Source organism: Tachyglossus aculeatus, chromosome 19, assembly GCF_015852505.1.
Source record: "Tachyglossus aculeatus isolate mTacAcu1 chromosome 19, mTacAcu1.pri, whole genome shotgun sequence".
Taxonomy (NCBI): domain Eukaryota; kingdom Metazoa; phylum Chordata; class Mammalia; order Monotremata; family Tachyglossidae; genus Tachyglossus; species Tachyglossus aculeatus.
In genome coordinates this window covers 33,259,925-33,332,013 of record NC_052084.1, presented here as the reverse complement: position 1 = coordinate 33,332,013, position 72,089 = coordinate 33,259,925, and the positions used below count along the sequence as shown (strand labels likewise).

Below are 72,089 nucleotides of genomic sequence, written 5' to 3'. Positions count from 1 at the left end.
TGCCCAGCGCTGTTTAGGAGAAATAATGATGATGAAGGTGGTATTTGCTAAGCGCTCACGCGCCTAGAACAGTGCTTTGCAAAATAGTAAGCGCTTAATAAGTGCTACCGTTATTATTATTATGTGCATTGTAATCATCATCATCATCATAATGATGATGATGATGGTATTGGTTAGGCGCCTGCTAGGTGCCCAGCACTGTTTAGGAGAAATAATGCTGATGGTGGTATTTGCTAAGTGCTCACGCGCTTAGAACAGTGCTTTGCAAAATAGTAAGCGCTGAATAAGTGCTACCATTATTATTATTATTATTATGTGCAAAGTAATCATCATCATCCTAATGATGATGATGATGGTATTGGTGAGGCGCCTACTAGGTGCCCAGCGCTGTTTAGGAGAAATAAGAACGATGAGGGTGGTATTTGGTAAGCTATTACGTGCTTAGAACAGTGCTTTGCAGAATAGTAAGCGCTTACTAAGTGCTGCCGTTATTATTATTATGTGCAAAGTATTTATCATCATCATAATGATGACGATGGTGTTGGTTAGGCGCCTACTAGGTTCCCAGCGCTGCTTAGGAGAAATAATGATGAGGGTGGTATTTGTTAAGCGCTTACACGCTTAGAACAGTGCTTTGCGAAATAGTAAGCGCTTAATAAACACTCTCATTATTACTATTATTATGTGCAAAGCAATGTTTAGGAGAAATAATAATAATGATGGTGATGGTATTGGTTAAGCACTTACTATGTGCAAAGCACTGTTTAGGAGAAATAATAATAGTGATGATGGTATTGGATAGGCGCCTACTATGTGCCCAGCGCTGTTTAGGAGAAATAAGAATGATGAGGGTGGTGTTTGCTAAGCTATTACACGCTTAGAACAGTGCTTTGCAAAATAGTAAGGGCTTAATAAATGCTCTCATTATTATTATTATTATTATGTGCAATGCAGTGTTTAGGTACTGGTTAGGTGCCTACTATGTGCCCAGTGCTGTTTAGGAGAAATGATGAGGGTGGTATTTGCTAAGCGCTTACGCGCTTAGAACAGTGCTTTGCAAAATAGCGCTTAATAAATGCTGTCATCATTATTATTATTATGTGTAATGCAATGTTTAGGTACTGGTTAGGTGCCTACTATGTGCCCAGCATTGTTTAGGAGAAATAATAATGATGATGGTGGTATTTGCTAAGTGCTAACGCGCTTAGAACAGTGCTTTGCAAAGTAGTAAGCGCTTAATAAATGCTCTCATTATTATTATTATTATTATTATTATTATTATTATTATTATCATTCTGTGCAAAGCAATGTTTAGGTACTGGTTAAGCGCCTACTATGAGCCCAGCACTGTTTAGAAGAAATAATGATGATGAGGGTGGTATTTGCCAAGCACTGTGCTTAGAACAGTGCTTTGCAAAATAGTAAGCGCTTAATAAATGCTCTCATTATTATTATTATTATTATTATTATTATTATTATTATTATTATGTGCAAAGCAATGTTTAGGTACTGGTTAGGTGCCTACTATGTGCCCAGCGTGGTTTAGGAGAAATAATAATGATGATGGTGGTATTTGCTAAGTGCTTATGCGCTTAGAACAGTGCTTTGCAAAATAGTAAGCGCTTAATAAATGTTATCATTATTATTATTATTATTATTATTATTATTATTATTATGTGCAAAGCAATCTTTTAGGAGAAATAATAATGATGATGGTATTCAGTGCTTAAGTGCTTAGAACAGTGCTTTGCACCATAGTAAGTGCTTAATAAGTGCTATCATTATTATTATTATGTGCTAAGCGCTGTTTAGGAGAAATAATAATAATGATGATGGTGATGGTATTTGTCAAGCCCTTACTATGTGCAAAGTACTGTTTAGGAGAAATAATAATAATGATGATGATGATGGTGGTATTTGTTAAGCGCTTACTATGTGCTGAGCACTGTTGTTTAGAAGTAATAATAATGACGGTATTTGTTAAGTGCTTACTATGTGCAAAGCGCTGTTTAGGAGAAATAATAATAATAATGATGATGACGATGGTGGTATTTGTTAAACCCTTACTATGTGCAAAGTTCTGTTTAGGAGAAATAATAATAATAATGATGATGGTATTTGTTAAGCACTTACTATGTGCAAAGCGCTGTTTAGGAGAAATAATAATATTAATAATGATGATGGTATTTGTTAAACGCTTACTATGTGCCGAGCACGGTTGTTTAGGAGAAATAATAATTATGACGGTATTTGTTAAGTGCTTACTATGTGCAAAGCGCTCTTTAGGAGAAATAATAATAATGATGATGATGATGATGGTGGTATTTGTTCAGCGCTTACTATGTGCTGAGCACTGTTGTTTAGGAGAAATAATAATAATGATGGTATTTGTTAAGTGCTTACTATGTGCAAAGCGCTGTTTAGGAGAAATAATAATGATGATGATGATGATGATGGTATTTGTTAAGCCCTTACTATGTGCAAAGTACTGTGTTGGAGAAATAATAATAATGATGGTATTTGTTAAGCGCTGACCATGTGCAAAGCGCTGTTTAGGAGAAATAATGATAATAATGATGATGATGGTGGTATTTGTTAAGCGCTCACTATGTGCTGAGCACTGTTGTTTAGGAGAAATAATAATAATGACGGTATTTGTTAAGTGCTTACTATGTGCAAAGCGCTGTTTAGGAGAAATAATAATGATGATGATGGTGGTGGTATTTGTTAAGCCCTTACTATGTGCAAAGTACTGTGTTGGAGAAATAATAATAATAATGATGATATTTGTTAAGTGCTTACTATGTGCAAAGCGCTGTTTAGGAGAAATAATGATAATAATGATGATGATGGTGGTATTTGTTAAGTGCTTACTATGTGCCGAGCACTGTTGTTTAGGAGAAATAATAATAATGACGGTATTTGTTAAGCGCTTACTATGTGCAAAGCGCTGTTTAGGAGAAATAATAATGATGATGGTGTCTGTTAAGCACCTACTATGTGCCAAGCACTGTTCTGATGGCGAGGTTAGGGGGATCCCCGCATACTGAGAGCTCACCTCCTCCAGGAGGCCTTCCCTGACTGATCCCCCTTTTTTCCTCTTCTCCTCCTCCTCCTCTCCTCTCCATCACCCCCACAGCACTTGGATATATTTATACATATTTAATACCCTATTTTATTTGTCCATATATACTCTATTTTATTAATGATGGGCATATAGCTATAATTCCGTTTATTCCGACGGTTTTGACACCTGCCTACATGTTTTGTTTTTGTTGTCTGTCTCCCCCGTCTAGACTATGAGCCCGTTGTTGGGTAGGGACCGTCTCTAGATGTTGCCAACTTGGACTTCCCAAGCGCTTAGTCCAGTGTTCTGCACACAGTAAGCGCTCAATAAATACAATTGAATGAATGAATTCCCCGTCCCCCCGACAATCCGGGGGCGTCTAGTCCAGCGGGGAAGGTCTGAAATGGGTCGGGGGTGTTGGGCAGGGGGAAGGGGGTTATTGTTCAGGGCGGCTGTCAGGTGTCCAGGGCCTGTAGAGGCAGGACCACCCCCCTCCCCAGGGCAACCCCCACCAACACCTTATAATAATCATCCTTATAATCAGACTATCTGTTAAGCGCCCACTATGTGCTAAGCACCGTTCTAAGTGCTCACTATATTCCAGGCACTGTTCTAAGCGCTCACTATGTGCCAAGCACCGTTCTAAGCGCTCACTATGTGCCAAGCACCGTTCTAAGCGCTGGGGGGTAGATCCAAGGGAATCAGGCTGTCCCATGTGGGGCTCCTCCGTCCTCATCCCCATTTTCCAGAGGAGGGAACTGAGGCCCGGAGAAGGGAAATAGCTTGCCCAAGGTCACCCAGCAGATGACTGTGAGCCCACTGTTGGGTAGGGACTGTCTCTAGATGTTGCCAATTTGTACTTCCCAAGCGCTTAGCACAGTGCTCTGCACATAGTAAGCGCTCAATAAATACGATTGATGATGATGATGATGATTATGAGTGGCAGAGGCGGGATTAGAACCCGCGTCCTCCCGAGCCCTGGCCCCTAATAAATACTAATTATAATAGTAATGATGGTGGTATTTGTTAAGCGCTTGCTCTGTGCCCGGCACTGTACTAAGCGCTGGGGTGGATCCAAGCCAATGGGGTTGGATGCAGCCCCTGTCGCAGTCTCCATCCCCTTTTCCAGAGGAGGGAACTGAGGCACAGAGGAGGAAAGGGACTTGCCCAAAGTCACCCAGCAGACAGGTGATGGAGTGGGGATTCGAACCCATGACCCAAACCGCGCTCATCCCTCCCTGCGCCTCGGCCTGGCCCAGGAGCTTTGCGGTCCCAGGCTGGGGTTGGCGGGGGGGGGTCGCAGGTTTGGGGTCTGGTCCCGTCTCCTGACTCGTGACCCAAGGCCAGCGCCCTCCAGGTCGTGGGTCGTGGTCAGGGTTAGGGTCATGGGTTCGAATCCCGCCTCTGCCACTGGTCCACGGTGCAGCCTTGGGCAAGTCCCTTGGAGAAGCAGCGTGGCTTAGTAGAAAGAGCCCGGGCTTGGGAGTCAGAGGATGTGGCTTCTAATCCCAGCTCACCCATTTGTCTGCTGGGTGACCTTGGGCAATTCCCTGTACTTCTCTGGGCCTCAGTGACCTCATCTGTCAAATGGGGATGAAGACTGTGAGCCCCACGTGGGACAACCTGATTGTATCTACCCCAGCGCTTAGAATAGTTTTTGGCGCATCACAAATCATCAACTTGTGAAATATACGTATATTTCACAAATTGATGAATACAAATACCGTCATTATCATGTATATATGTATATATATTTCGCAAGTTGATGATTTGTTAAGTGCTTAAAACACATATATTTATATTTACTTCTCTGGGCTTCAGTGACCCCATTTGGAAAATGGGGATTGAGACCGTGAGCCCCAAGTGGGACAGGGACTGTGTCCAACCCGATTTGTTTGGATCCACCCCAGTGCTTAGGACAGTGCCTGGCACACAATAAGTGCTTAACAAATACCACAATTATTGTTTTATTATTACAATGCTTGGCACATAGTGAGTGTTTAAACAGTACAGTGCCTGGCACATAGTAAGCGCTTAACAAATGCCATAATAATTATGGCCATAATAATAATTATTATTACCGCAATTATCCAAAAGTCACCCAGCTCGGGTCCATCCCCTCTTCCCCCGACGAGTGTCCAGCTGAAAAGGGACGATCGTTCTCGATATATAGCTCCCCCACCCCCAAAGTAAAATAAAAATAAAATAAAACCCTCCTGCCCCCTTTTATGCGCCTCGGGAACTCTGGAGACCGAGTCGCGTAAAGAGATGATTGTGTTCTTGCCTATTTGGAGCAAAATACGAGCTATTAACCCTGATTGTCTCCGGCTCAAAAGGAGCACATAAGGAAGGTTTGGGGTGCCCTAAAAGAAGTCCAGGGTGGCCTCTCTCCTCCCTCCCTCCCCTCTCCTTCTGTGAAAGAGGCTTTTTTGGTAGTACGAGGGCCTTCTCTCTTACAGCACGACCGGAGATCATTCGAACCCCTTGGCTGCTTTCCAGGAGGGATATAACGGGAATCCCCAATAGCATCTTGCTAAGAATTCCTCTGTAGGGACCGCTTCCACCCCATCAGACTTAAAGTGTGTCAGCATTTTCCTTCCAAATCCTGTTTTTACAAGTTGATGATTCCGCCGTAAAACTTTCTGAAACGCATTGGCGCTTGGAGCTAAATCCTTGCCTAAAATGAAAAAGAAAGAGGATCGCCTGCTTTGATTTTTGTGCGTGTGTTTCTAAAATGTGTCTAAACGAGGCCACGAAGCCATAACGTGAAGCGTTACGGGTGCTGGGGGGAAAAGCGGTTAAATGATTGAAATGGAGGATTAAAAATTAGCCACTGTATCTGGGCAGCTAGGATTTTCAACCTGAAGGGTTTTTTTTAAGAAGGGTTTTGAAGCTTGTGGGTTTAAAGACAAGTTATGTTCCCAGATCTTTATGCGTCCTTCTGAAATTTTGCACCATCTTGCCCTTCAGGGGGATTGTAAGGCCATTTATCGGATGTACCGCCAGCTTTTACCCTTTTTTATGCCTGCCTGAACTTTGGTCTGGTCCAAACGTCATACGTTCAGAAAGCGCAATAGTAATTGTTGGGTTCAAGTGCCCACTATGTGCCAAACGCTGTGTTAAATGTTGGGTAGAGACAGAATAATCAGATTGGACCCAATCTGTCCCACATGGGGCTCAAAATCGGAGGAAGGGGTGGGGGGAGAATGGGTATTTAATCTTCATTTTGTAAGTGAGGAAACAGAGGCCCAGAGACATAGAGAAGCAGCGTGGCTCACTGGAAAGAACACAGGCTTGGGAGCCAGAGGTCATGGGTTCTAATCCCGGTTCCACCACTTGTCAGCTGTGTGGTTTTGGGCAAGTCACTTCACTTCTCTGGGCCTCAGTTACCTCATCTGTAAAATGGGGATTAAGACTGTGAGCCCCACTTGGGACAACCTGATTACCTTGCATCCACCCCAGCGCTCAGAACAGCGCTTGGCACGTAGTAAGCGCCTAAAAAATGCCATCATTATTATTAAGTGATTTGCCCAAAGCCACGTAGCAGGGAAGTGGTGGATTGGGGATTTGAACGCAGGTCCCTTCTCTCCCAACTCCTGGCCTCTTTGTGCTGTGGCGGGAACCTTGGTTTGCCACAAAGTACAAAACAGAGGAGACGGAGAATGGGTAATTGGCACCCAAAGGTCTCTGTCAAGCAATCAGTGGTATTTATTGAACGCTTACTGTGTGCAGAACCCTGTCCTAAACCCTTTGAAGTGTACAAGTACAGTTCTCTTTAGACTTATCTCCTTGTGGGCAGGGAATGTGTCCACTACTAAACCTCTCCAAACTCAAATACCAGTGATAACAATCAACCAATCATTCATATTTATTGCATGCTTACTACGTGCAGAGTGATAAGCGCTTCGGAGAGTACTATACTACACAATTAGCCTACATGTTTCCTTCCCATAATGAGCTGACCGTGCAATCAAGCTGGTAGTCAGGATCTCTGTGCTTTACGAGTTTACCGTCTAGGGGTGGAGGCAGACATTAAAATAAATTCCAGGTAGGGGAAATGGGAGGTGGATAGTACCACCATTTAAGCGCCTAACAAATACCATCATTATTACAAATAATAATGATGATGGTATTTGTTAAGTGCTTACTATGTGCAAAGCACTGTTCTAAAAGCGCTGGGGGCATACAAGGTGATCAGGTTGTCCCACATGGGGCTCACAGTCTTAATCCCCATTTTACAGATGAGGGAACTGAAGCACAGAGAAGTTAAGTGACTTGCCCAAAGTCACCCAGCTGAAAATGGGCGGAGCCAGGATTTGAACCCATGACCTCTGACTCCAAAGCCCGGGCTCTTTCCACTGAGCCACGCTGCTTCTCTGATGCCATTCAAATGCTGTGGGGCTACGGGTGGGGTGAGCGTCAAGTGATTAAGGGGCTCGGATCCAAGCGCATAGTACAGTGCTCTGCACACAGTAAGCGCTCAATAAATACGATTGAATGAATGAAAGGAGAATGGGGAGACGAGAGATTAAGTCTTGGAAGGCCTCTTGGAGGAGATGTGATTTTTAGGAGGTGCGGAGAACCGTGGTCTGATGGAATTCTGTTGCGTTTTACTTTCCCAAGGGCTTAGAACAGTGCTGTGCCCATAGTAAGCGCTCAATACATACCACTGATTGATTGATGGATTGATATGAAGGGGCAGGAGGTTCCAAGCCAGAGGGAGGATGTGAGCGAGTGTCTTAGAGAGACCTAGAGATGCGAGCAGTGGGGAGTGTCTCAGAGAGAGCCATTTATTCTGTCTGTTGACTGTCTCCCATCCCCTCCACGGCCTAGGTAGCAAGTTCTCTTTCCTCCTGGGACGGCCATTTGGGAGGCTTAATGCTACGCAAACCGCTTTGAAATCTCTAGACGGAAAGCCTCCGCCGCGGCAGCGTATTGCTGTTCATTCCGATTTGGATGTTCGCGATGGACACCGCCGGGCTGCGGCGGGAACGTGTACTTGGAATACCGGCTGGAAAGATAGGATTGTAAAGACTGCCTAAAAGTGGATTCAAGTCCAGGCCATCCGGCCTTCAATCCCTTTACTGATCAAAGAGCGTTGGGTAGGACCATACCCAGCCCCGAGTTGTCGTTGTGGTGCTCACAGCCCTGGCTCTCCCTACACTGAGGGAATTATTCATTAGTGCTGTGAGCGGTCATTAACACTGATGAAACTCCCGCAACACCCGAAAAGGAGTGTTAAACCAATCTGTCATTGTTGGGGGTTGCCTTAATTTGACTTGGATTAGCTCCAACCTGTTTTCCTTAGGCTGGGCCCAGCCTTAAATGGATCTGGTTGTTTCTAGGAGTTATTTCCTAGAAGTGTGTTATTTCACTCACTTTGGCTCGGAAGAGGAAAATGCCTAGAGGCTATATGTAAACTTCTCAAGGTCACATGTCTTCTCTACGGACCCCCACCAAGCCCTTAGAGGACAGAAGGCAAATTATAAATATTTTTATGTCCGTCCGTCCCCGTCCCCCCCGCCTCCCGCTTAGTGGGAAAACTCTTTGGAGAGGGAGCCAGTGTGTAGGACAGTGCACTATTCTAAGTGAGCACACAATTATTACCATTTCTATTTAGTAAATACTGTAGCTCAATCAATCCATAGTATATTTTATTACTAATATATTATTGAGAAGCAGCGTGGCTCAGTGGAAAGAGCATGGCTTTGGAGTCAGAGGTTCAAATCTCAGCTTTGCCAGTTGTCAGCTGTGTGACTTGGGCAAGTCACTTCTCTGTGCCTCAGTTACCTCATCTGTAAAATGGGGATTCATTCATTCATTCAATCGTATTTATTGAGCACTTACTGTGTGCAGAGCACTGTACTAAGCGCTTGGGAAGTACAAGTTGGCAACATATAGAGGCGGTCCCTACCCAACAGTGGGCTCACAGTCTAGAAGACTGTGAGCCCCACATGGGACAACCCGATCACCTTGTAATCTCCCCAGCGCTTAGAACAGTGCTTTACACATAGTAAGCGCTTAATAAATGCCATTATTATTATGTTATTATTATTAATAATAATGGTATTTGTTAAGCACCGGACACCGTTACTGTACTGAGCGCTGGGTGGATACAAGCAAATTGGGTTGGACACAGTCCCTGTCCCACCATAGCGCTCACAGTCTTAATCCCCATTTTACAGATGAGGTAACTAAGGCCCAGAGAAGTGAAGTGACTTGCCCGAGGCCACACAGCAGACAAGTGGCAGAGCCAGGATTAGAACCCATGACCTTCGGACTCCCAGGCCTGTGCTCTAGCCACTCCGCCATTGCAGAGCACTGAACTACGCACTTGGGAGCGTATAACAGAAGAACAAGTCAGGATCCCTTTCCCCAAGGAGTTTACAGTCTAGCTGGGGAGGCAGACTTAAATAATTGAACAAATTGGAGAAAGAAATACCCCAATAATAGGCATGTAAAATAATCCATACCAAAGTGCAATCAGAGTGGTGAGTGCAAAAATGCTGAGGTAACAATCTAGGGAGGAGGTGATCTGCGAAAAAGAAGTGTAATGATGAGAGCTCTTTTCCACTCCAAAACAAAACTTGAAAGACTGGGAGGGTAACGTGAAAAATTAAACTCATAAATAAAACGTACCCCCACTTTAATCCATGAAAAAATGTTTTCCGCTGGTGTCTATGTTGATAGCCAGAGATCCAGAAGCTGGGCAGATAGATCTGGAAGGAGCTACGGTGAGAATGGATTATTTAAGGATGCCAGAAAAATCGGGTTAGAGTCGGAGGGATTCTTCCCTAAGCATTTCTCCCATTTGTTCCTTCCCACTCTGACCATTTTCAACTTAAGTTCCCAGGTTGGAGCTAATGGTCTGCTTGTTTTCCTTGGTCTTTTCCTCTTCCGCCCTCTCCTGCCTTTAAAACTAGAAAGGAGTGCAGAGTCTTCCCTAGAAACCCCTGGAGCGTGCGTGAAAGGAAACTGTGTATTCTGGGAAACCGGGGAACTGCTCATTAGCCATGTTTCGTTATGATGGAGAAAAACAGGAATACTTTTAACTCCTTTGGAGCTGGAGCAATGGGTCGGCAAGAGCTGTGTTGTACCTTGGAAAGGACCAAGTTAGGGCTTTGGGTCCGCCCAGAGAGAACCTGACACCAAGGAGGAAAAAAGCTCAAGGGTCTTGACGTCTTTTCAAAATGGAGCCTACGTCACCCAACTCACGAGTCTGTAAATCCGGGGTGGGCAGGAATTGTCTCTCTTTATTGCTGAATTGTACTTTCCAAGTGCTTAGTACAGTGCTCTGCGCATAGTAAGCGCTCAATAAATGCTATTGAATTAATGAGCCTGGTCATTGCAAGGAAGTTGAGGAGAAGGTTCAGGTGTTCAAAAGCCCCAAGGGCCAGATCGGGCTCAAGATGACAGTTTTGTCTCGAAGATTGGGCTCGAGGAAGCAAGGCTTGAATGCCTGCTGTGGGATTGCTCCCATGAGTATTTGGAGGTTGAGACACTCAGAGACTGATCGATCAATCATTGGTATTCACTGAGCTCTTACTATGTGCAGAGCACTTGGAAGAATGTACAACAGAATTAGCAGACACGTTCTTTGCCTCTGGTGAGGTAAGTTGTTACATTGTACTCTCCCAAGCTCTAAGTACGGTGCTCTGCCAACAGTAAGCGCTCAGTAAATGCATTTGAACGAATGAGGGGGTGAGCTTATTGAGTGCTTTTAAAGCCAACGGTAAGATATTTCTGTCTGATGTGGTGGTGGATGGGCAGCCGTCTGAGAGATCAGGACGCTCTCTGGTCATCAGCCAGGAGTGACGAAGTCTGAGGACCTGAAGCAGGTTTGGACACAGATAGAGAACTACTGGATCTGAAAATGTTGATTTTTTTCCCCCCTTTGCCCAGTTCAGTTGCCATTCACCTTGGTTGAGCCTCGTGCTCACCCTGTATAGATTTGACATTTACTTTGGGAAGTATTTTTGTCTCCAAAATGTGTGTTCGGCTGGCCACATGAATGGTAATGAGCATTCTGCATTGTTCCTGGAAGCAGATTAAAAGGGTTCCCTGCCACTTTTTATTTGTTTCATTGATGAAAAGCAAATTTGGGCCCCTTCCAACTCAAGCTGCAGTCTAAACCTGTTCCAGGCTATTACCAGCCAGAATGTAATTTCTCACTCCTTCCCTAAGATGAAGTGGAATTAGCCCCCCCACCCCCACCCCAGACAAATTCGCCTGACTACAGAGATCTAAACGTTACTCTTCCGTCAAGCCATTACCCAGTGGTTTCGACCTTAGACCTGGAAAATCAAGTTAAGATTAAAGCATGAGCTTTCATCTAGCACCGAGTGCCAGGATCTTTGTATCAATGGGAGTTACGGGTGTGTGCCAGTTTTAAAAGAGAATCCTTTATTCGACCCAGGCTGCTCCGACATTGCGGGATTGACTTGCTGGGTTTTTTTTCGTGCTTTCCAAAAAAGAGTAATGTGCTACTTGATGAGACTGAGGCCCTAAATCCTAATTAATGGGACCAGCAAGTCAACTTGGAAGGTTTGGCACCAAGAAGTCTGGCCAGCCTATTGAAATTCATGAGACTGAGTCTAACATCCATGCTAAAGGGTGTCTTTGATTCTCCCCTTATGCATGGATAATTCCCATCCATTCTCACTGATGGCTTTTACAAGTCTCTATGGAGAGAACACAGGCATGGATTATGGAGTTTTGCCAGTTAGACTTGAATCTGAGGAAGGGAGCCTTGACATCCTTCAAGAAACTGAATTCCGACTTTAGCTCGCATCACGATGAATTGCGGTTGCATGTGGGAAATGGGAGAGAGTGATTTGTGAAGCACTTTTTGCTCCCTGGACAGATAGGGCTCCATAAATACAGTCCATGCTCTTACTATTACTATTTTCCTTCAAAGGCATTGCAAGGATGCAGGGCTGCAATATGCTAAAGTATCAAAGTGCTGTGAATAGCCAGACGAGCCTCTTAAAGGGAACAAAGCACTTTCTGGACATGTCCTGTTCAAGCACCTCATTAATCTTTGCAGGATTTTTTTAAAATTGAAAAACATTTTCTGGGGTGTCATGCACCTATGTATATACATTTTCTAAAGCACTTAAACTGTCTTTCTGCGGTGCTAGCCAGTGCATTTCCACTTTTATCAGGTACCGGGCAGATAGCACGATAATAACTTTGGACTTAAGTTTTCCTCACCTATCTCCGTCTTCGGCTTCTCCAGACGCTATCTTTGATTTTCCCTTAAGCAAGGGTTAGTTGTTTCTGTCAAGGGCAGAACTCCATTTATGATGATAATAATAATTGTAGGATCTGTGAAGCGCATACAGTGCGCTAAGCAATGCACTAAGTAGTGGGATAATCAGATTGGACACAATATCATATGGTGTTCCCAGTCTAAGTAAGAGGGAAAATGTGAAATCCTCTCAGCCCCACAGCACTTATGTGTACATCTATAATTTATTTATATTAACGTCTCTCTCCCCCTGTAGGACTGTAAGCTTCTTGTGGTCGGGGAGTGTGTTTGTTTATTGTTATAATGTATCCTCCCAAGCGCTTAGTAATAATAATAATAATAATAATGATGGCATTTATTAAGCACTTACTATGTGCACAACACTGTTCTAAGCGCTGGGAAGGTTACAAGGTGATCAGGTTGTCCCACAGGGGCTCACAGTTTTCATCCCCATTTCACAGATGAGGTAACTCAGGCCCAGAGAAGTGAAGTGACTTGCCCAAAGTCACACAGCTGACAGTTGGCAGAGCTGGGATTTGAACCCAGGACCTCTGACTCCAAAGTCCGTGTGCTTTCCACTGAGCCACACTGCTTCTCTAAGTACCCTGCTCTGCACACAGTAAACGCTCAGTAAATACGGTAGACTGACTAATTCTCCATTTTACAGATGAAGGAATTAAGGCACAGAGAAAGTAAGTGGCTTGCCCAAGGTCACAGAGCAGAGAAGTGACTCCTCAGATGCCCAGGCCTGTGCCCTTTCCCCTAGACCACGCTTCTTCTCACCCTCTCTGGTCACTTTTTGTGGCCGGGGTGCTAGAGGGAAATCACTGGGGGAACATGTGCCCTTTGTTTCAGAACCATTGCATTCCCCGCCCGGGTAAACAGAGACCTGTTAAGGAAGATGCTACCTCTGACCCTGGAGGGGAAGCTGAACGCCTTCCATTTTTTATTATTATTATTATTAATGGCATTTGTTAAGCGATTACTATGTGCAAAGCACTGTTCTTAGCGCTGCTACCCAAGAAAAGGGGCACATCATTTTTAACCGTGACCGACTGCTCAGTGCTACCCGACAGCCACCCCCTCTCTCAAAATCCACACCCAGGCAGCTGCTCTCTCACTCCCATCTAAAACCGCTTGCATTTGGGCTCTGATCATAATAACCGTATTTGAGTACTCACCGTATGCAGAACACTGCACTAAGCGCTTGGGAGAGTACAGTACGACAGTGTTCGTAGACATGTTCCCTGCCCACAGTGAGCATTCAGTCTAGAGGGAAGACACAAGATGATAACTGTAATAATGATGGCATTTATGAAGTGCTTACTATGTGCAAAGCACTGTTTTAAGCCCTGGGGGGATACAGGGTGATCAGGTTGTCCCACATGGGGCTCACAGACTTAATCCCCATTTTACAGATGAGGTAACTGATGCCCAGAGAAGTTAAGTGACTTGCCCAAAGTCACACAGCTGACAAGTGGCGGAGCTGGGATTTGAACCCATGACCTCTGACTCCAAAGCCTGTGCTCTTTCCACTGAGCCACGCTGCTTCTCAGCGGGCACATCGCCTGGCCTAAAGGAGAGGGAGAACAGGTATTTAATCCCTATTTCACAGGTGAGGAACCTGAGGCACAGGGAGGTTAAGTTAGAGAAGCAGCCTGGCTCAGTGGAAAGAGCCCGGGCTTTGGAGTCAGAGGTCATGGGTTCAAATCCCAGCTCCGCCACTTGTAGCTGTGTGACTTTGGGCAAGTCACTTAACTTCTCTGGGCCTCAGTTCCCCCATCTGTAAAATGGGGATTAAGACTGTGAGCCCCCCGTGGGACAACCTGATCACCTTGTAACCTCCCCAGTGCTTAGAACAGTGCTTTGCACATAGTAAGCGCTTAATAAATACCATTTTTTAAAAAAGTGACTTTCCCAAGGTCTCGGCGCAGGAAAGCAGCGGAGCCGGGATTAGAATTTGAGCCTTCCGAATCCGTCCTGAGCTCTTTCCATTAAGGGTTTTTGATAAAGACCGTTGAATGAATGAATACCTGACATCACCTTTAATAACCCCCTTTTTGTGCTATTTGTTAAGCACCTACAATGTGCTAGGCACTGTATTAACCACTGGGGAAGATCCAAGTAAATCAGGTTGGACTCAATCCGGTCTTAATTCCCATTTTACAGATGAGGTACCTGAGGCACAGAGAAGGGAAGTAATAATTAGGGTATTTAAGTGCTTACTGTGTGCCAAGCACTGTTCTAAGTGCTGGAGCACTGATTTGCCCAAGGTCACAGAGCAGACAAGTGGCGGAGATGGGATTAGAACCCAGGTCCTTCCGATTCCCAGGCCCGGGCTCTGTCCGCTAGGCCACGCGGCTTCTCAAACATCTGACTCCCACCTGCAGCGAGATAGATTAGATCAGAGGGTCCGGGTGCCAGACAGGCATCAGTAGCTCCCGACTGCCCCTTCAACGGTATCAGGTGCAGCAAACCACAAGCACGACAGGACATTTCTGGTGTTTGTTTTTTGTTTTTTCCTCATGGTATTTGCTAAACGCTTACTACGTGTCAACACCGTTCTAAGGACTGGGGTGAATGCAAGTTAATCAGGTTGGTCACGGTCCCCAGCCCACATGGGGCTCACAGTCTGTCGGAGAGGGAACAGGAATCGAATCCTCATTTTACAGTTGAGGACGCTGAGGCACAGCAAAATTAAGTGGTTTTCCCAAGGCCACACAGTTGGCAAGTGGTGGAGTCAGGATTAGAACCCAGGCCCTTTGACTCCCGGCCTGTGCTCTTTCCAAGAGCCCAGGCTGCTTCCGTGTCTTGGAGCGCACCATGAGCTCTGTATTAGCCGCTGGGGCTCGTAATCCCCATTTTACAGATGAGGTAACGGAGGCCCAGAGAAGTTAAGTGACTTGCCCAAAGTCACACAGCTGACAAGTGGAGGAGCTGGGATTTGAACCCATGACCTCTGACTCCAAAGCCCGTGCTCTTTCCACTGAGCCACGCTGCTTCTCAGCGGGCACATCACCTGGCCTAAAGGAGAGGGAGAACGGGTATTTAATCCCTATTTCACAGGTGAGGAACCTGAGGCACAGGGAGGTTAAGTTAGAGAAGCAGCTTGGCTCAGTAGAAAGAGCACGGGCTTTGGAGTCAGGTGATGGGTTCAAATCCCGGCTCCGCCGACTGTCAGCTATGTGACTTTGGGCAAGTCACTTCACTTCTCTGGGCCTCAGTTCCCTCATCTGTAAAATGGGGATTAAGACTGTGAGCCCCCCGTGGGACAACCTGATCATCTTGTAACCTCCCCAGCACTTAGAAGAGTGCTTGGCACATAGTAAGCGCTTAATAAATACCATTAAAAAAAAAAGTGACTTTCCCAAGGTCTCGGTGCAGGAACCGAGTTGGAACAGGTATTTCTGTTCTGTGGATCACATGCTGGCCTTTTCAGTCACATTTGGACCCAAGGGTGAGTTTCGCCATCAGGGGCCTCTTCCTTAGATGTGAAGGACAAATACATGCCTGCACAGATGCAGCTGACTCTCTAGAGCATTATACCAGGGAATCGGAGGGCATACTAAGCCCTATAGTTACCAAATATTCAGTAGAGACAGATTAGCTGTGGCAAGAAAAAGAGAGTTCCCACTTTTTGCCGGGCCATTCTCCTAGTCACTGTTTTAGGTAGTAGATCATTAGCATAATTTAATGACATTGCCAATGTCCGTTAGAGACGGGGTGTTTATAAAAATTATTCCGTTCCTCCAATGCTAAGACCCTCTTAGAGCCAATGTTAACAATAATAGTAATAATAATAAGTGGTGTTTGGTGATAATAATAATAATGGCATTTATTAAGCGCTTACTATGTGCAAAGCACTGTTCTAAGCGCTGGGGAGGATACAAGGTGATCAGGTTGTCCCACGGGGGAGCTCACAGTCTTAATCCCCATTTTACCGATGAGATAACTGGGGCACAGAGAAGTTAGGTGATGTGCCCAAAGTCACACAGCTGGCTCCAGTGGAAGAGCACGGGCTTTGGAGTCAGTGGTCATGGGTTCAAATCCCGGCTCCGCCAATTGCCAGCTGTGTGACTTTGGGCAAGTCACTTAACTTCTTTGTGCCTCAGTTATCTCATCTGTAAAATGGGGATGGACTGTGAGCCCCCCGTGGGACAACCTGATCACCTTGTAGCCTCCCCAGCGCTTAGAACAGTGCTTTGCACATAGTAAGCGCATAACAAAATGCCATTATTATTATTATTATTAATTGGCGGAGCTGGGATTTGAACCCATGACCTCTGACTCCAAAGCCCGAGCTCTTTCCACTGAGCTACGCTGCTTCTCCAAGCTTTGGTAAGCACTTACTACGTGACAAGCACTGTAATAAGCACTGGGGTAGATACAAGATAAATCAGGTTGGACACAGTTCCTGTCCCCCATGGAGCTCACAGTCTACGCGGGGAAGAACAGATATTCAATTCCTGTTTTATAAATGAGGAAGAAGTTAAGTGACTTGCTCACAAGTGACAGAGCAGGCAAGTGGCAGAGGTGGCATTCATATGAACTCAGTTCTAGCCTGTCTTCACTGTACATTTTGCCTAGAGTGCCACCACAGAATAAGGGAATGTTCTTCCAAAAATAGCCATCTATCTGGGAGTAGTGTGTACTGGTCATGCGCTTGTGTGCGATAACAGACAAAGCAGTTACTACAATGCAAGATTTCCTTATGATGGAGTTCTGGAAGATCTGGGTGTACTTGGGAGTCTCAGTGCACCCCAAATCACCTCCTCCAGGAGGTCTTCCCTAACTGAGCCCCCGCTTTTTCCTCTCCTCCTCCTCCCCTCCCCATCGCCCCTCTGCCCTACCCCCTTCCCCTCCCCTCAGCACTTGTATATATTTATACATATTTATTACTCTGTTTTATTTGTACATACTTGCTACTGTATTTTATTAATGATGTGTATATAGCTATAATTCTATTTATTCTGGTGATATTGACACCCACGTACTTGTTTTGTGGTGTTGTCTGTCTCCCCCTTCTAGACTGTGAGCCCATTGTTGGGTAGGGACCGTCTCTATATGTTGCCGACTTGTACTTCCCAAGCGCTTAGTACAGTGCCCTGCACACAGTAAGCGCTCGATAAATATGATTGAATGAATGAATTTCCCTTGAATCTGAGGGTTTTGTCCATTTTTATTCCTTGGTTACCTTGAAGAAAGCCTTTTCCCTTTTATTCCTCAGTGAGGGGATCTTTGAGGTTTTGTGCGGCTGATTCACGTTCTGAAAAAGGCACTCTCCTGATGCGGAGCCCGAGGTCCAGTTTTGGTTGGAAGAGGGAGTGATTCTGTTGTCCCTAATCAAGCGATTAGTAAAGTTCATTGCATTTAATGGCTCCTCAATAAGTCCAGTTACTATTACCACTATTGCTGTTACGCCTCCTTTTACTCCTACTAGAGGAAGATACCGACTGAAAAACGTCTCCTGGAGTGGGGTGGGAGGAAGTGTTTAACACGTCCGGTGTATGTTTATTTAGAGAGGAGAAAAACTGGATTCGGACCCAATTATTTTAGAGCACCCAATTATAAATATTTGCTTTCCATATAAGCTGGGTAACCTTTCTTCTCATTCCAGTCCATTTCAGGGAGAGATTATCTTGCAAGATAAACGTGTTGCAATTCTTGCCTAAAGATTTCAATGGGTTTTTTGTTTTGTTTTTGTTGTTTTTTTTTAAATTGGGTCCTGGGAGTGTAAGAAGCTACTTAACCCTCATGTTTCCTCAGGTTTACTGGATTGCTGGGAGAATGCCCACCCTGCATTATCAGCAGAACCCATCCCCGTTTCTTAATCATTGGCCCAAAGACATTACCCTTGGCAGCCGATTTGAAGCTCACCTTGAGAAATATGAAATGTGTGACTGTAGCCGGCAGAGAGGGTGGCCACTTGTATTAGTTCTGGACCTGAATTGTGACTCTCCAACACACTGAATAGCCCTGTGCTTAGCGAAACACCGTCGGGAATTTTATATCTGGGTGTTTTTTACTCTTTTTTTTTTTTTTTCCTAAATCAAGTGGTTAAGTGCATACACATTTCTAGGCAAACAATGGTGAACTTAAAGCTACTGATTTCATATGAGCATTACTGGCATTGATTTGTGGACTATCTGTCCAGGGTTCAAAGTACTTTATTATGCAAATCCATGAGCACCAAAGAACCCAACTGGGAAAGAAAGGGAATGAAATAGGTTGGCTTCTGTTGCTTTATCCCAGTAAGAAGAATGTAGGTAGATTAGGGATTTTATCCTTTACTTTGTCCACATCTGTACCGAGAAAGCCAGAGTATTCCTCAGCCTAACAGATTAGAAGCTAGAAACCGCTGAGGTAATTAATACCCTTAAGGGGGATGGCTTTTCATTTTATAATAGACTGGCAGAGAGTACCATCGCTGCCTGTGTTCTTTCCAACCTCTGAACTCCGAAGCACAAGCCATGCCAGTCGGTGATTTCATTTGACATTTTCAACCGAGCCCCTAAGGAAAGTCACCCAGCTCTATAATTACGGATTCGACTCATTTTTGTCCCCCTTAATGAGGGACAAATTCTTTTATCCTGGAATTCTTTTATCCCCCAGTATTAAATTTTAATGAGTTAAAGAAAGAGCCGTTTAAGTGATAGTTTCTTTCTAAATATAACTTCTGTTCAAATCACTCCCCAACACATTTAGGATTGATAAGTCCAAAGAAGAAATCTCCAAACAAATGGCTGTGCAAGAAACTTGTGGACACATTAGTTAAGGAAGAAAGGCTAGAAGTTGATTAGATAGGGAAGCTAACGGTTGTTTTGGATATTCAGGTTTGAATGCTAACCGAGAAGAAGGGAAAATAAATACGTACTTTCCACTTGTTTTCAGTGTTTCAGTACGGCAGGTTTGAAAGGAGTCCCACACTGAAAAACAGGAACTAAGCTTGTCTGCTGCTAGGTCTTACCTAGTAGTTTTTTCTCTGCGGGCTGGGGGTGGGAGGGAAGCAGTTAGATCCATTTAAATAAAAGCCGCCCCTGGAGATTTCAGTGCAGCTGTTCATCACGTAGAGAAGGGGCTGGTTGTTTTTGTTATTGTTTTATTGAGCGGGGCTACCGATTTATTTAAAAATAAACCGTTGAGGTCTAAATTGGGCTAACAGGAACTCTTAAATGTGGAAATGTTCCTGTGCCATGATTTGCATGTACCTTGTTTTTATTTAGTGGTAGGTGTGTGCAGAGTGTGTATGCAAGAGTAATTTTTGTCCGTCAGCGCTTTCCTCCAGGCAGTTCTTGCTGATTCACTGTTCTCTGCCTCAGCTCCTAATGGGCTTCACTGTCAACTAACCGCCCACAAAAGGAGACTGCAGGCTTCCAGCCTGCAGCAGCACACTGAGGCTCTCAGTGTTTATTTTCAGTCCTGTGGTCACTGCTCCACTGTTGGTCCCCTCCCCTTCCAACAGCCAGACACATCCCTTTTGTCGTGAGGCAGAAAATGAGATTACCGTGGGCTTCCTTTCAGGTTGTCCACACGTGACTTGCCGTTTCTCCAAAGATTGCGCTGGGGAAGTGAATATCCCGGTCAGGAGAGGAAAAGCAGACTTGGGAAAAGGGAAGACCTTATCCGGAAATCTTGCATTATGTAGGATAATAATAATAATGATGATGGCATTTATTAAGCGCTTACTATGTGCAAAGCACTGTTCTAAGCGCCGGGGAGGACGCGGGGTGATCAGGTTGTTCCGCGGGGGGGCTCACAGTCTTAATCCCCATTTTACAGATGAGGTAGCTGAGGCACAGAGAAGTGAAGTGACTTGCCCAAAGTCACCCAGCTGACAACTGGCAGAGCCGGGATTTGAACCCATGACCTCTGACTCCAAAGCCCGGGCTCTATCCACTGAGCCACGCTGCTTCTTTAGGATTAGCTCCGAGGTCAGCCGTGTGGTCAAGGGGAAAGTCTGAGATCCAGAAGCCCCAGGACCCAATCCCGGCTCTGGCACTGGCCTGTTATATGACTTTGGATAAGTCACTTAACTTCCCCTGGACTCAGTTTCCTCATCAGTAAAATGGGGATAAGATACCCAGTCTCTCTATCTCTTTGTTTATGAGCGTTATATGGGGCAAGGGATTGTGTCTGATCTGATTACGTTGTATGCCCCCTCCCCCTGAGCATAATAAGTGCTTTAGCAAATACTGCTATTCTTCTTCTTGTTGTTGGTAATGATTTCCCCCGTCTTATAGTAGGACCTCTGAAGATCTCACTAGCATCAGGTAGTTTCTCCTCTTGTATGAAAACTTGCACTAGTAATTGGTCCCCATATATATATAATATTTGTGTGTATGTGCATGTATGTATATAATTATGTGTATTTGTATATGCAACTATGATTCCTGGCTTTTGGGTTTGAAGGTGATGCTACTGATGGTGACATTGTTTCCCTGGAAATGAGTTTCTGAAAAACCCACCTCTGTCTGAAAAGATAACGGGGGCCCCTCCTTTAGCCCCTTAACAAGTCGGGGTGGGCGGTGTATCTGTCCTGTGTTGGATATTCAGACACCAGGGGTTCTGGAAAAAGGCACCAAATCTTGATAATTGTGGTATTTGTTCAGCACTTCCTACGGATCAGTAAAAAAACCAAAAAAAAACCCCAGCCGCAGATCATGCTACATCCCAGCTGAAAACTGGGAATCAGTTGTTGAGAACAGACGGATCTTTCTGGCACCCTTCCATCAAGAAGGGAGTGGTTCTCTTTGAGAAAAAGGCTTCGTATGGAAAGGGAAAACAGAGCCAGGCACTTACAAACATTAACTACAACACAACAAGGGACAGTCTATTTGTGAGTCCAGTTTAGTCAGGCCTGTGGATCCCAGATTGGACTTCTCGGTCACAGACGCGGTCATAGGTAAACCTCATCATCAGTGGCGTCTTCTTCAAATATGAAGGACAATGATATATATTAAGTGCTGGGGTAGATGCAGTGCAATCAGACGAAATGCCGTCTCTGTGGCACTGGGGGCTCACAGGCTAAAGGGGGGAGGGAGAACAGGTACTTTATCCCCATTTTACAGATGAGGAAACTGAGGTACGGAGAAGTTGTGACTTCTAGACCGTGAAATCACTTGGGGCAGGGAATGTGTCTTATATTGTACTCTTCCCAGTGCTGAGTACAGTGCTGTGCACATCGTAAGCGCATAAATTCAGTTGACTGACTTGCCCACGACCACACAGCGGGCAAGGGGTGGAGCGGGATTAGAATCCAGGTCCCGTGACTCCTAGGCCCGGGCTTTTTAATAACTGTAATAATAATAATAATTATGGTATTTTTTAAGCACTTATGTGCCAAGTACTGTCGACTAGGCCGTACTGAGAGATTGACCCCGAGCTGCTGCTTTAATTCTCCTGCTTGAGTGGTTTTCCCAGCAGTGGGGATGGTTATGTCGAACCATCCTCACTCCCTAGTCCAGCCCCCATGTGACCATGGGCACGTGGGACAAGTGGCTGGAAGTACGTTCTGGGGCATGGAATAAGACATTTTCCAGATGCGGCAAAAACCCAACTACGTTTCCCCTCCTCACCTTCCTGCTGCTGCAACCCTGAGCCCAGAGAGTTGGGAGAAGTGCCTGGTGGAATGCATTTATTGGATTTGTTCCAACTCCTTCATTAGATTTTGCCAATACCTGTGGTGGACCACGGAGGCATCTTCACTTGATCTCCTGACGAAGAGGTTGTTTCGGGGTTGCTTTCGATTTTTGCTGAATTCAATATGACTTATTTTCCTGGCTTGCTTTTTTTTTTTTTCCGAAATAAACTTCCTCCCATCTCGGCACCTGCCTATCTCGAGTACCGTGATGAACAGGCGATCAGCTGGTATAGGAAATGTATTTAGCACAAAGGTGAGCCTTGGCCTCTAGTTTTGTTTTCAGTCAGTGTTGATAAGCTTTCGGTAGCAATTCTGACCAGTAATAAAGAGACAAACCACACAGGGTGCTGCTGTGTAACTCAAAAGCTGATGAGACTTCTTGGTTTCCGCCAATACAAGTGACTCATCAGTATCAATAGAGTTGTGACTTCTAATAATAACATGCTGCAAGATCTTCAAAACATGTGGTTTTTAGCCCTTGTTGGTAGTGAAAGGTTGGAAAATATTAGTTTGTCTTTTCTTTTTTTTCTTCTTCTTTTCTTTCAGATCTCATGATTGCACCAAAATATGAACTTGTTTTTAAGTGGCCATTATGGCCCCACACTTTTTGCATTTTCACCTTTCATTATGATGAACAAGTCAGGCTCTGAGCTGTGAGCCGCGTAAAATCTGGGCAGCGGCCACCCTTCGTTCTGTGTTTCCAGAGGACCATGGGAATGAGCGAGGCCGAGTGGAAAGACCACGGCCTGTGAGTTACGGAACCTGGGTTCCAGTCCCGGTTTAGCCATTTGCCTGTGGTGCGACCTTGGATAAATCACTTCTCTGTGCCCCAGTTTCCTCATCTGTAAAAATGGGGATACATACCTATTCTACCTTCCCCTTAGACGACGAATCCCAAGAGAGACAGGAATTGTGTCCAATCTGCATATACTGTAGCTACCTCTGCACTTAGTACAGTGCTTGGCACATAGGAAATGCTCAACAGACTTAACAAATACCACAATTATTATTACTACTAAAAGCAAGGTCTCCTTCAGCTTCGTGGTAATAGTGATTAAGCAACTAGTAGGTGCAAAGCCCTGTACTGAACACTGGGAAAGATTACAGTGGTAGTCCTGGTCTCTGATCCCATTGGAGCTTACTGTTTAAGAATTTAAATTAGGAGAGGAGGTTGGTGACAGACAAAGAAACAATAAAAAACTGAGGAAGGAAAATATTGGCACATCCTCTTTCCGCGCACAGATCTTTCAGCTTCTTCCCTGGCACCTTCAGTTAAATTGCTGCAGGAGAGTGGCAGAGCTGAGCAGCCTTGAATTATTGTTACTTTTTTATGGTATTTGTCAAGCGCTTACTACATGCCAGGCACTGTACTAAGCTCTGGGGTAGGTACAGATGAATCAGGTTGGACACAGTCCTTGTCCCTCTGGGGGCTCACAGTCTTAATCCCCATTTTGTAAATGCGGGAACCGAGGCCCAGAAGTTAAGTGATTTGCCCAAGGTCACACAATAGACAAGTAGTAAAGCTGGGATTCGAACCCAGGTCCTTCTGATTTCCAGGCCTGTGCTCTATTCCCTAGACCATGCTGCTAATTGTCGCAGTATTCCAAGGGGAATCTTTGACTCATATTTTTATGCTCCCATCTTCCTTGTATGTCTGTTGCTAATCCTCCTTGCTCCCATTTACTCTCTGTGAGCCCTCGGCGGGCTCAAACTCTCATATAGGTACTTTTTCCTTGGCACTTAGTACAGTGCCTTGCGTACAGTAGGTGCTGAAGAAATACTCCAACTTCTTTATGGTTTCTATTTTATGGGTCTCTACCAAGTGTATAGTACAGTGCTTGGCGCACAGTAAGTGCCTAATGAATATGACTGAAAAGACAAATAGGAGTCAGAGAGCAGGTAGCAGTTACAGAAAGTCAGTATCGTGTTTTACACCTATCCGGTGCTTATTAATAATAATAATAACAATAATAATGGTATCTGTTAATGCTTACTATGTGCCAAGCACTGTTCTAAGCACTGGAGCACAATACTACTATGCCCGTTAAGATTAACAGAAAATAGAGAGCAGAAGGCAACTGTTACAAAAGGAGCACCTTTCCCTATAAATATATATATATAAATATATATAAATCTTTAAGTTTAATATAATATATATTAAACTTGAAGATTTATTTTTCTGGCCACTCAGGTGGCATGTAGAGATAACATATAATCCGTATCTTTCTAAATGCCTTGCCCATCTATTTTCTCTCCAGTTATGGTGTGCATTATTCTTTTAAGGAATTTTCATTGTCCAGATCTCTAGAATTCCAGAGATAACTCCCTTATCTCTCCCTTTTTCCAGATTCACTGCTGGGCTCTTTGCACTTTTTCTGTATGCACAGTCGGTGGACAGAATCACGTGTGCATGCCTTAGATACATGGATAACAGGTGTACTTTATTTCTATCAAAATGTTGGAAGTGCAATTAATTACATTCCCCAGATTTTTCAGGTTTTGTTTTATGATTTGATTGTTTTGTTATTGTATAAACCTCACACTGCATCTGATTTCAGGACAGTGAAGGTTTTGGGGATGTTTTGCCTAAACAATAAGGAAAAGAGTCTTTGAAGTCAATGAGATTGAAGAATCAATATTTGTGAGACTGGATTCCTGATGCATTGTTCTCTTGCCATAATTCCTAACAGCACAGATCTCGAGTCTATTAAGATGAAGTTTACATTTTTGACATTTCTCCCAGTGAATAGTGTACTTAAGAAACAAACAGTGGACAGTACCATTTTGGTAAATGAAAATGTTACGACTCAACTTTGGGCTGACACAATGGAAGGAACTCTAAAAATGTAGCTTCAGTTCCTTGCTGAGAGTCTTGCTACAAAGGAAATTTGATATATGACGGTCATAACCACGATGGCAGTGATACTTAAATAATTTGAGATATTTCTAGTTTCTCAGCAGAAAGAAAACCTTTTTAAGCTGCCTAAAAATAGCTCCACACCCACGTACAACCTGTAGGATTTTCTACGTGGGACCCGCTTCTAGTAGCCTAGAAGTAGCCTAGTAACAGTAGCCTGGATGGAAAAATGGAAAATGTGATTTTTGACTTGAGCCTCTGCTCACCATTTATATCAAGGACCAGCTAGTTACCTTTTAAAGTTCTGCTGGTCCTTTATAGGATTGCATGTTTGAAAACTACAAGAGGAAAGAATAGTGGTTCAGGAGTGGTGATGCATACATTTTTTTAAAATACCAGATTCTAGACTATATTAAGATACTGCAGGAGGATGGATGGATGGAGTCTCCCATCCAGAATGACACATGAACCTCAGTTCTCAGACACGGAGGAGTTGATTCTAGTGTTAGTGGTTTAGTAATAGTAATAATAATAATAATGTTAAGCACTTATTATAGGCACTGGGGTGGATAAAAGAAAAATGAATTCGACACAGTTCCTGTCCCACTTGGGGCTTACAGACTTAATCCCTGTTTTACAGATTGGGTAACTGAGGCCCAGAGAAGTGAATTGATTTGCCACAGATCACCCAGCAGACCAGTGGTGGAGCCGGGATTAGAACCCAGGTTCTTGTGATTCCCAGGCCCATGCTTTATTCTGACTTAACAAATTTCCCCAGAATCTTCAGTCATCAATCAGTCATTCAGTGGTATTGAACATGTACTGTGTGCAAAGCATAATGCTTGGAAGAGTACAGTATTCTAGAGCTGGTATATATGACCTCTGCTCACAAGAAGCTTACAGTGTAAGACTGTAGTAGGTAGTAATGGTATTTACTGAATATCCTCTGAATGTGATGCACCATACTTAGTTCTTGGGAAGATTGAACAGGAGCCCGAGATGTGTTCCCTGCCGTCAAGGAGTGTATGTCTTCATTCTTCATCTTTCAGATATCAGAGCAGAGACCGTGAACACAGGATCTATCAGTTGATGATATTTATTGAGCACTCACTGTGTGTAGAGAACTGTAAGTGCTTGAGTGAGTGCAATACAGCAGAGTTGATAGACATTCCCTACCTACCTGAGAAGTGGCATGGCTCAATGGAAAGAGCCCGAGCTTTGGAGTCAGAGGTCATGGGTTCAAATCCCAGCTCTGCCAGTTGTCAGCTGTGTGACATCGGGCAAGTCACTTCACTTCTCTGGGACTTAGTTCCCTCATCTCTTAAATGGGGATTAAGACTGTGAGCCCCCCGTGGGACAACCTGATCACTTTGTAACCTCCCTAGCACTTAGAACAGTGCTTTGCATGTAGTAAGCGCTTAATACATGCCATCATTGTTGTTATTATTATTACCTGGAGCTTACAGTTTTACTGTGGCTGTTTCACGTAGCTCTTTTCCATAGCTTCATTAAACTTTTCAGGCTCCTCTATGTGGCTCAGGGAGTCCTTTCGCCACTGCTCTCTTATTGCTGGTAGTTATCATCTGATTCTCCGTTTTGCCTTTTGCTGGCCCCAACATCTGCTTACTGCATAATGCCTTCATCCCCAGGGTCCACCCTGAAGGAGGATGTAAAGGCCTTTAAGGCAGAGAGCTGGAATTGGCTTCCCAGGATAGAACTAACAGGAGTTGCTAATGGTCTTGGAGGTGTTGTGATAAAGAATGGGTTTATTTCCACAAATGCTATCATTTCCCACTGCCAGCTACTTTCCTTTTTAGCACAAACACCCAGGAGCTATGTTTGCAAGATGGCTTAGTATCCCTAGGAGAAATACCCTATTGGGATCTTGGTAGTCCCAGCTCTGTCGGTCAGGTTGAGTCTCTCCCCAGGGACAGGTTGGCCCTGGTTGCTCTTCCCTCCCCAGAGCCAGCCTCACTTCTCTCCCCGGGGGCCCTGATTGCTCCAGGTTCTCACACCCTAGACACCTCCTGCCTTCTCAGCTCCTTCTTCACTTCTCAGAGCCCCACACTGCCAATCCCTCTTCTGTCCCACTTCTTCTTCTCTTATCTCCCCCTTCCCTGTTTCCTTTCCTCCTCCTCTCCCTTTCTGCCTTTTTCTTCCCTCTCCTCTACCCTTCCTCTCCTCCCTTCCACCTTTCCTTCCCTTTCTCCTTCCCTCCATCCTTCCTTTTCCTCTCTTTCCTTTCCTCTTCCCCCCTCCTCTCTTTCTCTTCTGCCTCCCTTCCTCCGTCTCTTCTGCCCTCCCCTCCTCTATCTCTGCTCCCGTCTCTTCCTCACCTTCTCTCCGTCTCTTCTTTTACCCCCATCCCTTCTCTACTCCTTCCCTCCCTTACCCTGCTTCTCCCTGTTTCCTCCTGGGAAGGGGTTGAGAAGTCCAGCCTTATCAACCAGTCCTCACCTGGGAGCTGACCCCAAGCAAATCAGAGCACTCATCAGTGACCCAGATGGAGACTGTTTCTGTGTGCTTGCTCTTCTTCTTCCTCTCTTCCCCCCTTCTTCCTCTCTCTCTCAATCAATCATTTATTAATTCAATCGTATGTATTGAGGGCTTACTGTGTGCAGAGCACTGTACTAAGTGCTTGGGAAGTACAAGTCATTACTGAACACTTACTGTGTTCAGGGCACAGTACTTAGCACTTGGGAGAGTCCAACAAAACAATATAGCACACTTTTCCTACTTACAACTAGCTCCTTCTCTCCTTCTCCCTCCTTTTCTCCCTCTCCATCTCTCCCTCTGAGAGAGCAGTAGTCCACCTGAAATCTATACATGGGGATGTGTGTATATGTAAATGTGTGTATATATATATATGTATATATATATGGATGGCTATGCATATATATATATACACACATTCACGTCTTCACATATACACATCCCCTATGTGTAGATTTCAGCATGTATTTTATTTATATTGTGATTTTTTTCCCTAAATAGTTCCTTTTTCCTTTTTTCTTTAACTCCACTGGGGGAAGCAGGCATGAAAACTTTTCCTTACATACATACACACATAAGTATATATATATATATATATACACACATTCGTATCTTCACATATACACATCCTCTATGTGTAGTTTTAAGGATGCATTTTATTTGTATTGTAATTCTTTTTTCACTAAATAGGTCTTGTTTCCTTTTCTCTTAAATTCCACTGAGCGAGGCAGGGATAAAAAATTTTTACAAATGAGAGCTCTTTTGGTGCAGATTTGTATGTATGAGAATCTGCCTTCCTGGGGCTTTTTCTGGTTTTGTTTCCTTAATCCGTAAATACCTGTGAACAAGTGGTGGCACACTCCATCATGCTAGCTGACTGATAATGATGTGAGAGACGGAGGTCTAGGGCCTAGGGCGCTTTGCTACATCTGCAGTTGCTTTGGGATTGTCTAATGAGTAAAGCAAATTAGAGAATTGGCCAAGAACCATCACTCCAGAATCTGCGATGGTAACATCTCCTCATCAGAAGTGACCAAGCTCCTTGGCCTGTCTTTAAAAATACGGGAAGTAATAGCCATGAAAGAGAGTTCTTCCTTTTGCAGAAGACTTTGAGGGTTAGTAAGCCTTGCTTGGTTGGAACTGGGCTCTTTCAGGATGGTTGGAAATTGTCCTTTAAAAGTCTGTTTGGGACACAGAAGGAAAGAATTTTCCCTTTTAAGGCAAGAATGGGCAGGATACAAGAGTAGTGGTAGTCATGGTATTTATTAAGCACCCCCTGGAAGCAATACACTGTACTAAGCACTTGGGAAGTACAACAGAAGTATGAGATACATCCCCTTCCCACAGAAGGCTCACACTCCAATAGGGGGGGGGCAAATAGGAGAGTTTTTATAAATAAGGTACTCTGCAAAGGTGAGCTTTTCCATGCAGAGTAAATTCCTTTCCTGAACATTATCTCTGGTTACTGGTTCTAGTGTCATCATCATCATCAATCGTATTTATTGAGCGCTTACTGTGTGCAGAGCACTGTACTAAGCGCTTGGGAAGTACAAGTTGGCAACATATAGAGACAGTCCCTACCCAACAGTGGGCTCACAGTCTAAAAGGGGGAGACAGAGAACAAAACCAAACATACTAACAAAATAAAATAAATAGAATAGATATGTACAAGTAAAATAAATAAATAAATAAATAGAGTAACAAATATGTACAAACATATATACATATATACAGGTGCTGTGGGGAAGGGAAGGAGGTAAGATGGGGGGATGGAGAGGGGGACGAGGGGGAGAGGAAGGAAGGGGCTCAGTCTGGGAAGGCCTCCTGGAGGAGGTGAGCTCTCAGTAGGGCCTTGAAGGGAGGAAGAGAGCTAGCTTGGCGGATGGGCAGAGGGAGGGCATTCCAGGCCCGGAGGATGACGTGGGCCAGAGGTCGATGGCGGGACAGGCGAGAACGAGGTACGGTGAGGAGATTAGCGGCAGAGGAGCGGAGGGTGCGGGCTGGGCTGGAGAAGGAGAGAAGGGAGGTGAGGTAGGAGGGGGCGAGACACCGGCTCTCCTTTAATCAGAGGTGTTTATCGAACGTTTATCATGTGCCACTGTACGAAACACTTGGATGAGTACAATCCAATAGTCGGTGGACACGTTCTGTGCCTTCTTTACCAGACGAACTCTGTCTTCTCATTCAGCAAGCCCTGAAACTCCTGTTGTCCAACCTCAGGCTGTTGCTGTTTATTCTTTTGCCACACATTAAGCAGGCATCCTTCAGTTTAATAGTAAAAGTAAACCCCTAATCTTTCCAAGTCATATTTAAAGAGCAGGTGTCTTCTGCAATGATTTACTCTGGAGGTTCTGTTTAATGGCCTAAAATAGCAGTTCAAAGAAAATAAATTGCCCAAGTGAAACAAAAATCCGGTAAACACTTTCTCTTACATTTTTCTCTCTCCCCCCACCCTCCTCTGTTTGTAGAATCAGCTCCCACAGCCCCAGATGTTTCCAATTTAAGAAGGGTCCTGCTTAGGACAAGGCCATCTTTACATCTGAAATCTTGATAACATTTACAGTTCTGCAACTCTGACATCTTCCCTGCTAGACTCCTCAAGGGCAGGAATTGTGTCTTGTAGCTCTAGAGTACTTTTCCAAGCGCTTAGTACAATATGCCGCACCCAGTAGGGACTCAGTAAATGCTTTTGGTTGAGGGACGGGACCTAATCCTGGCTCTGCCACTTGCCTGCTGTGTCACCTTGGGCAGAACACGTCATTTCTCTGTGCCTCAGTTTCTTCATATGTAAAATGGGGATAAGATACCTGTTCTTCCTCCCTTTTAGACTGTGAGCCTCAAGTGGGACAGGGACTGTGTCCAACTCATGTTCCTACCCTAATGCCTAGTAGAGTCCTTGGCACATAGTGAGCACTTAACAAATACAGTTTTGTTAGTAGTAGTAGTATCTCAGCAGGAGGCCTGACATATTGACCTTTTCCCAACCTCCTAAGGAATTCTTGAGCCTTTGAGATTTGCCACTGTCCGGGCTAGCGCTGGGTGAAGTAATAATAATAATAATAATGATGGCATTTATTAAGCACTTACTATGTTCAAAGCACTGTTCTAAGTGCTGGGGAGGTTAGAAGGTGATCAGGTTGTCCCACGGGGGGCTCACAGTCTTAATCCCCATTTTACAGATGAGGTACTGAGGCACAGAGAAGTTAAGCCACTTGCCCAAAGTCACCAGCTGACAATTGGCAGAGCTGGAGTTTGAACCCATGACCTCTGACTCCGAAGCCCGGGCTCTTTCCACTGAGCCACGCTGCTTCTTTAAGTAGGCTTTTGGATGAGACTCTTCCCATGATATTTGACCCAAACCCCTTCAAGTTAAAAACCTAGCATTAAGCGGCAACCCTGACAATCTTGGGCCGTGCAGAGAGAACGAGGTTTTTGGAGTCTCCTACGCCACTAGCCCCCCCCCTCACCCCAGAACCCTGGCTGTAGCAGGGCCACTTAATCGACAGGCTGCCCTCCTTCTCTTGCCCCCCACCCCACTCCCCAATTGACAGGCTGCCCTGCTCCTCTAGTGCATCTCTAGTGCCGTCCCCTCCCCCAGCCCCCACCCTAGAGGCCTGGCAGGCTGGCACCGTGGTGCTCAGGAGAGAGCACAAAGCTGCCAGCACCTTAAGGCACCAAGCTGTCAATCGGGCAGACTTCCAGTCCAATTAGGAGCCTTACACGAGGACACAATCTCACCAAAAAAATACCATCTGCACAAGCTCCATCTCGCGCTCTTCAGCCCTTCTGTGCGGAATTCCACCCAAGAACCCGTGTATCAAACCCCTTCAAAGTAGCTGGCTAACGAGTCGGCTATCAACAGATGTCCCCGGGACCGTTATTTCAACCATCAGGCTGGTCCTTTTGCAAACCCCTTCTCCCCCTCGGGGGCATGAGGTGGGGGGAAAGTCCCACGGGCCGAGAATGAGGTTCACTGTCGGGAGGCCCAGTCGCGAGGAGGTACTCTACCAGTTACCCGTCCTGGGTGGGTTGGAGAGCAAAAATACGGAGGGAGCGGCAGAATTCTGCCCACCGCAGAAAATCGTCGGGCTTGCCTAGGGATGCCTTGTTGGTACCTGACAACAGAGTGCGTACATCCACTCCGTCACCCGCTCTGAGCTGGTTTTAGGGGTGGGCACGTGCATTTTGGAGGGGCACTCGAGAGGATGGTGGTCACTTCTACAGTGGTGCCAACTGTAAACCAGCTTTGGGTCATTACCTCCAAAGCCCCCTGAAGGCAGCAGCCGTGATCTTTCGCGTGCCAGTGAGTTCCCCGCGACTCTTCCGGGTAAGATGCCCTATCCTTGCTTGACCCTGGACCATGCGGGTTGGTCAGGGGGATTCACCTTTCTTGGGCTCCCCAAGGCTCCCGCGGTGGTGTGGTTCCCTCCCCAGAGGTAGCGGCGTGGAGTATTTATTTTATATTTTTTTAGTTTTTATTTCATTTTCCCCGACATTGATGCCGGCGATATATTTTTATACGTCGGTTGATTGTGTGCGTATTTTGCGGCCGGCGAAATGCAGCTGGAAAGTGCGTGGGGTTGTCTTGCTTCCTCTGAGACTTCCACAGGTGGTCAGAGCCCGGCTGGGGTGGGGGCATTGTCGGAGGGGTGGGAGGGCGGAGGAGAGGCAGCGAAAAAGGTATTACACCCACTTCCTTTGGCAACTGTTGTGATACACTGTAACCCACAGTCCCAAACTCTAGTCACACTCGAACAGGATTTTCTTGTAGCTTTTCTTTCGCTGCGCCTTCTGGGCCCGCTGAAGGTTTATGACTAAGGTTGTGGTTAAAAATGCCCTTTTTAGGTATGAAAAAAAAAATCTTTCAAATGATCTTGTTGCATTTTATTTCTTCTTTTCTGGTGGCCTCCTTGTGCCTTTATTTTTTCCATAACTTGCAGAGACCAGTAAGGCGTCCTTTTTTGCCAAATCAAAAATACAACCTTTTAGGCAAAGGTCAAGTGGATAATATCTTCCCTTCAGTCTGCATTTTTGATTGATATGGCCGCTTCTTAGACTGGAAAATGTTGCTTGTCGTTCAGCATAGAGATGGAAAAGCTCAGCTTTGCAGAACATTTTCCTGGCTTCGTTCAGGGTGGAAGGGATCTTTGGCTATTTTTCACTCGATCCCTCTGGTTTCCTGGAAGCCAAGCTACATTCTGGTCCATAGCATATTTCCCCCATTGGTCTGTTTGTTCATTTAAACACCGAATAACTTCATGAATTCGGCAACCTTGGAACTGAGTACCTTCTGGAGAGTTGAAAAATCTGGATATTTGAAGTACAAAGAAAAAGGCATATTTGGACCTTAAATAGTCTCTCCCCACTCCTAACAATGTGACATTCATTTGAAGTTAAACTAGTTTTACTTTGGCTCAATCAGTGTCATATATTTAGGGCTTACTATGTGCAGAGCACTGAACTGAGTGATTGGATGTCTTGTATTTTTGTTTATCCCATCACTGCATAAAAATAAGACTTTGTGAACAACCCATGTGGAGGATGATTGAGAATTCTGGTCTCTTGAAAGCCAGATTTGTGGAATTTGGCTGATAGTAGTAATAGTAGCAATGGTATTTATTAAGCACCTGCTTTGGACAGAGCACTGGACTAACTGCTGGAAAATAAATATACAGGTTATAGAATTCCTCTCTCCTGCACTGCTCAATCTCCTGATCTCTGTGCTGATGGACATAGGAGACTGTGCTTTGCTGACAACAAGCCTACACTCCTAGTGAGTGTAGCAGAAGGCCATTAGGAAGGAAACACACGTTATCCATGCTCAAAGCTTAGACACACAATGGTTAGTATGTGTATTCACAAGAGACTTTTCGAAGCATTGAGATTTGTCGTTCAGCTTGTTCGACTGTCCGATGTAATTCATTCACATTCCAGGCTGCTCACTCTTTGACTGAGTGTGTGGAAAGAATGTTTAAAAGCCAAATACTAAGACAGTGTCACAAACCTTTCAATACCAGGTTGTTTTATTGCGTGTCACAGCTGCTAATCCTGAGACTTTTGGTCCCCGAAAACACAAATCACAATTTCTAGTCTGGAGTCCCAACAAATTCATAAATAGACAAGAAGACATGAATATTTACATATATTAGCTTCTGGATGGCAGATATGTATATCTTACCTTTATTTCTCCCTGCCCTGACCGCATCCCACCTGCCCCTCTAGATAGCACTTATGTACATATGCATCACTTATGTACATATATTTACATTATATGTTTTAAATTACTTTATATTGATGTCATCTAGACTATAAACTCATTATGGGCAAGAATGTGCCTGCTAATCTGTTGTATTGTGCTCTCCCAAGCGTTTGGTACAGTACTTTGCATACAGTAAGTGCTCAAGAAATACTATTGTTTGATTGACTGTAAACTCCTTGTGGGTGGGGAAATGTGTCTACCAATTCTGTTATAGGTTATAGTGCACTCTCCCAAGCACTAAATACAGTGCTCTGCACACAGTAAGTGCTCAATAAATACAATTAATTGATCGATCCTTCCAGGGACACTAGTTTCTTGTGATCAATATTCTTTTCTCCTCCATTCTTCAAAAAAGATGAACTCTGAGGATCCAGAAAGCAGCAGGAGCTCCCTAGCAGAGTAATTGGGACCCTTAGTGAAAGTTAAATGTCAACGTTTGTTTATACAAGCGTGATTTATCCAGTTTGGGCATTATCCAGTCCATTGCTTCTTCCTGTGATACTTTTGATTATTTCCTATTCATCAGCATCTCTGATGGAGCGTGCTGTAGAGAAAGGAGAAAAGATGAAAATCTGAATATTTTTCTTCTCATCCCACTAGATTGCAAATGCCCGGAGGGCGGGGATCATGTGAACTTGTTCTTTTGGACTCATCCAAGCATTTAGTACACACAGCTCAATAAAAACTGCTGACGGATTGATTGACACCTTTCCAAAAAAACATTCACTGGAGAGGAGATGTGAGGCAGCAACTTCTAGTTCAGGAGACTGTTTATCTGGGTAATACTCATTCCCCAACTGTTGCTTGGCACATAGTGAGCACTTAACAAATACCATAATTATTACTGAAGATGGGTTATATTTGACTAAGTGCAGTTTAGGGCTGGGATTTCTCTAGTTCTAGTATGTGGGGTGTTTTTGAAGGGGGAAGACGACACTCATCCCCTTTCTTCTTTCTTTCTGATAGATCACCCTGCTTACAGGAAACCCATCCTTCTGTGTTGTCTTGAGCAGAGTACAGTATAAAAGATGCTGGGTGGGGCTTCGTCTTTGCCAAACCGACTGTATCTGGTACTTAAAAGGCTGACAAAGAGGAGTGTGTGTTCTCTTCCAAAATTTAGTGTGCGCATTAATCACCAGCCCGCGGGGTCTCTTGCTTGGGGTAGGGATCTCAATCATAGACACCAAGATCAAATGGGCTGGGAGGGAGACAGAGGAAAGATGGGGGAGTGTGTTTCTGGATGCATTTAGAGGTGAATTTTCTCTTTTCCCAAAGCAGAGCGGTGGCCACCCCCGATTTAACCAGCTCTTTCCTGAATGTTTCACTACATAACCCAAGCCTCCACTTTTGTAGACAAGTCCCTGTCGGCTGAGATTTCTATTTGATGATGTTTTAATTGATGCAGGAATTACCTCCCTCTCCAAGATGTGAGTTCTTGTCGAATATTCTGTCAGCCTGTAGGTGAAATCCCACTTCAAACCCGGGAAATTGAGTGATCCTTATAGCCCAACGTTTCATTCATAAATGCTGGGTTTAAGCCTCTTGAGTCATTTTTCCCTTTGCCGTTTTGTGAAAAGTTCAGCCTGTTTTGTGGGTTGAGGGGAGGGGGCTTTGATATGAAGGAAAGTGGTTGGGTTGTGAGTATCCATGTTAGAGGTATTTTACTTGCCTTGCTGAATTTTAGAGTTGCAAAGCTATGAAATGAGAGTGAGGGAGTGGATTCTTAATCCGTCGGTATGAAGGATTTAATTTGTATTAAATGTAATGACCCACATAAGTCTATAGGGTTGAGGAGGGAGCACAAGAGTAGGTGGAGGTGGCCTAGTTATAGTGGACGGCCCCTGCCATATGCCTGCTGAGTGACCTTGGGCAAGTCACTTAACTTCTCTATGCCTCAGTTTCCTCATCTGTAAAATAGGGATTCAGTACGTGTTCTCCCTCCCCCTCCGACTTGGAGCCCCACTGGGGACAGGGATCGGGTCCCACCTCATTATCTTGTATCTACCCCAGTGCTTAGTACAGTGCTAGGTACATAATAAGTGCTTAACAAATGCCACAATTAGTACCGTCATCATCAGCGTGACGATGCAGGGGTTGTATTTTTGACACATCCTGCATTGGGGGCTTTCAGTCAGAGAGGAGAACAGGTGTTCAATCCCTATTTTACAGATGGGTAACCGAGGCCTAAGTGACTTGCCCAAGGTCTCCCAGCAGACACATGGCACAGCTGGAATTAGAACACAGGTCGGCCGACACCCAGGCCTGTGCTCTTCCACTAGACCACGTTCCCCTGCTGGGTTATTTTATGAATTTGGTGATTTTTGTAACTTTATTTTGACTGGCATGTTGAATGAAATCTTGGGCCTTTACGATGAATTTCTTGTATTTCACGAGCCAGTACCTAAGCTTCATGTGCAAGCAAATGAAAAAAACAAATGAGGTAATGCGTGTGTAGCTTATGCGGTGTATTTATAGCCGAATGCTTCCACAGCTTGGCTAAACTTTGTCGCTCCCTTGTTCCTGCTACTTTGGAAAATGGAGGAGGGCGGGGTGCAGGGTGAGATGGAGGACTGGAAAGGGTTCACTGTTCTGTGTAAAGTTGAATGTCAGTTTGTACGGATCCTTGAACGCTGGATTTTCTTTGCAACCATCCTAAATCCAGGAGAAAGTGTTTGACTCCTCATCTTGTTAATTCTTTGTACCCCTGACTAACATGCAAATAGAAAAGGTGGAACCCTCAGTGTATTTCAAATGCCACCACTTGAATATAGGCCTTGGTGTCACACCCATGAGTGGGAAATGACTTTGCATCCTAGAGGCTTGGAGACCATTAAGTTTTAAGTAGGGTGGAGCAGATTTTGGCAAGCTGTCATCTTTCTGGAAGATATGTGACATTCTCTGCCTTTATGCCAATGCTCTTCTGTTCATTCAGGAGTGTTTATTGAGTGCTTTTGATGTGCAGAGCAATCTACTAAGCACTGAAGAAAAAAATACACCCATGAAAGTTAGGCTTGGTCCCTGGCCACCAACGGGCTCAGAGTCTTAAAAGTAAGACTGGGAGTGGAAGGAGGGTGCAGTGGGGTGGCTGTGATGGACACATAAGGTGAGAGGAAATAGTAAATGAAGGAAAGGCTCAGACAAGGACGATAGTGAATCTGGTAAAAACTGCTTGCTCACTGCCCAATTAGGATTGTTCCGAATCAATCAATCAATCAATCAATCAATCGTATTTATTGAGCGCTTACTATGTGCAGAGCACTGTACTAAGTGCTTGGGAAGTACAAAAGCGCTTGGGAAGTACAGAATCCATCAGTGTGTTGTACAGTTCTGTTGTACTGTACTCTCCCAATCACTTAGTACAGTGCTCTGCATTGTAAGCGCTCAATAAATACTATCGATTAATTGATCAGTCACAGGAGCCACCCCATTCCAGACATTCTAAAAGTTTGGAAGGTCTCATGGTGCCTCCTGTCCTCAGTGGCCGAGCCGGAATAAGGTGGGATTGTCGACGGGTTGGGTGTGAGGGGGAAGAAATGGCAGCTGTTTTTCCCAGCCTCCCTCTTTCACAACTCCTGCCGCCGAGGTCCGTTTCTCAGAAGCTGTACCTGTGTCCCCACAGATCCGCAATGGCTCTGTGCCCGGCCCCTCACTTTGGTCCCACTCTCCCTCCTGCCGGGAACTCCATCCCGCCACATGTCCGACAACCTCTCCCCATCTTCAAAGCCCTTCTGAAATCACATCGCCTCCAGGAAGCTTCCCCTGACTTCCCCACTGAGGTCATGGGTTCAAATCCCAGCTCCGCCAACTGTCAATCAATCAATCAATCAATCGTATTTATTGAGCACTTACTGTGTGCAGAGCACTGTACTAAGCGCTTGGGAAGTACAAGTTGGCAACATATAGAGACAGTCCCTACCCAACAGTGGGCTCACAGTCTAGCTGTGTGACTTTGGGCAAGCCACTTAACTTCTCTGTGCCTCGGTTACCTCATCTGTAAAATGAGGATTAAGACTGTGAGCCCCACGTGGGACAACCTGATCACCTTGTATCCTCCCCAGGGCTTAGAGCAGTGCTTTGCACATAGTAAGTGCTTAACAAATGCCATCATTATTGGTATTATTTTCCCTGCCTGTTGCCTCACCTTCACTTACTCCCACCTTCTAAGCACTTTGGTACCCTCCTCATCCACCCAGTACTCGAATTCATGCTTCTCTTATCTGTAATTCATTTTAAATTTGTCACCCCATAGGACTGTAAGCACCTTGAGGGCAGGTCTTCATTCATTCATTCAATCATATTTATTGAGCGCTTACTGTGTGCAGAGCACTGTACTAAGCACTTGGGAAGTACAATTCAGCAACAAATGGAGACATTCCCTGCCCACAGCGGGCTCACAGTCTAGAAGGGATTATATCAACCAACCACACTATCCTCTCCTAAGCACATGGTCCAGTGCTTTGCACCCAGTAAGCGCTCAGTAAATACCACTGATTGAATGATCGATTGATTGAGCAAGCCGAGGGGGCCAGGAGTCCTGTCAAAAGGTTCTATCGATCAATCCATCAGTCGCATTTATTGAGCACTTATCATGTGCAGAGCACTGTACTAAGCACTTGGGTGAGCACGAGAGTTGGTAGACCCATTCCCTGCCCCCTACAAGCTCACAGTCTAGGTTGAACTTAGTGTTCTGCTGCCAAATGGGATGTATGACATCATCCCTTCTCGCTGCATGTGACATCCAGTGTTTCCCAAGAACCATCGCTGCCCCCTCCCCCATGTCTCAATAAAGCTAAAGGCAAGGTTACTTGCCTCTCTGAGACTCTTGTGGTCAAACTGCCCTCGTGTTTAGAAATGGGATGTTGACAAAAAAGGTTGATAAGCCCAGCGGAATGTTAGTTTTCAAGCCATCCAGGGTGAACGGTTCACTCCTGCCTAAGTTGGACCAGTAGCCAGCGAAAAAACTTGCAATCCTTAAAATCAGAGTCATCACCTGGCTGAATATCCAGAGAGGGAAATGAGTATCGAAAAAATCCCAGGAGGATTGTGGCCAAGAGACCTCTCAGGATTTGCTTAGTACAGTGCTCTGCACATAGTAAGTGCTCAAATATGATTGAATTTTTTGAGTCACCGGGTATCGGGACTATTGCTTCCTTTTATGAGCTTGGGTCCTGCCCTGGGTTAGTTCTGTCATTTTGGGTTGTAAAGGCACAAGGCCAGATCAGAGAATGCTAACTTTCTTTCACTCTTTCCTCACAGAACCAGCTGTGGACTGTCTAGGGCGAAAGCAAAAAGAGCCGGGTTTTGAAACCAGCTCTTTGGAGGTGCTGTGGTTGGGTTTGGGAGGTGCCAGGCTTCTTGTTATTTGAGACGACTGTTCCCAGTTCCCAAACCGTATTTCAGTAGAGACCACAGGGTAGGAAGCTTTCTTAAGCAATTCATAAAAAGACTTGGAAGATAAGTGGGAAAATGAAGAATGAGCAGAAAGTGAGCTATCTTTATTCCAAAGGTGTTGAAAGGCATTGTGGTTTGTGTTTTCAGAGGAAGCAAAGTACATCATCATTAGTTCTAGCCAAATGCTTTGTTTTTTTGGCTAATGGTGGCTAATACAGATTTGATTTGTGGAATAAGGGCCCCAGAGACAGCTGTCCAGACCAGTAGTATCTCCTCCAACTCAAAACCTCTGCTAGTCAGTCAGTCAATATTTATTGAGTGCTTACTATGGGCAGGGCACTGTACTAAGCACTTGGGAGTGTACTATATAACAGAGTTGGTAGACACGTTCTCTGCCCATGGTGAGCTTACAGTCTAGAGGGGAAATGAACCAATGCCAATGAACCGATCAGGACTGAGAGTCTTCCCATGTCAGCACCTGCCAGTTCCAAGCTGGACAGAAGTTCCCAACATCCGCCCAGGATCTGTTCAGTAGAGTTGGCCTCATGGGTTGTCTCAGACCCGCAGATGATTTTATACAACTAGCCCTCTTCAGAAATTAATCAGCCACATTTATTGAAGGTTTGCTCTGTACAGTGCTCTGCACACAGTAAGTGCTCAATAAATATGAATGAATGAATACAATAGGGTGAGTGGACATGATTCCTGCCCTCAAGGAACTTCTTATTTCAGAGGATTTTTCAAGCCTCTTTTGCTTTTGGCTTTAAAGGGAAATCATTTTGAAAAAGGCTTGGGTGTGTGTGTGTGTTTACACACTCATACACTTTCCTTTTGAAAATATGCACATATGCACTATACAGAAGTATTTGTCTATCGGGAGACTTGATCCTCTAAGACAGTGATTTATTTCTATATTTTTCTTGTTTCATACCTAGCCTTTTCAGCTTGATTTCTGGACCGGTAGTTCATTCTTTCATTTAGGTCCAGGCATTCCAGCCTATTAAACTGGTTTCAGTCTATCAACCTAATTTAAAAACTTTGCCACTACCGAGTAAATCTTGTTACCGACTGCCTGCATTTTAACCTCTTAAAATGAATATAGTTGTTTTGAAATTGTTTGTTTTAATAGGGACTGTGCACAGTAAGATGAAAATGAATATATATTGCATAACTGTGTACAGAAGGTACTTTGAAACCAGAATTCTTTCTGTGTTAAAAGGCGGCTTGTGCAATAGCAAGAATTTTAACAAACAGTCTGGCAGGAAAGTCTGTGTGATTACACATATTATTTTTTGGATACCCAGGACTCCAGCTCATTTCAGTGGGTTTTCACATTGTACTATCAAGGTAGCCATTCATGGATTTCCTTTGCTCGGGGCCCTTTTGATAACCAAGCCGAAGAGCCACTACTGGTTTCATTAAAAATGCCACGACATTCTTCACTGAGTTTCCCCTCATTCAGTTCACCAACAGCTTGGCAGACAGCAAGCTCTTGAACTGATGAATGGAATCTAAGAGGCAGCTTCAAGGCCTCCACTGTAAGGACTCTGAGACACAAACACCACCTAATCAATTCTTTCCTTTTCGCTTTTTTGGGGTGAAGAGCTCATCTCTTTTGTTCTGAAGGATTCATTTTTCTACAAGTAGTGGATTGGAAGTGGTCTTAACAACCTGGAGAAGTAAGCTGTCTTTTCTGTTCAATCAATAGTATTTATTGAGTGTGTATTTTATGCAGAGCATTTAGTAAATGCTTGGGAGAATATAAAAGCAGGTAGGATCTCTGCTGTCAAGGAGCTTGCACTCTAGTGGATTGTAATTTCAGAATTGCAATTCTGTCCTTCATTGATTTCATCCAATATTTTCTTGCTAGAGGAAGATGAAAAGTTGGGAAAATAACCGCTTAGATCTTTTTATGGTATTAAGTGCTTACTATGTACCAGGTGCTATACTAAGCAGTAAGGTAGATTAAAGAGAATCAGGTTGGACCCAGTCCATGTCCCTTATCGGCTTCCAGTCTTTATCCCCTTTTTACAGATGATGTAACTGAGACACAGAGAAGTGAAGTGACTTGCCCACAGCACAACAAACAAGTGGCAGAGCTGAGGTTAGAGCCCAGATCCTCTGATTCCCAGGCCCGTGTTCTTTCCACTTGGCCACAGTGCTTCCCAGACGTCTTGGGAAAATCTAGTAAATCAGTCACCCTGGGGTATTTAAACCTGTCAAAGGGAGGAGGACATTTGTGTGGTTGAAAGGGAAAAGATGGTCGACTGTCTTGGCTCAGATACAAGTGTTTTGTGGCAGTGATAAAATGGAAGCCACCACTCTTGGTACTTCATGCTTTAAGCTTCGTTATGCTTGCATTTAGAAGTCAGTCGTCACCAAGTGTTCTTTCAGTTTTGAGATTTATTTTTATAAAATAGGACTGTCTTTCTAAAGGGCAGCATTTCTAATATTGAGTTTTAGTAGCTTTTAAGTAACATTACTTTAATGTTTAAATGAAGATATTTGTATAACTCACATCCTAACCAATTTGTGGCAAAAGTCATTTTGGAATTTTGTGGGTTTTGTTGGCTCATCCTTTGATGATTTTTTTGTTATTCTAAGGAAAACTCTATAGATACTCATTAGATACCCATGAATTGGTGTAAGGGCTCATTTAAAAAAATTTCTCTTATGGTATTTGTTAAACGTTTACTAAATGCCAGACACTGTACTAAGCACTGGGGCTCATTTTTTCTCTTTTTTATGGTATTTGTTAAGCGCTTAAACGTGTTACGGGCGGGGAACATTTCTGCTAATTCTGTTGTATCGTATTCTCCCAAACACTTAGTGCAGTACTCTGCACATAGTAAGTGCTCAATAAATATGATTGATTGATTACTAAGTTCCAGGCAGATATAAGCCAATTAGGTTGGTTACAGTCCATGTCCCCCCCTGGAATCACAGTCTTAATCCCCATTTTACAGATGAGGTAACTGAGGTACATCTTTGATTTACCCCAAGTCATACAACAGATAAGTGGCAGAGATGGGATTAGAGCCCAGGTCCTTCTGATTCTCAGGTCCATGCTCTATCCACTAGGCCATGTTGCTTCAACTTATTTAATTCATTCATTCAGTCGTATTTATTGAGCTCTTACTGTATGCGGAGCACTGTACTAAGTGCTTGGGAAGTACAAGTTGGCAACATATACAGACGGTCCCTACCCAACAGCAGGCTCACAGTCTAGAAGTCTAGTTATTTCTGAGCTAGATAGCCTGAGCTTCACTCTGCACAAAAACCCAGAGATAATGCATTTCATTTTAAGGAGAAAGAAAACTTTGTTTTAGCGTGTTACCAAGAAAGAGTTGAATAAGAAGAGTCAAGCAGGTGTCAGCATGTACTAAAATGTTTAATGGGTTGAAAGTTTTGGATGGCTATTTTTAAATGTTTCTGTATTATTCCCAGCAAGGCTGTTGGATGAAAAGTACTTAGGACTAAAAATATTTACACTTACAGAATTGTCTCTATTTTAGGACAAACCATCTCTCTCCTCCCCATTTTTTTTTTTTTTTCGTAAGACTAGACCATGGCTCAGATGGAGGCAGCTGAAAGTGGCTTGTCTATATTTGTGTCTTAGGGAAAATACATTGGGATTCAGTCTCTTTAAACGGCAAATCCAGAGGGGAAAAAAGTGATTTTTAAAAAAGGTTAATAGCTTTATACCGTGAATGATTGGGATGCTTAGTTTTGTACCTCCAGATGGTGAAAATACTTAGTGTTGTTCATCAAAATCATTATCATCATCGTGTTTTGTGAATAGTAACTCATTTTTCTTCCCGGTATCGATCTTAGACAGCTACTTCTGCTGGTATTATTTTTATTTTGCAAGGGGCTAAGTGATTTAGCCCTGCCCCAGCAAGACTGTTACGAATTGGGTCGGAGTTGGATGTCAAGTCTCTGACTCCGATTCCCATGTAAACCCATCAGATTTACTCTTTCCTCATGGCCTGAGTCATTGCTTCCTTTCCTCAGGAGCCCAGAGGCTTAGCGTCAGCAGTTAGCAGATGAGCGTCATCTGAAAACGGGAGTGGAACTGTTTAGGACGCGGCATGCTGGAGAAGAGGCTTGTGGGATGAGGGAGATCCCTACAAATCCCAGGGCAGTTGCGCAGAGTGAGTCAGCGATGGTCTGTTCTTGCCTGAGAAGAAAAAATTGAGAAAACGGTAACTCTGGTCTTCTGAACAGCCATTAGAATCCGAAGGAGAATTTGGGCTCTCCTTGAACTGATTTTGGGGCTGCTTTGCTCAACCCCATTGCTCTAGAGCTGAAAGGACTGACTACCCGAAGCTCAACATTATTACCCATGGCTAGTCATGTCTAAATAAGACTGTAACTCCAGGGCCCATAACTGTAAGCTCCTTGAGTTTAGATATCATGTCTACTAAATCTCTTGCACTTTCCCAAGCACTTAGTACAGTGTGCTGCACACAGGAGTTAAGTTCCTCTCCTCCTCCTCATCCCCCCTGCCGTACCTCCTTCCCCTCTCCACAGCACCTGTATATATGCTTGTGCAGATTTATTACTCTATTTTACTTGTACATATTTACTATTCTATCTATTTATGCATCTAGCTTCATTTCTATTTATTCTGGTGACTTGACACCTGTCCACATGTTTTGTTTTGTTGTCTGTCTCCCCCTTCTAGACTGTGAGCCTGTTGTTGGGTAGGGTAGAGAAGCAGCGTGGCTCAGTGGAAAGAGCCCGGGCTTTGGAGTCAGAGGTCATGGGTTCAAATCCCGGCTCCGCCAACTGTCAGCTCTGTGACTTTGGGCAAGTCACTTCACTTCTCTGAGCCTCAGTTACCTCATCTGTAAAATGGGGATGAAGACTGTGAGCCCCCCGTGGGACAACCTGATCACCTTGTATCCCCCCAGTGATTAGAACAGTGCTTTGCACATAGTAAGTGTCCTTAACAAATACCATTATTATTATTATAGGGGCCATCTCTATATGTTGCCAACTTGTACTTCCCAAGAGCTTAGTACAGTGCTCTGCACACAGTATGCGCTCAATAAATACGATTGAATGAATGAATGAGAAGTAAATACTAGAAGAAGAAGAAGAATTATAGTATTTAAGTGCTTACTACATATCAAGGAATGTACTAAGTGCTGGGATAGATACAGAGTAATCAGATCAAACATTGTCCCTGTTCCACATGGGGCTCAGAATCTAGGAAGGAGAATGGGTGTTTAAACATCATTTGCGGTTGAAGAAACTGAGGGACTGAGAAGTTAAGGGACTTGCTAACAGTGACCCAGCAGGCAAGAGTTGTAGCTGAGATTAGAACCAGGACTTCCGACTCCCAACAGGACTGTGCTCTTTCCACTACAGCACTTGCAAACAGGCAAGAGAAACAAATGGGATTACTGACAAGGAAGCAGCGTGGCTCAGTGGAAAGAGCACGGGCTTTGAAGTAAGAGGTCATGGGTTCAAATTCCGGCTCTGCCAACTGTCAGCTTTGTGAATTTGGGCAAGTCACTTCACTTCTCTGGGCCTCAGTTACCTCATCTGTAAAATGGGGATTAAGACTGTGAGCTCCCCGTGGGACAACCTGATCACCTTGTAACCTCCCCCCCCCGCCAGCGCTTAGAACAGTGCTTGGCACATAGTAAGCGCTTAATAAATGCCGTCATTATTATTACCAAAAGTCACTTCCTTCCCGGATTATTGCACACACCCTGGAAGCGGTGGGATGAAAGGAGAAAGAACTGTACCAATCTGATAGCCACTTGTAGCTTGGCTAACATTTTCCATTGTAGTGGAGTTACCATATTCCTGTCACAATGAGGATTCATAGAATCTGCCTTTTGGACCACTTGAGCTGTAAATGGGCCATGAAGATGACATTTTTTGATCATTTAAGACCTGCGTACAGTGCTCTTCCCTCCAGTACTTCGTTGATTGAATGATCGATCAGTGTGCCACGGTTAATTTGTGATACATCTGTATTTTCCCGGTACCCAAAAAGCACTTAGACCGTAAGCTCCTTAGGGCTTAGACAGGGAAGGCCCCTTGGAGGAGATGTGATTTTTAATAAGGTTTTAAAAGTGGGAAGAGTGTTGGTCTGTTGGGTATAAAGAGGGAAAGAGTTCCAGGACGTGGGCGAGGGGTCAGTGGCGAGATAGCAAGTTCGAGGTGTGGTGAGTGGGTTTGTTTGAAAGGAGCAAAGTGAGCTTGTTGGGTTGTAGAAAGAAATCAGCGAGGTAAGATACCAGGTGGCAAGATGTTTGAATAAGGAGTTTACCAACAGCACTTCATGAATCCCCCAAGCCTGGGAATGTCCCAGTCTACATGTTTCGTTTTGTTGTCTGCCTCCCCCTTCTAGACTGTGAGCCCCTTGTAGGGAACCGTCTCTATATGTTGCCGACTTGTACTTCCCAAGCGCTTAGTACAGTGCTCTGCACACAGTAAGCGCTCAATAAATACCATCGAATGAATGAATAAGGGGCCCCAGGAAGCATCAGGGAGTGTTGGGACTTAGCCACGGTGGTCTGTGCTGCAGCTGGAATTTGACTGGAAATGCCTCCGTGTTTTTATGTTCACCGTCCAACTTTTCAGCCTACCGTGCATAAAGAACCTTAAGGACTAACGGTGGGCATGTTCTTCAGGAGAGCTAAGAGCTGAAAGTTTTTTTAAAAAGCCCGTGGTTATCTTAACGCTTCAAATCGTTGGGTAATTGTAAATTTTCAGGTTATACAGGGAAAGAGGAGGAGAAGCAGCATGGCCTAGTGGATAGAGCCTGGGCCTGGAAATCAGAAGGCCCTCAGTTCTAATCCCGGCTTGGCCACTAGTCTGCTGTGAGACCTTGGGTGAGTCACTCCACTTCTCTGTGCCTTAGTGTATAAAATGAGGATTAAGACTGGGAGCCCCAGGTGGGACAGGAACTGTGTCGAATCCAATTTGCCTTTATAATAATAATATGGTATTTGTTAAGCATTTACTATGTACCGAGCACTGTTCTAACTGCTTAGTACAGTGCCTGGCACATAGTAAATGCTTAACAAATGCCATAATTAGTATTGTTAGGGAGCCTGGGTTTGCTTTTGCCTTGAACATAAGGGTTGATAATAACAATAATAATAATAATGATGGCATTTATTTAGCACTTACTATGTGCAAAGCACTGTTCTACGTGCTGGGGAATAATAATAATAATAATGATGGTATTTGTTAAGTGCTTACTATGTGCAAAGCACTGTTCTAAGCGCTGGGGAGGTTATAAGGTGGTCAGGTTGTCCCACAGGGGGCTCACAGTTTTAATCCCCATTTTACAGATGAGGGAACTGAGGCACAGAGAAGTTAAGTGACTTGCCCAAAGTCACACAGCTGACAGTTGGTGGAGCCGGGATTTGAACCCGTGACCTCTGACTCCAAAGCCTGGGCTCTTGCCACTGAGCCACGCTGCTTCTCTGATCAACAGCAGTTCAGGGCAGCACGACTCCAACTATCCAGAACAGTTTGGTAATTCTATCGCTATTTTCCACTGCACACATCTACACTATTGTCATTGTCTTGAGAATCGTGTTAATGTAATAGAGGGTGTTTAGACTGGCGGACAGGCATGTAAATATTCCTGTCAGATGGGGAAAAATTGGATACTTTCATTCACTTAAAGAGCCTAATTGTAATCCATTTTTGAGGTTCAGAAATGTGTTTATGCTGGTGTTGAAATTGCCTTTGTTTTACATATTAATTTCATGCTTATTCCAGGTATAAAGAAATGTTTTCAACAGTAAACCCGACATTTTAAAAACATCAGATTTTTGACTTGCCCGGTTTAAAAGAGGAAACTTTCAGTTTGGTTGTACGGCAAGCAGAAGGAGGGTTAAAATTCCGTAACGGTTGGTAAAAGCTGCCCTCGCCAGCTCTTAGACTGTGAACCCCAGGTGGGTTGGGGACTGTGTCTGATCTGATTTTCTTCTGTCTACCCCAGCACTTTGCACTGTGTTTTGCCCCTTGGGAAACGTAGTAAATAGCCCAACTATAAAAAGGTGTGAGGATCAGACTGTAAATAACTTTGGTTCGGTGATAGTCGTCAAGCCAGTGTTTTCATGTGGTGTAATAATTTCTGATCGTTTATTTTCTTCTAATAGAATTATCTTAATTTGGCTTCCAATTGATCTTAATGAAAATGTAGACTCTACCTGATTTTCCCCACATTAACCTTTCCCAAAAAGTATGTCCTTACTGCATATCGGTAGGTGGTACATTAAGCTAATATACAGCTCTGCATCACTCCATTCTCAAGGCCAAAAGGATGAATTTCCCCCATTTTGTAGCCTACTTTAAGGACCTCTGAATTGAAATTGAACCTCCATTCTCAAGGCCAAAAGGATGAATTTCCCCCATTTTGTAGCCTACTTTAAGGACCTCTGAATTGAAATTGAACCTCCATTCTCAAGGCCAAAAGGATGAATTTCCCCCATTTTGTGGCCTACTTTAAGAACCTCTGAATTGAAATGGAACCAGAGGGAAATTTTCACGGAAAAAGAGAGATTTTATGATCTGCTCTTTGAAAATTGATCATCTTCAATTTAATACCTCTAAGGCAAAGGAGGAACGCCGGTAGTTTGCAGTAATTCCAGGCCTGTAATCTGCATGTTTCTTGAAGAAGGGGGGAAAAGAGAGCTTAATTTTAACCCTGGTGGGAAAGAACTGGACGATGTGTTACGTAGGGCAGATCATAGAAGACCTTTTTTCTGTTAAACGAGACTGCTGCTAAATTCTTGTGGTAGGTCACAAGGGAGCACTGTTTACCCAAGATGGCTGGATTTTTGCTCTGTTGCTTTCAGGGCCACCTGCCCCCCACCCAGCCCCCCCAACCCTCCTCCCCAACCCCCCTCTCTCCCGCCATCGTACTCCCATCCAAACACTCGCTCTCTATTTCTGCCTCCACCATCCCTCTTCTCCCCAACCCTATCATTAAGTACGGTGTTTATTGTTCTTACTGTGTCCTAAGCGCTGGGGTAGAAACAAAATTGTCAGGTCGGACACGGTCCAATTCCCACACGAGGCTCACAGTCTAAGTGGTTGAGAGCGGGCAAGGATCTCAACCCATTTTTGTCGCTCTTAGAAGTTAAGTGACTTACCCAAGGTCACCCAGTGGGCCAGTGACAGAGGTGGGGCTAGAACTTTGGTCTCCTGACTCCCAGGACCTTGTTCATCCTCTGGTAATTCCTGGCTTCTGACCGTTCTCTGACACCAGCTAGGTGCCAGGACACTTAAATGTACCCTCATAGTCTCCCATTTCTTCCCCATCCCCAGCCTCCTGAGTCCTTTCAAAGGAAGACGTAGTTAGAAGTCACTGTTCTAGAAACTTTGATGTACAAAAAAAGAATACTTCAAATGCTCATTGTATCCTTCTCAGTGTTCAGCCTATAGAGCAGAAAGACATGCACTTCATCTTTCTTTTGGTTTAGCTCTGAAGTTTTAGCTATCTTCCCGACACCACTTTCCCTCAGCGGCTACCAAACCGCCCCATTTCTTCCACTTATGGTGCTGGACTTGGGGATAAATAGTACCAAAAAGTCCAAAAAAACCCCGCAATAATTCTCTTTATAGCTATGGAATTTATTAAGTACTTACTGTATCTTAAGCTTTGGGGTAAATACAAGATAGAAAGTCCCAGTCCCACGTGGAGCTCGTTATCCCCATCTCACAGGTGAAGAAATTAAGGCACAGAGAAATCAATCAACTTTCCCAAGGGCTTACAGCAGGCTATTGACAGAGCTAGGACTAGAATCTGTGTCTTATAAGTTCCAGACCCCTGCTCTCTCCACTTGGCCATGCTGCCTCTTATACCATGCATTTGTAGGCAGAAAGTTACTGTAGATAAAGGGAAATCTAGTAGGTGATTTCTACCAGTTTCAAGGTTATAATATTTCTGAGGTGGTATTGTGCTCTCCCAAGCATTTAGTACAGTGCTCTGCACATAATAAGCACTCATACCATTGATCGATCAAGGGTGGTTTTTTTGGTTTGATTTTTGTTTTGTTTTTTAATACAGCGAGCACATTTTATCCGAAGGTCTGGTTTGGAGATTGAGTTTGCTGGGCTCTAATAAGTGGGTGTGGAATCTAGTGTTGGGAATTGAAATGGAAACCTGATCAACGGTATCGATTGAACGATAACTGTTTGCAGAGTACTGTACTTAGTGCTTGGGAGAGTACAGTACTCCATGAGAATTCAGAGACAAATGTTTGTTTTCAGTAGAAAAGAACAGGCAAAAAGCGAATCCTTGATTTATCGTCTACCAAGTACCAAGGCGACTTTATATATATGTATATGTCAATGTTCCAAATATTCTAAGATGAATGGTTCAGAGGAAATTATACTCTGATTAAATGGAAGCTTTTTCTTAATATGTGACTCCTTTCTGTCCTAGCAGGAAAAAAACACCATCTTTGTTCTTCTACTATAAAGCAGTGAAAAGCATGTAAACGAAGATGCGTTGCTTTTTTTCAAAAATTTCTAACCTTCACTAAAACTTTTTAATGCAGCTGCTGAATGTGTGAACCATTTTGAGTGCTTTAGTACTCTATTAGAAATTTTCATATTTAGGATGCTAAACAAGGCTTGCTTAAGGACTACCATGTGTTGCATTCACTAGTGCTATAATTGAAAGAACAAGACATTTAATTTTCATGTTGTTTCCTTCCTCAAAATATACTGAAACCATTTTTCTGACCTACTACTTAATCAATTAAAACTGAAGAATTTGGTGAAGCAATTCACTTGGCCTTATGTTTTAAGGCAGACATTTAAGAAAACTAATCCACTCTTTCAGGGTTGAACTTGCTGAATCTGTGGAACACCAGCCCTGGGGCAAAGCGGACTGTTTTTCTTAATTTCCCAAACTGAAAGTGCAGCATGTTCTATGGAGTTCGCGAGGCTGGCAGAAAGCATAATATTAAAACAATGGAAAGGGGAGAAGAAATGGTCTTCCCCTGATGAGCTCTACACTTTAAAATACCATGTGCTTCTGCCCCTGAGAAGAAAATAGATCATTTTTTTTTACATCCCATGAAGAGTGGATTCCGTAGAAATTTACAGTGTGTGTACAAATGGAAAAGTGATTGGAGTTGTTGTCGCTTACTTAAATTGAATCTGGTGGCATATATCCCAGATATATATTTATATCACGATTCAATTTAAGTAGGCTACAACAATTACTACTATATAAATCTATAGGGTATATAGATATATATAATATATGTATGTGTATATAGGAATACATATATGTGTATACATATATGTATGTATATAAGTGTATGCACTTATATACAATATGCACTATGTATATAAGTGTATGCATATATGTATATATCTATGCATAATAATAATAAAAATGGCATTTATTAAGCACTTACTATGTGCAAAGCACTGTTCTAAGCGCTGGGGAGGTTACAAGGTGATCAGGTTGTCCCACGGGAGGCTCACAGTCTTCATCCCCATTTTACAGATGAGGGACCTGAGCACAGAGAAATTAAGTGACTTGCCCAAGGTCACACAACTGACAATTGGCAGAGCCGGGATATGAACCCATGACCTCTGACTCCAAAGCCTGTGCTCTTTCCACTGAGCCACGCTGCTTCTCTAATCTATACATATATGTATATATGTATAATATATATATATGCATGTTTATATGTGTACATTCATTACTGTGTAGATTTATTTAATGTAATATATGTTAGTGAGAGGGAGCTGTCTTTCACTTTCAAAGATAATTATCCTGACAGTGAAATTGTATCTGTGTTTGTGGATGTGGCTGAGAAAGAATGATGAGTGATTGACAATCTATACTGCATTGTGGACACTTACTGATGGTTTGTTACCCTGCTGCGGCCTTGACAGTCTTTTGGAGATTGCCTCTTGGTATCTCCAACTTCCCAAAGCCTCTGTCTAGGGAGAGCAACTTTTGCCCAATTGCTGCTTTCCAGGTTGGAGTGTCTCCTGCAATTATCTCCCGGCAGTTATCTGCTACACCTCGGTGTTTGAGATCAGGCTTCAATTTGTCTTTTTCATTTATTCTGCCTTCCTTACACATATGTATCGGGCTTCAATTTGTCTGTAAGTCATTATTTCTCCCTTCCTTACACAAAAGTGTCCCCTTTCAGCTCACAATTAGGGTGTGCTAGGGTAGCTTGCTGTTATCTGTTCTCCTCACGCATCCTTCCCTGTGAAGCTGTGTTGCTGTGAGCTTTGCCTTGGTGTTCCTCTAGCTGGCTGTTCCAAATTCTTGTCCTGCCCTTTGATGCTGAGCATGGTTTGTAGAGACCTCGGGTGAAATATGCAGGAAATCGGATGTGTCTCTACTGTAGATCCAGATCTCCTAGGTTGGACACCATCCCCACCTCACAAAATTTCACCTGGGCATGTAACTTGGAGCTCCATTATCACCAAACTCTGTCAAACTCCCAAAAGCCATCCTGCCCTTTTCAATTTTATGTTGTACTTTGGCTAAGCATCACTGGAGAGCATTTTTGGGTCAATCAATCGGTGGCATTAATTGAATGCTTACTGCACTCTACTGTAAATGCTTAGGGCATTCTAGACTGTAATCTCGTTGTGGGCAGGGAACATGTCTGCCAACTCTGTTTTATTGTACTCTCTCAAGCACTTGGTACAGTGTTCTGCGTCCAGTAAGCACTCAGTAAATACTACATGCAGAGCACTGTACTAAGCACTTAGTGGAATTCAGTAAGAGCATTCAATTCTGTATTGCCATGGAAATTTCTGATTGTGTAGTTCAAAGGAATTTGCAGGGAATCCCAATTATGAGTCCCAGTGTGAATAGCGAGTGGGTTCTTCTCTGAAGCGCCGTCCCTCAAGACCTGAGACTGTGTTTCTCGTTTCGGTTGTAGTGTCCCAGGCTCTAATTTTAGTGATTTGCACCCAGTAATGCTCAACATTATAAAATGGTTTGAAGCTCAGAAACAGCCCCGATCAGTGGTAGGATGTTAAAGCTGAAGTGATCAAGCAATGAGTTGACGGCCATCAAATGAACCACTTCTGCTGGTCGATACAAAAACCGTATAGCCCCGAAACATTACCCCAGCACGAGGGAAGATTTCAGACCCATCAATCAGTCGTATTAATTGTGTGCTTACTGTGTGCTGAACACAGTACTAAGCGCTTGGGAGAGTACACAATGTAACTGACCCAATCCCTGCCCATAGTGAGCTTGCAGTCTAGAGGATAAGCTCACCCTTGTTGCAGCCTCCTGGGACTTATTCTTTTGCTCCTTTTGAACTCTCCCAAGCACTTAGTCCAGTGTTCAGCACACAGTTAGTGCTCAAAAAATGTCACTGATTGATCTACACCACTGGTGGGGATTTTTCAAAATAAACAATTTGAAACTCACTCCGTAACACCTCTCCTTTGCAAGGCTAAGCTGTTTTTCTTTGGCTCATATTCTGTATCTCAATTTCTTGCCATCACCATCTTGATTCTGGCTTCCCTAAGGGAAACAATTGGAAAGCAGAAGAGAATGTTTAAATGCAGTCAACTAAAAATGGCTTAATTCTTCTTGATAGATGCTGGCGAGATAAAATGATAACCAGTTTAAAAGAAAAATTTAAGATATATGATTTCAGGCAGTCATTGCCAAGTGCACTGCTGTGCGCATATGCAAATATGAGAAATTTAATATTTTATAGAAATGCATAGCTCCCAAAATGAAACCTGCCAACTTGTTTCTATGGTAACCACTATAGAAATGTGTCTAGCCAATGTGGATCTTCCCGCATTTTTTGTGTGAGAGTTTCAGGGAGTTCATTAAATTTGCTTTCCAATCTTCCATTTCCTTTCTTCCATCTATGATCCAGTGTCAGCGTAACTTTATATTTAGCCAATACAGCAGCTGGAGGCAAAGAGCTCTCGAGATAAGCCAGTAAGCTGGCAAAAATAAATAGATAGGCAAGAGACAGCACACAGCCCAAAAGCAGGGAACTTCTGAGGAGTCTTTTTTCGGTTTGACTGGAGAGCTAAGCTAATAGTTGATGAATCACAATTTCCATCAAAGGGTGCCCATTGGGTTGGCACTAAGTGCTTAGTACAGTGCAAGTGCTTAGTACAGTGCTCCGCACACAGTAAGCGCTCAATAAATACAATTGAATGAATGAATGAACTTGGGGTGCCGAGAATTAATTGGAGAAGGAATCAATTCAGGCTCGCTGAATCCCATACATTCCCCAGATCCACCACTAATGTTGGTTCTGGTGTGTGAAAATGTGTGTTAAGGAGTAAAGCTGTAAACTCCTTATGGGCAGGGACCATATCTTCCAGTCCTGTTATATTGTACTCCCAAGTGCTTTTCCCCCCAGTAAGCTCTCAACTAATTGACCGATCGATTGAAAAGCTATTCGTTGCTACAGATGTTCCCCTTGTGTCTTGGACTCCAGGAGACATTTGTCCTGGGAGACTCTCACAGGCTAAACTGCCCTGCTGCCCCTTACAATTTTCAGCCCTAAGTGGCTCCCCAGCTTACTTAGCCCCTGAGGACGTTTGGGGAAGACTTTTTTGAGTTTCTCATTCTTATTAATGTTGATAAGGTTTTTGGCAAGGCTGCGGGATTGATCCATTCGCAGACCATAAGGCTGTGGAAAATGGGAGTAAAGTCAAGCAGCTGAAGTGACAAGGTCAAATCACTTGGATTTGCATCCTTTATTCACTCTTCCCTAAGCCTCACAGCACTTATGTGCATATCCATTACTTATTATTTATTCCTATTGATAGCTGTCTCCTACCCTGGACTGTAAATTCATTCTTGGCAGGGAACATGTCGGCCAACTCTGTTATATTGCACTCTCTTAAGTGTTTAGTACAGTGTTATGCACACAATGAGCTCAACAAATACCACTGACTGATTGAAAGCATCATCACTGACAGAATCATATAGAAGAAAAGGTGTAATCCCTGCTCCCAAAGAGCTTACAGTCTAATAGAGGCAGAAGCCAGGTGTCAGAAAATGAGAATGCCCTGTTTCTTTTTTGTTTGTTTGTTTTTTCTTTGTTTGTTTTATAATGAGCCTCTGTGAAGAGAAGGGAAAGCAACATTTACGATTCACTGTGCAGGGACCTTTTCTTGGCCTTTCACAAAGACAGTGAGACACCAACTCCAGAAAAGAAAACATGTCCTCATTTTGGAAAGGACTGTTCACCAGTCTCATCAGTCGTCCTAACAGGCACGATAAAATTTTTTCCATAACCTGAAGGACAGACATAAGACCATGGGGAATTAACTCTGTCTCACTCTTCTGGGAAACCAAAGAAGACTTCATGAAGGAAGTAGGCATAACTTGGATAAACAAAAGGAAAAAGGGTGAAAGGGAGAGCCTTCTAGACCTAGAATAAGACCTGGAAGTTCTCAGGCAGGGGATTGGGGCCGGCTGGAATATTGCCTCCTTCCAACAACATCTACCTTATTGTTCATCTGCCCATCACATCATGAATAATCAGTCAATCGGTGGTATTTGAGTGCCTACCTTGGTCAGGGTACTGATCTAAGCACTTGGGAGAGTACAGTACAATAGAGATGATTGATGTAGTCCCTGTCCTAGGGTCTTACAGTATAGTGGGAAAATGTGAGAGGATGAAGCTAAGACGATTTTACTCTTTGCTAACTCTAGCAGAAGATTCAGTTGGGGAGGAAGGTGATAATCTTGGCTAAAACGATGATAACGTTGGTTTCAGTGATCTCCAGGGCCATAGTTAATCTAGAGCTGACTCTCTTATCAATCTTTCCTTACCCATATTTGGACAGGAAAGACTTGGAGGAGGTGGGACATTGAGAATCAACTCCAATATTATACAATAAGGGGAAAGGTAATAATGATGATGATGATGGTATTTGTTAAGCGCTTACTATGTGCCAAGCACTGTTCAAAGTACTGAGGTGGAGACAAGGTAAATACGTTGCCCACATGGGGCTCAAAGTCTTAATCCCCATTTTACAGATGAGGTAACTGAGGCACAGAGAAGTTAGGTGGCTTGCCCAAGGTCACACAGCAGACAAGTGGTGGAGGCAGGTACTGAATCTGTCGGCCAGCTTCCTCCCGTTCAGGAAAGAATAAAGCTTGGCTTTCACGAAAATAGTTTTCATATTAGAACAGTGCTTTGCACATAGTAAGCGCTTAACAAATGCCATCATCATCATCATCATCATATCAAAGGACTTCTCAAATACTGACCAGTTAAGTGAAAATGGAGAAAGGCTGAGCTAGCCATCCTTTCTTTTAGGACACATGGCAATTGACAGGAGGGCGGAAGCAGAAGCCGTTTGAAAGTCCCTTAGGGTCAGTTCTAATAGCAAGTGGTATTTTCTGACTCCCCATGACAACTGATATATCAAGTTGCATTCTGGTTTGTTGTTGCATTCGAAATACTAGAATATGGATAGACCGAAGATGAGAATTCACAGCCTTGGGACCTGTGACGTGTAACATTGAGGGGTTGCCATGGCAACTCATCTGTGGGGTCCTTCTGGAATCTGTTGGATTAACTTCTAGACTAAGGATCCTGATTGAAATGAGATTGGGGGAGAAAGGGAGGAAGAATTCCAATTGGCTTATCCCGACTTGATTGTGTTTGAGCTATAGTGTAGCCAGAAGAAGACGAAGAAACCAGTGTGGGAATCTGTAAATTCTGGAGTGTCTTGGCAAAGAGACTGTTTGTCAGAAAGAGACTGCTTGGAAGGAGAATTCTGAGAATTAGGCAGCAGCCAGCATGTCTTGGAGTAAACATAAAAACAGTCTACTTTCTCCTGTAATCATTTAGTTTCTGTATGAAGGGCGTGTGCATTCTGATTGACACTGGTTTCAGTTTCTTTGTAAATACATCCTCCCTGATGCTCTTGAGTGAGGATGGGATTTTGAAATGTCCAAAGTAACGTGCAGTTTGAAAAACAAGACTATCAAAGTGGAGCATTCTCTCAGATTGGCTTTACCAGGACACCTCTCTCCAGGCATACCGTGGGGTAGAATTCAGAAAGCTCTTGGCTTGGCTGAAGGGTGGTGAAAAAGTGAGCATGTACCAATGGTAACTTACTTGGAGATGCCAAATGATGAGACCTTACCATTGTCTGAGCATCCCAGGGTGCGGTGTTCTCTGACACCTAATATTCTTTGAGTTTGAGCCCCAGGACGGACAGGGATGGGGTCCAGTCTGATTTCCGGTATCTGCCCCAGTGCTTATTAATGTGCTGTCACAGAATAGACCTTCAGAAAATACCATAGCTAACTGCTTTTTTCCCACCTTGTATTTCCCCGTCTTGATTTTCCAGATGAGACATATATTCCCCTGTAGCCGTTATCCCATTTCATTTAGTTACATTGGTTCTGACTGCTCTCCCCACTTGCTACGCCAACATTGTTATTCATCAGTAAATGCTTAATGATTTTCTCACTATTTTCTCAGTATTGCTACCTAGCACCCAGGAAATCTTTGGTGACAACCCTCTGGGAAATATATGTGACAGACTGTCAAGTTTCCTAGACTTTGTTTGACCCATTCCATTTTGGTGTTAAATCGGTTTGCAAGGTTCCTGTCTAAAGGGTTTTTTTTTTAACAAAATTCTACAATTTTCACCAATGTTGCTCTTTTCTTTTTAAAGCAAAGTGACTCTCCAACCCGAAAGTCAAAATCAATTCACCGGATCGATGCCTTTATCAATTATTGTGTTGTTGCTTTGTTTCAAGTCTTTTTGGGGTAGCAGGGAGAAGTAGGAAGAAGAACAATATTTTGTTTTCAGGTTTCCAAGCGTAGTTGTGAAGAGCTAAGGGAAAGTGTGTTCAGGATTCTTTTGGTTCCGTGTTAGGAAGTTGAAATGGTCAAGTGACCCACAGTTATCGCTATTATTTATTTAATGGTATTCGTTAAGCCCTTACTGTGCGCCGTACACGGTACTAAGTGTTGGGATTGATACAAGCAAATCAGGTTGTCCACAGTTCCTGCCCCACATATGGCTGACAGTCTTAATCGCCATTTTGCAGATGAGGTAACTGAGGTACAGAGAAGTTAAGTTTCTTGCCCATGGTCACACAGCAGATAAGTGGTGGAAGCTGAAATTAGAACCCAGGTCCCCTGATTCCCGGGCCCGAGGTCTTTCCGTTAGGCCACGCTGCTTCTCACCGTTGTGAGGATCCGTTAAATGATAGCTATGATGTGGCTTGGAATTTTGGTTGTGTGATTTTTGTTGTTCCTGAAAGTAAAGCTTTACGGAAACTAAATCTGTGAAGTAGTGTGGTCTAGCGGAAAGAGCACGAGCCTGGGAGTTGGAAGACCTCGGTTCTAATCCCAGCAATGCAACCTGTCTGTGGGATGACCCTGGACAAGTCATTTAACAGCTCCGTGCCTCCGTTTCCTCATCTGTAAAAACGGGGATTCAACACCTGTTCTCCTTCCTCCTTGAACTGAGAGCCCCATGTGGGATAGAGTCCACATCCAACCCAATAATCTTGTATCTGCCCTAGTGTTCAGTACAGTGCTTAGCACATAGTGCTTGAAAATGCCTTGTTATTATTATTGTTATCCAGTGAGTATGTTCTGGTTTTCTGTCAGTTTGTGTGAATCAGACTGAATCCAGGAGCCTATCCCTGGTGTGTCTGGGTTCTGACTTTAGTTCGCGTAAGCGAATTGTTCCAGCCCGTATTTTGTGAAGTGTTTTCTTCAGCAATTTCCTAATTTCTCCCGTGACGTTGCAGTCTGTTTCTTCAGAAGATTGAATGGCCTGAAAGAAACCATTGTTTCTGCAAGAGTGCAAGCTAGAGACCAGTTGTTCATTGGCTGGCAAAGGTTAAGACATGTGGGGGGTTTCACAGCCTCCAACAGTGTGGGGGTGAGCGGAGAGCCATGTCAAAAGCACACTCTTTGGCTTTATCAAGGATTCTGAGCTTTTATTCCTTGACATGAAAGGGCCCTACTATTTCATCCAAGACTGGAGTCCATTATGATCGAGAGAAATCAGCAGGTTCCACTAGGTAGAGTAAAAGTTTCCTCGTTCTCCAAAGCTTCACAGGCCTGGGAGTCAGAAGGTCATGGGTTCTAATCCTGGCTCCGCCGTTTATCTGCAGTGTGACCTTGGGCAAGTCACTTAACTTCTCTGTGCCTCAGTTACCTCATCTGCAAAGTGGGGATTAAGACTGAGCCCGACGTGGGACAGGGACTGTGTCCCACCTCATTATCTTGTATCTGCACCAGCGCTTAGTACAGTGCCTGGCACATAATAAGTGCTTAACAAATACCCTAAAAAAGGGAATTTTACTGCATTCTCTTCTTGAGTGTGGCAATGTGAAAACCATGATTTGAGGGACGATATATAGAGGGAATAGCTGCCCTTCCAAACCCAAATAGACTGCCGCAGAAGGAGATTGTGAGCATTTACTGTTGGGGGTTTCCGGTACACAATGTGAACTCTCATCACGTACACAGTAACTCCAGAGGAATTAGGGTCTGAATTTGATTAGGGAATAGCTCTCGCTGGCTCCCGGAAAGCATTTTATAGAAAGGTCTCTGAGGCAGTAGAGGATTTTTTCAAACCCTTATTTTCCTCCCTCTTCTAGCAGGGAAGGCATTTGGAAGCCTTATGTCAATTCAGTGGACGGAGCAAGGCTCTGGGAGTTGGGAGACCTGGGTTCTGTCTGTGTAGGCTAACCATGGGTGAAGATCACATATGCATTTCACATCGTGTTGCCCCTCCATCTGCCCCTGCTTCCTCACTTGTATCCCGTGTCCTAGCTGAAAAATGGTTGGCAGGGATAGGGGAGCATAAGAGGCACTGTACAAGCCACTGACACTAGAATCAATTCCTCTGTGTGGATTCTGAAGTCTCAGGATCGAGGGAGAAGTCAGGGTTGTCAGAAGGGCTGTCCTTAATCTTGGTGAACATCAAGGAGGCCAGGCATCCCGTCAGCCCTGCTTTCAAGCCTCTTGTCAGGTACAGAGGACAGACAGTTGTCTTGCCCAGATACAGCCTTTTTTATGGCCTTACATTTCGAAGGAGGTGGTTAGGGCCGTAGGGTGGTGGACCCCCAAAACGGATTGTCACGTATTGGGAAGTTGTCTCATCAGGGAATGTGGCCCAAGGTCACATACCTACTCACTGTACCTTTATCTCGCCTACCTCATTGCCGACCTCTCACCCATGGCCTGTCTCTGGCCCGGAATACCCTCCCTCCGCATATCTGGTAGACGATGAGTCTCCTCCTCTTCAAAGCCTTATTGAAGACACATCTCCTCCAAGAAGCCTTCCCTCACTAAACCCTCCTTTCCTCTTTTCCCATCACTTTCTACATCACCCTTGAACTTGGATTTGCCCCCTTTATTCACCCCTCCTGCAGCCCCACAGCGCTAATGTACATATCTGTAATTTATTTATATTAATGTCTGTCTCTCCATGTAGATTGTAAGCTTGTTGTGGGCAGGGAATATGTCTACCAACCGTTATATTGTACTCTCCCAAGCTCTTAGTTCAGTGCTCTATGCGCAGTAATCACTCAAGTTGATTGATATCAAGAGGTGGAGCTGGGATTAGTGCACTAGAATTAGTATAAACATAATCCCTGTCCTCAAGGAGTTTTCAATCAAGTGGTATCCATCTTGTGTGGGATTACATACCCTCAAAATGGCACCTAGCGGGGCTAAGTGGATGGAAACTTCCCGTGCCCTCTGGGGATTCTGAATCAGCCTCGGCCCCCCAATTTTAGCCAATGGCTGTGGAACAGCCAAGAGTAGAATATGGCTTGATTGGAAAAAAAAATCCTTGTGGAAAGTTGATTTGTGAAAAATAAAATACCCATGCATGTGTGCACCCACACACACACTCACACTCGGGTAACTACAGCGATGTGCCTTGGTTAGATACTCACACACTCCAGGTGTGTTTTGTAAAACTGTGCTGATTTGGTGAAGGTCTACATGTATGTTAGCAGTTTGTGCACAGAACCAAGTAGCTGACTGGAAAATTTCAAGTAATTTCTCCTGTATTGCTCTTATTAGATTCTGTCAGTATCGCTCTGGGTGGAGAGCTAAAACAATCTCAAGTTTTCACCATGGTATGATGGCCAAAAGCAAAATTTAATAATACTAGGGTGAGTTAGTGTCCTGAGACTTCTTTTGGAAATCAAGGACTGCGTTTTTCAATTTTGTTCCATGAAATGGCCTACCCAGAACCAGGAAGGTGTCTGAAATTGGTCGGAACTTCTACTGAACACAAAATCCCATCCAAATCACGGAAATAAAAACTGACATGGGCAATATGTTAAAGAAATTTAGACTGAATTTGCATAGGTAATGGCCTTCCCCCGAAGCCTTGTTAGCCTAAATAAACTCAGCTCCCATGACAAATCACAAATAGCTCTGCCGAGTTGATAAAATCTGACGTTCTAGTTAATCACTTTTTAATGATATTCTTCCTTTTGTTTTGTGTGTGTGTGTGTGTGTGTGCATGTGTATGTGTGCACTGTGAGCATGAGGGAAACAACTTCTTTTTTAAAGGTGTGGGAAAACATTAGCTAGGTTTCCTAACTCGGCCTGGGGCGTCACGGTTTTCTTTCTCGTATGGAATATTTGTGGGGGGAAATACTTGTACGTACATATCTATTTGCTGTTCTTTCATGTCTCTTGGCAAGTGAAAAAATAGGATGTCCAAGTGCACTAAACGTTAGAGCATTTTACAAACAGGCATTTGGGTAAACAGAAATTTTCAAACACTATAGTAAAACTACAAAAGCTCACATATTAGATTTTGTGTTAATGGGTTTGCTGATGTCCAGCCTTTCATAACAGTAAAACCCTCCACAGTCATATCCACATGCAAACACACAAAGATAAACATATGTAAAAATGTGTGTGTGTGTGTGTGTGTGTGTGTGTATGTGTATATACATACATATATGTATAAAGACTTTGTAGCCTTTCAGCTGGCTGGGAGTTTTTGCATTTTCCATTTCATTTCTAACCTTTTTTGGGTTTTTTGGGAGAAAATGTGTATTTGTATGTAGACGGGAGAAAGAGAGCCAGAATTCTGATTCCACAGTAAACTTTTGTTTGCAGTGTAGAATGAAACTGAAGTAATGAAGATTGAATGCAGAAGCCAGCGTTTTTGTGTGTGTGTGTGTGTGTGTGTACTCTTTCAAGAGTGTGTGTGTGCATACATGTTCTAAAGCCCATCCCCCAGTATGTGAAGTGAGTTTGAAGGGCGCCACACAGCAATTCCTTGATGTGTCAAGAATGTACGTATTTTTAACCTGCTGTATCAAGTGTCAGCACAGCCAGTTTTTAACACAGAGAGAGAAAGAGAGGGAGGGCGGAGAGGGGGAGCCCAATATGTGGGTGGCAGAATGAATTTGTCGTGCAAATTTTGCAGTCGGCAAACTGGCCTACTACCTCGCATCTTTGCCAGTTGTCCGTTCTGTAATGATTATAACGAAGGCCCCTCCGGCCCTCTGAGGTAACGTTTGCTTGGAAAATGGTGAATGAGCGCACATTTTTGCTGGGAGAGAGAGCTGAGTGCTTTGGAGGGAGGAGGAGGAAAGGAAGGAGCAGAGGGAGGGAGGCAGAGAGAGAGAGAAACAGGCAGCTCCAGAGGGAAATACTCTGCTTTACAGTTGCTTGTGTGGATAGGAACCAGATGGAAAGCTGGAACCACCCGCTCAGCTAGCCGAGGAGCCAAACATATGGTTAATGGTTAGCAGCAATTGCTTCCAGAGCCAGGGCTTTGCTGACTGCTTCGCATTACAGATTGTTACAGTGTGTCATTACATTGCCAGGCTAAGTGCTTAATACCCACTGCGGGCACCGGGCACACACTTACACAAACGACTCTTAGCCCTCGCTGGCACGGAACGAGAGTTGACCTCATAGGTAGGTTGGAGATGTCCCCGATTCTGTCTCCGCCCGCCCCCTCTCTCCATCTCCCACCCCGCAGCAGAGGAAACACCGACAGCGTCGACGTTTACAGGCCAAGACCCCCTTTCTCCCTCTTGGCTGACCCCACCCTACAGGGGCAGCGGGCATTTTCTCCCCCTCTCCATCGGCCCCGCCGTCCGGGCCTCCCGGTCGGGCCTGCATCGGCGGCGATGTTGCGGTAACTGGAAGTTTCTGTTCTGGGATCTGCGGGCAACAGCCGGCAGTGTTATCTGAAGAGCTGCTGAGATCATCCATCTGCGTTTCACGGCCCGCTTCCTTTTATTTTTAGCCAAATCCGTCAGTTCTGACAGGCGGGTAATTCGAGCCGGAGGAAGGGCAAGACTCCAGGTCTTTTCCACAAAGCGATGCTTTCTCCGCCCTCTTAGAAGGGCGCCAAACCTGGCTCGCTTCAGGCAGATGGATTTGTTGAGTCATGTGAGATCATTTACACAAAAACACAGTGAGGCAGTGGAAATTAAAAAAAAAAAAATGGGGGTGGCGGGGAGTCGTCGACGGCGGGCCGAGGGGAGGGCGCTGGGAGGGAGAAGAGGAAGGAGGAGGCGCCCAGGCTAGGAAATCTTTTGGGAAGCAGCTAGACAGAGGAATGCGGGAGATTCGTTCTTGTATAAGGTAATGTCTAGTTTACAGAGCGGGGTGGAGTTAGGGGAGAGGTTCGCTTGGAAATAGAACGTCTATATTTATAGTAGAGGAGGAGGAGAGGGGAAAAATAGGACGCCTTTTTTTTTTTAATTTGGAAAAAGCATGTGCACTGGAGACAAAGGGCGCTCTGTTGACAGCATTAGATTACAGAAGTGGTAAAGTACTAACAGGATAGTTTATAGAAAATTAGTTTGCTCTGTGATGTAATATGAGTTTGCTTTGTCTTGACGCCAGCGTGGCTGGGACAGCAGTGAGAAGAGGGAAAATTAGAGCTTTCCTATTGGCCAGTAGCTTCCCGAGGTTATTTCCTGGGGTGGTGGAGATGGAAGGCAGATTTAGTGAAGAGAGGTCCCTGGGATGAGCCGGAATGAAGTGTTCCGTAACTCCGGTAGGTCAGAGAGAGCCTGGCATGACTTTTCCAATTGTTTTTCGCCCATTACTTTTTGAAGAACTCAAGCGAGAAGTAGTTCTATTACCCCAAGGAATGAATTTCCTCTTTTCCTCTGCAGTATTCTGCAAATCCTGGAATTAGCGCCCCAGTAAATAGCCTTGAAAAGTAAAGCTATTTTGCTCATGTGGTGGCAGACACCTCAAGCCCTTAGACTCTCCATTTTTGGAAACTAAGGCCACCTAAAATTTGGATAGCTCAACCAACAAACCCTAGAAACCCCATCTTACCTCCTTCCCTTCCCCACAGCACCTGTATATATGTATATATGTTTGTACATATTTATTACTCTATTTATTTATTTATTTTACTTGTACATATCTATTCTATTTATTTTATTTTGTTAGTATGTTTGGTTTTGTTCTCTGTCTCCCCCTTTTAGACTGTGAGCCCACTGTTGGGTAGGGACTGTCTCTAGATGTTGCCGACTTGTACTTCCCAAGCGCTTAGTACAGTGCTCTGCACATAGTAAGCGCTCAATAAATACGATTGATGATGATGATGATGATAGAAACTCTAAGGAATGTATATTTATCACCATGGTTTGGTTTTATTTTTTTTGAGGCGGGGACACGGTGTGGAGTTTTGAGAAGTCCGTCCAAAGGGGAGAAAGCTTTTGTCTTTTTAATTTGGATTTTGGATTGGGGAAAAAATAGAATGGATTATCCAAATGCGTCCAAATGGAGTGAAAGTAAAATTGAGATCGAGAAGAGAACAGGAAGGGGGAAAACTACTGAATGTACGGTAATCATTTGTTACTATAACATGCCTTCATTGTCATCTACTTTACAGTGATTTTATATAACCATTTCACCACCACCCTATGAAAACCGGTTATGTTGGTTCTCATCTCCTTCCCTGCAAGACACTTGTTTACAAATTTGTCCAAGAGAGAATTCAATTAATCGATCAATGGTATTTAAGTGTTTTCTTGAATGCAGAGCACTGTACTAAGTGCGTGGGAGAATACACTACGACAGAGTTGGTAGCCAAATTCTCTGCCCACAAGGAGCTTGCGGTCTAGAGGTGCCAACCTTTAAATGTAAAATCCCATTGAAAGCCAGTAACCTGACTTCTTACAATCAGAGCTGGCTACCCCTTCAAGTATGCAACTTGGGTAATAATACTAGTAATGGTACTTAAGTATTTAATCTGGGCCAAGCACTCCTACAAAGCATTGGGGTAGATATGAGATAATCAGGTTCAACAAAGTCCCTGTTTCACATGGGGCTCACAGCCGCAGTAGATCATTATCTATCTGATCTACCTTCCCGTTTTGTCCCCATCCTCGATTGTGTTGGATTACTCCAATACAAACTCAAGGATTAATCTTGTTGGATTAAAATTGTGAACACACGCTCAGGAAGCAGCATGGCTCAGTGGAAAGAGCCTGGGCCTTGGAGTCGGAGGTCATGGGTTCAAATCCCGGCTCCGCCAATTGTCAGCTGTGTGACTTTGGACAAGTCACTTAACTTCTCCGTGTCTCAGTTACCTCGTCTGTAAAATGGGGATTAAGACTGTGAGCCCACCGTGGGACAACCTGATCACCTTGTTACCACCCCAGTACTTAGAACAGTGCTTTGCACATAGTAAGCACTTAATAAATGCCATCATCATCATCATCATCATCATTTCTGCCTGAGCACATGTTTTCATTCCGGGAGATTTGGGAAAATTATTCCAACGGTGCACATTGGCCTGGACGTAGAAATAGTTGTGTGCACCTGTGTCAGATCGGCCACCAGGAGTAATAAGAGTATTCCTGTTATTTATTGAACACCCACTGGGTGCAGGGCACTGTGCTAAGCGCTTGATTCACAGTATTCTGCAGTGCGAGCTTTCCTTGACATGGATTTCTGCGAGAATACAACCACCATGTTCTAGGAGAAAGGGCGTGATAATAGAGATATTTGGAATATTTTTTAAACCTTACTTTGTGCCAAGAACTGTGCTAGGCACTGAGGTTCATACAGTCAGAACAGGACAGAGTCTAAGGAGTTCATAGTCTAAGAGGGCATTGAAGAAACCGAGGCATGGAGAAGGCAACTGCCTTGCCCAAGGTCACATGGCAGGCAAGTGGCAGAGCTGGAATTAGAACCCAGATTTTTTGTCTCAGTGCAGTCACTGGTGGTTAGGAAAGCACACCGCTTTCAGTTGTTTTCCTGGAAGGAGAGTGAGCTCTTTGTGGTTGGTACACTTTTTGGACTTATATGTGAATTATGTTATTGTAACATGGTTTCAATGTTATCGTGGTAATGCTATTGTCCTTCAGTTCCGGTGTAACATTTGGTAGTGTTGTAATCTTCTTGTATGTGTATTTCTTACCTGCCTCACCAGGTTTTCAGCTTCCTTCCTAATTTTGTATTTGGTTTTGAGGTTCCTGGTCCAGTTGGACCTTGGGTTGCCTCAAAGACCAATCAATTAATGGTACTTGTAATAATAATAATAATAATAATAATAATAATGATAATGACATTTATTAAGCGCTTACTATGTGCAAAACACTGGTCTAAGCACTGGGGGGTGGTTACAAGGTGATCAGGTTGCCCCACGGGGGGCTCACAGTCTTCATCCCCATTTTACAGATGAGGTCACTGAGTCCCAGAGAAGTTAAGTGACTTGCCCAAAGTCACACAGCAGACAAGTGGCGGAGCCGGGATTTGAACCCATGACCTCTGACTCCAAAGCCCGTGCTCTTGTGGAGGGCTTACCATGTGCAGAGTTCTGTACTAAGTATTTGGAAGAGTACAACAGAGTTGGTAGATACAATATCTAATTGCAAGGAATTTATAACTGAAAGGGGATCAAATCCAAAGGCATAAAACAACTTTGACCTCCTGCTGCTATCTCCCCTGTTGGGGAAAAAAAAAATCCCAGAGAAGGCCTCTCAGAGGGGGAATCTTTATGAAACTGATGAATAGAGAAGCAGCAGGGTCTAGTGGAAAAAGTTCGGGTCAGAGGACCTAAGTTCTAACCCTGACTCTGCAACGTATCTGCTGTGTGACCTTGGACAAGTGACTTAACTTCTCTGTGCCATAGTCATGTCATCAGTTAAATAGGGACTAAATCCTTCTCCCTCCTGCTTAGACTTTGAGCCTCAGGTGGGACAGGGACTTGTCTCCCAAATGATTAACTTGTATTTACCTTAGCGCCTGGAGCAGTGCTTGGCACATAGTATATGCTTAACAAATGCTATTTATTATCATTACTAATAATAATAATATTAAGCAATCAGTAGAGAACTCTAAGGTAGGGCCTTTCCTCAAGAATATTGTGATGATTGCAGGAAAACTGGGTTTTGTAGTTCCAGCCCTGATAAGGGAAGGCCTTCAAACACCAGCATAAATAATTCCCCAGAGTTTCCAGAGGAGAAATGTTTCTCCGGTTTGAGCTGTGGGATGTTGACCCAAGCAGAATCAATCAATCATTGGAATTTGAGTGCTTACAGTGTGTACAGTACAGATCACTGTACCTAATGGATAGGTCACAAGCCTGGAAGTGGCCGAGCCAGGATTAGAACCCAGATACTTATGATTTCCAGAAGTATCTGGATTCTAATCCTGGCTCAGCTACTTATCTGCTGTGTGACCTTGAGTAAGTCATTTAATTTCTATGTACCTCAGTCCCCTCATCTGTAAAATGGAGATTGAGACTGTGAGTCCTATGTGAAACAGGGACTGCATCCATTCTGATGAACTCATACCCACCTCAGCACTTATTACAGTGCCAGGCACATATTAAGCACTTAACAAATACTTAGAAATAAATACCTAGGAGAAAGTACAATACAGCACAGTTTGTAGGCATGTTCCCTGCCCTCAAGGAACTTACACCCTTAATCAACCAAAAGTGCAGTGTGTGGTCAAGGCAAGTGCACACAGACCACCGTACTAAGTGCTTGGGAGAGTACAGTACAACAGAGTTGGTAGATGCATTCCCTGCCAAGGAGCTTCCAGTGTTGGGGGGAGACAGAAAGGGTTGAGTCTACATCACCAGACCAAGGCTGAGCCTTCAGAGGCGCAGGACTCTTCAAGTCTCAGTCTTAGGTCCAGGAAAGACAGGATCGTTTGGGACAGCGGAGGCCGGTCCCTGTGAAGACAGTTTCCCCTCCCCACCCACGACCCCATCCAAGGATGTAGAGACTCTCCCTATCAGTCAGTCAGTCAGTGGTATTTCTTCAGCATTTACTGTGTGCAGAGCGCTTAGGAGGTACAGAAACGCCCGAGTTTCTTCCACCTATTTTGTGAGGCCTACGGCGGCCTGGCGGAATTAAATCTGAGGTTCCACCAAGGCAGAGGCTTAATGTTTGGCCCTGGATCCGGATTCCCCGCCTGCTGTCTTTGCCTCCGACTCCTCCAGGGGGGCCATGAGCCTCCCGAGACTTGTCCCTCAGGCCTAACATGATCCTTGCCTTTCCCTTGAGCTGGCGTGGACAAAGCATTTTCCCTCCCCACAACTCCGGCCTCTCCTCCAGATCCCTCCAAAAGGGAAGAAAGGAAAAAGATAACACAGAGACACTGTTGATTAAGACAAACACGTTCCCACACCCTGGCGGGGGAGGCTTGATGCCTAAAGAGAAGCTGCATTCCAAGTTGGAGACTTTGGTTTGCTGGAAATGTTGATTGAGTAACCCACTGGTTTACCCTCTTCCGGCTGAGGACAGATTTCTCCCTTCCCAGAGGGCTCTTTAGATGGTGGTACTCCATCACCGTCCCTCCTTCATTCTCTTTCTCCCAGCTTCTTCCCTTCCTCTCTTCTATTTTCTGCTGAAATGGACCCAATCAAAGTCTTTTAAGGGTTGAGTGTCGACCCAGTGCTGGTTTCTACCCTGGGTTTGAATTAGCCGTTAGGGTCCCTAAATCAAGCTAGCCAGGACCCGTTCCCTCATGGGATGGAGCAGACCTCATGACTGCCAAATGAGATGGTTTCGCTTGGCTCATTCCCCCTTCCCCCTCCCCACCCTTCCTGGGTGACTCTTTGCTGTGAAGCTGTAGGACTGGACTTTCCCCAAAGAGGCCCCAGCAGTTGCTTTACTGCCCCTGCCAAGTATTTAGGTGTCTTACTGAGTTGACATGGTCGCCTTTCAGAACCTTTTCTATTCATTTCATGAGATTCTTCAGAGTTTCTGAATTACTAATTCTGCCCAGATCCAGATGGTAAGGTCCTCCAAAAGACTGTAAGTTCCTCAAGGGAAGGGACTGTGTCTACAACTCTGTTTTATCTGTAACTTATTTATATTAATGTTTGTCCCCCCTCTAGACTGTAAGCTCGTTGTAGGCAGGGAACATGTCTGTTCATTGTCATACTGTATTCTCCCAAGCACTCAGTAAAGTGCTGTGCACACACTAATAGATACAATTGAATCGCTTGAATGAATATTGCATTGTGTTCTCTCAAGTGCTCAGTACAGTGCTCTGTCCACACAGTTCACTGCTCAGTAGATACCGCTGATTAATTGATGGGTTCCAGCTGGAAGTTCTTCTGGGATGCCTTTTGACTCCCATTTAAAAGCTAGTCCCTACTGCATTCTCCACAATTTTACTGCTGCTTTGTCCAGGGGTTGGGCCTGAAAAGATCCAGGTGGATTTCTTCCATATTTTATCAGCGTTTCTCACAATCAATCAACCATTGGTATTTATTAAGCACATACCATGTGCAAAGCAAGATCACAGCAGGTGAAATTTTATTTTCTACTTCTTCTCTTAAAAAATTGCCCTAGGAGGAGGGAAGCAGAAATTATTTAGGTGCAAAGAGGGTTGACGTGGGCATCTTTGATGACGAACTGAAGAAAATGGGGTAAGGGAATTGAGATTAGACCAGCCTCTTGCCCATTCAGTGGGTGGATGTAAGGGGGACAGCCGTTACATAGTTCTTCTGAGCAACCGCTAGATTGTAAACCCCTTGAAGTCAGTGATCATGTCTACCACTCTTACTGTGCTCTCCCAGTGCGTAGTACAGTGCACTGATTCTCGTATTCAAACGTAGTCAAGTGGTTCAGGTATTGGATTTCCTGGGGTAGAGATTGGAGTCAGCTTGTTTTAAAGTCTAGTAAAAATCAAGTCTCAGTGCCAGGGCCTTGTGGAGATTTAAGAAATATTATCCAATGATGACACTGGAAGGCGTGCCCTTTAATGTCTCCTTTCTTTTCTTGGGCCCCGAGGGTCTGACACACAGCGTGTCGGTGGACCTGCCCTGCCCAAATGGCCTTGTCCAGGCATGTTCTCAGAAAGGTACGTGTGTTGGGGGGGAAAAGAGAGAGGAGATTCCATTCGCCTCAGCCTTCTCCCCCCCATCCACCTCTGAGCTCACCATTTCAGGGGTCCGCCTTTGGTTTGTGGCTCCCGAAGGAAATTGGAAATCCTGCTCCAGAACTAAGAATGTCCTCTCATGAGCTGGGGAGGGGGAGAGAGAAAGCATAAAGTTCGACTAGCTCAACGAATGCCTGGATCACCATTGGCTACCATGACAGTTATGGTTGCCAGCGATTCAAGTGTATGAGAAGGCATCGCTCCAGTTAAAGCTTGGAGCCCTAAGACACAGGCCAATTCACTGATAATAAAAATAATAATAATGCAGTATTTATTGAGCATTTAGGGAAGCAGCGGGCTCTAGTAGATAGAGCATGGGCTTGGGAGGCAGAAGGATCTGGGTTCTAATCCCACCTCCCCCACTTATCTGCTGGGAGGCTTTGGGCGAGTCACTTAACTTCTCGGGACCTCAGTTACCTCAACCGTAAGACAGCGGTAAAGACTGTGAGCCCACGGGGGACGTAGACTGTGTCCAACTAGATTAGCTTGAATATACCCAGTGTTTAGTACAGTGCCTAACACTTAGCAAATACCAGAAAACAAAACAAAACAAAAAACTCTTATGTCGTAAGCATCGGGGATAATACAGTAAGGTGAGACGCAACCCCTTTCCCATATGAGGCTCACAGTCGAAGAAAGGAGAGCAGGTATTTACGGTCCATTTTATAGTGAAGAAACTAAGTCAGAGAAAAGTTAAGTGATTTGTTCACATCGGGCATGTGACAGAGCTGGGATTAGAACCCAGGTCTCCTTGACTCCTTTGAGCCCATTGTTGGGTAGGGACCATCTCTATACGTTCATTCATTCAATCGTATTTATTGAGCGCTTACTGTGTGCAGAGCACTGTATTAAGCACTTGGGAAGTACAAGTTGGCAACATATAGAGACGGTCACTACACAACAGCGGGCTCACAGTTTAGAAGGGGGAGACAGATAACAAAACAAAACATATTAACAAAATAAAATAAATAATAATTAACAAAATAAATAAATATGTTGCTGACTTGTACTTTCCAAGTGCTTAGTACAGTGCTGTGCATACAGTAAGCGCTCAATAAATACAATAAATGAGTGAATGAATCTTGTGCTCTTCTCCACTAGGTCACACTGTTTTCTGGAACTGTACTCTCAGTTCCCTTCACACCAATCCTTCCATCAGCAGGTCAGGGTGCAGACCAGAAGTCATAGGTGTCCGGTCATGGATGAAGCCTGAGATAGTTCTTTTCTTCCTTTGGTCCTCCTTTTAGGCTGTGGATGAGGGAGGGAGTTCCATGAGTGGAACATGAGTTCCATGAGTGGAACAACCCTTTCCCCCTTCTCTCCCCACAGCCCGGGTGGTGTTTCGCAGTGATTTACTGATTCCGGGATCCCAAGTATCTCGCTGTTTGTGTTTACTCTCCCAAAGTGAGTGTATTTTGGAACCCAGGTCTGTGCTCAGCAGGCCTGCTCTCTTGCCCTTCTTGTTTCTCTCCCTGCAGCCTCTGACCTTTTCTCTTCACCCCTTTCTCTTATCTTATTTCCCCTTTCCATTCGCAATCTTCCCTCCTCCTCTCTGCTTCAACCACCGCTTTCCTCCTTCCGCCCACCTCCACCGCTGAATCTACAATTAAATGTTAGTGAACAGTTCCGAGAGCTAAGGGCGGAGGGGGTGGGACCTCTCTCCCCACTCTTCCTTCCCTTTCTCCCTTCTTCTTCCCCCTTCCCTCTCTCTCCTCTTCTTCCCGTCTCTCCCCTCACTCTAAGGTCGCCTCTGAGCAACACTCTATTGCTCAGTGAATCCACAGACTAGATATCTTACGTCTTTCATCCCCAGGATCCGTCCTTGTGGTCTGATGCACATGTTTGGTTTCCATTTGCTTTGTTCCAAAAGGATGAAAATGATTTCCATTGCAGTGTCAGCTGCATAGCCAGGCTGTAGTTTTTGTTTTTTGTTTTTCTGGGCGAATCAGCATCAACAGAATTTATTGAGCAGCTACTGGGTACGGAGAACGGTTTTAGGTCCTGGAGAACATACCAAAAAAAAAAAAAAGTTGTGATACCTATCCTCAGGGGACTTTTTTTCTTTACATAACATTTGGTAAGCTCTTACTTTGTGCCAGTCACTGTGCTCAGTAGATATAAGTTAAACAAGTTGGACACAGTCCATGTTCCATGTGGGGCTCCTAGTCTTAATCCCTGTTTTACAGATGAGGTAACTGAGGCACAAACAAGTGATGTGACTTGCCCAAGGTCACAGAGCGGATAAGTGGCAGAGCCAGGATTAGAACCCAGGTCCTTCTGACCTCCAGGACTGTGCTCAATCCACTAGGTCATGTTGCTTCTCTTGAATTCTAATAGGAGAAGCTGTAGGCCTTATTTGAACAAACCACAGTCAAGGGGGGAAAAAACAGGTCAAAATAAAAGGCAAAAGTGAAACAGTACATAAACAGGTTAATTCAGGAGTGTAGGCATGGGTATAGTTGGAAGGTTTTCCCACCGGCCTTCTCCCTTCCTTTTCCCCATTTTTTCCTGTTATACAACTTGCGCACCTTGTTCCTCCCCACCAAAACTGTGTCGTGCGCTTCGTTTGTGGTTCTCCTCTGTCTGTCCCATTGCTTATGTCCTCCCTCTGCATGGAACTCTCTCCCCTCTCAAACATAATCCTCTTCCCCTTCAAAGTCATCTAAAAAGCATTCTCGGACAAGGAGTCAGAGGTCTGCCACTTGTCTGCTGTGGGACCTTGGGCGTGTCGCTTAACTTCTCTGGGCTTCAGTTTCCTCATCTG

The 72,089-nt window shown here is 44.3% G+C and overlaps 1 long non-coding RNA gene across 1 annotated transcript; it reads right to left on the bottom strand.

The window, feature by feature from the left end:
* Positions 1–42,643: 42,643 nt before the first annotated feature.
* Positions 42,644–55,266, bottom strand: LOC119941033. The gene is made up of 3 exons (XR_005455077.1): positions 55,195–55,266; positions 52,369–52,464; positions 42,644–43,137 (listed from the first exon to the last, which is right to left on the bottom strand). It is a non-coding gene; the product is annotated as an uncharacterized LOC119941033 (long non-coding RNA).
* Positions 55,267–72,089: the final 16,823 nt, after the last annotated feature.